This window comes from Aphelocoma coerulescens, chromosome 1 (assembly GCF_041296385.1).
Source record: "Aphelocoma coerulescens isolate FSJ_1873_10779 chromosome 1, UR_Acoe_1.0, whole genome shotgun sequence".
NCBI lineage: Eukaryota > Metazoa > Chordata > Aves > Passeriformes > Corvidae > Aphelocoma > Aphelocoma coerulescens.
This window is the reverse complement of record NC_091013.1, coordinates 54,250,499-54,322,587: the sequence shown is the minus strand read 5'-3', so window position 1 is coordinate 54,322,587 and position 72,089 is coordinate 54,250,499.

Genomic DNA, 72,089 nt, shown 5'->3' with positions numbered 1-72,089 from the left:
GCATGGATTAATTGAATTCCTGTGTTGAAGATGCAGCTAAATAAATGTTGCTTGGTGGCCCAGTGGAGAATTTTTTCTCTGTGTATATATGGTGTGTGTACATATGCAAAAACCACAGTGGCAGAACAAAACCAGTTATTACACCTTTCTTTATCTCACAAAAGCTCTTCATAGAATCAGTTGAAAAGACCTTTGGAAGTTCCTAGTAGTAGTATATGGAGAAACTTATTCTATAAAATTCACCCTGTTGATCTGCTTGTTCCCCCATCATAGCCAGATAACTAGGGTAACTGGAAACAAGTGGAACAGGTAATCTCTTTTTTTCCAATATATTGGTCATTGCACTGCTTAAATATAATGTAATGTCTTTTAGGAATACAAAAATATATAAGTGAAAATACACTTTATCATAGATATCCTATGGCATTTTGTCATTTGCTACTACTTAAACATGACATGTCTAAATTTCCTTTTTGAGAGTTCTTGGTCATCCATTCAAAATCTTCAAAACCACAGTAGTCAGAGGTATTATTCGGATTTATTATTTGTTTCAACAATATGGAAAGAGCTGTAAACTTCCTGTTTGCAGTAAATTGCACTGAGAGTTATATGCCTGTAACTATATCTACACAGGAATTATCAGGGTGCATGGTATTGTTTTGGATAATAAAATCACTTTGATGCTGTCTCAAGCAGCAGGTTGGGAAATGTTGGCTGAAATTTGCTTAAAGGTGTCAATTAAAAAAAAAAAAAAGGAAAAAATTTGGACAATCATAACTTTATAACTCCATTTTATGCAGAGGATAACCAAATATGGAAATATATTACATGACAAAATTCTGTCACACCATTTAAATTTTCTTAGTAGCAGGTAGTGTTTCTGTTGTGTGGATAAAAAAGGTATGATAAAATTTAAATGAATTGATCCAAACCAATGAAGAAAGCCCAAAATAAATCTGTAAAAGGAAAACTCTCAAATGAACTGATATATTCTCTTTGTGGGAGAATAATACTTGTAAAATTATGTATTTATAAATATATGAAAGCTAATAACAAAAATGAAAGTTGGAGATCAACTTTAGCAAAGGGGGAAACGTAAGTAATCATCTCCTTTGGAAAGGATGAGGGCTTTTCAATCTTTCAATCCTCAAGTACAGAAAAAAATAATTCCTGTAAGATTAGCAGAAGCAGAAACTATAATGACAAAAAAGATTATTCACTTCTATAATGTTGCCTAGAGGTGAGCTGGATCACTAACACTGGAATAGCACTCCAAAAAGTAGAAAAAAGACATTCAGTTTACTGTCGTGAAGGAAATCAGGGAATTGTTTAATAAGTCATCAGTTGTGTAGAGACTATTATATAATAGTAAGGCCACAGGGAAAGCCTACTAATTAGCTACCAGTTTTCCTGCAATACTTTAAGTGAAAGTTTCTTTCTTTTTGTCAGGAACAGAAAAGAGCTGGTTATGTTTTATTTAGATGAAGGCAAGATGCTCAATATCCTCTGTCAGGAAGCCTGTTTTATTCTTGATTGTGGCAATGAGCTGTATTACTGAGGAAATGCTCTGTCCTTATACATTTGTAGATAGATGACTTTAGATAACAGCAGGCTATCTGAGTGAAAGGTTAACAGAACTGTACTTTCTGTGTAAGAGGTAGGGAAATTCTCATTCACTTAGCAAATGGCTCAGAAAGATGTCTGTCTACTGAGACAAGGATTCATCTGGCCTCTTAGGAGTAAGAGAAATTTCAAGGAGTTACGTGGATTAATAATCAGGAAAACACTTACTCTTCTGGCTGATGAAATGTTAAGATGAGAAAGGAAGAAACCTGAAAGATATCAAGAATGTAATTTATATTCATTAAGCTTAAGACTTTTTGAGTTTAGATGAGGTATTTGAATGTTTCTGCTCAGCTCCATTGGCTGGTTTTCAGACAACACAAAATAAATTCAAGCATATACTTTCTGCCTTTTTTTTTTAAATTATTATTTTAAGGAAAGGTGAAAGATGTGATTTTTTCCAGTGTTGTACTGTTGATATCTTAAATGGGAAAATAAGGAGATTTTTGTTTTAAGCATATGTACATTTTGCTTGACACACTTACAGTAGAAGCAGTGGCTGCTTCTCACCTAATGAAATTACCCAAGAAGGACAAAACTAAGCAGACATCCCCTCTGCAGTGGCGAAGGCAGTATGAGAGATAAAAAAATTATTTCATTTAAACTGTGATACCCACAAAGTCTTCTCTCTTCTGTGAAACCCACAACTCTTTCCTTCGAAAATAAATGCCTTCCTCTGAGATTTAAAGGAGTACATTATGTTAATTTTTGTAGTGTAGACAGCTCAATGAGTCAGTATGGGTGAGATTCAGGTCAAAATTAAAACAAGTTACACATACATTTAGGTACCTGTCAGCATTTCAGATGTTTGAGAGTAGTAGAGACATCCCAGTGGAAAAAACAATGTGATAGCTGGAAAACAGGTGCAATTTGTGAGGACAAGCATCTCTGATGGTATTAGATGCTGATGCATGGGCAAATGAGCTACAGCCACAGGTACCTGAATTTCTCTTACGGTGAGTGATTGCTGAAGGCTTAGTACAGTTGCCTGAGGTATTCTAGAGCTTTGTGTCTGACCTTCAGGAGCTGCTTTAGAATACCATAGACCTCCTAATGGGTAGGTTTTTCTACAAAAGAAAAAGTAACTCATTGGGGGTTCTGGTAAAATGTATTCAACTATCTTCATAACCATGCAATTAAGTCAAGAGTTTTATATGGAGCCTATGGTCTTCTAGAGCAGTGATTGAAGGCCACTCACAGTAAAAGAAGTTCATAATCAATGTGGTTATGTGATATGAACATTATGTAGGCATCATGCCTGCTTTTTGTGTTATATATACAAATGTGTGCATATATGCATGATAGTTATAAACAATTGCATGAAAGAGCAAGAAACTGCCTCTTCAAGTAATTAATATCTCCCTAGGAGAATAAAATCAAATACACAGTAATTCTCCAAGATTCATAAAATTTAGTCTTTTCTATGGAAAACTGTTCCTCAGACACTGGCTTTAGAAATAAAAAATTACATCAATACTATAATCAGAAAATTAAAGCCTGAAGCATGATAAGGAAATTTAATTGATGCTTCTTATTTCTTTTTACTCTCTGTTAATAATGCCTTCTATTTTCTACTGAATGTGCTAAGTTATTAGTACTTTATTAATAAAGTTCATTGTATAATTCTAACAGGTCTTTAAAACATTTTAAGTTAGTAAATAATTACAGTTAGCTAAAATGCCATTGGTTAACTCTCCAGTAATTTTTTAATGTTTGAGGAAGCTCTATCTAGGATATTCTATAAACAGTTTACAACTAAGCCCCTGTTTTCTGGAATTGATGAAAAGTAAGAGATTAACAAGGAATATGAGAAATTATTCTATTTATTTCACTATCTAGATTATCTTAGATAATATTTTAACTTTTGTAGAAGGCTGAGTAGACTTCAACATTTTTCCTTTTTGTGATCAGATTGGGTGCATATTGGATGACAAAGTTTTCCCCATCCATTGTGCTTCCAAGTTTAAAAAGTATTAAGTGCACTGAGCTGCATTTGTTGTCTGGGGCCATACCTGCCTTCATCAGATTAAAAAATACTGAGTATAAAATATACTGAGTATATTTGTAAAAAAATGTCAAGACTCTATTATCTTAAATAGATATAGTCATGGTATTTACGTCCATTTTAGGCCATTGATTAAACTTTCATTTTTACAGCACTTTCCCTTCTCCCCACTCCCAATACATGCATCCCTGTCCCTTCCTAAGGACAATGAAAAAGCTGCTGGGTTACTTGTTTCAGCTCTATAGTTCTCTCTGCATTTCTCACAAACAGAAATATATAGAATTAAATTAAAACTACACACTGTCCAGCTCTAGTAGATTTTTACGTATAAGAAACCCTACTGAAGACAATTAGCCCAAAAGTTTAAAGATAGAAGGAAACATACAAAAATAATCATAAGGGAAATTCTGTTATAAGTGAATAAACAAAGAATTAACTGTACATAAATTGTAAGTAACTATTTTTACAGCAAATATTCTTTTAATATATTCAAAATAGTTTGTAAATATGGTCTTCTGAGGGAATGATAAGACTTAATGAATGGAATTACTCTCAAAGGGAGCTTGTATTCAGGTCTGACATTTTACTAGAGAGCTGAGATTAACTTCTGACAAAAAAGAAATTGACAGATGCATGGATTAAAGCATAGGGCAACATTGACAGAAAACTGCAGATAGACATACATTAGACCATCTAAAACTTCAAATGAGGCCCACATTTATTTATGATCTAGTTTATATATACTGATAACCTTAGGGGGGTTCGCATTGGTGTAGAAAGAGAAAGAAATTAAAATTGATTGCTGCCTGCAAAATGAGTTAGAGGAGGATGTTATTGTATCTGTGCTATACAATGCTGTATAGGAGGAGGAAAAGGTGTATGTCAGGGGGGTGTCTGCCTTCTCTGTATGCATTTAGACACCATGATGAATGAACAGTGCATTCTGTGTTTCTGTTTGGATGGAAAAATCATCTTAGGTCATTGTTATTTACTCCATGGACACCTGGAGAATAGGTCAAAGCAAAGTCATCCACTAGTTCTCCTACTAGGAGTACAGGGTGTCATTTTTACTTCCATAAATAGCTTTGATCCTTGGCTCAAACCTCTTGTGAAATGAATCAAAGCTTTTGTTTTAAATGTCAGTAAAAAATGTCAGCCCCTCAACCCAATCTTCTTTCTTTCCAGTCCAGCACAACGTATACATTCAAACAAGATATATTCAAAGATACCCAGCCTCAAAACAGGCTCTCATCTTTCCAGTTGTCCAGCTAAAACACTGACTCTTGACATCATCCTTAATTTTTCTGCTCAAGCTAACAGCACAGTCTAGCTGTGCATGGGGCATAGTAAAATCCCCTTGTAAGGAATTTCTATATAAATAAAGGTTTTTCATCTGGGGCTTTGATATTCCATTTTCACGGGATCAGTCTCTGAAACAAAAATAAAAACCACATTTAGGGCTTCTGTAAATTTTATTCATCTGTAACTATTATCTGTACAGTGTGTCCAATCAATTGGGATTTACCAGATACAGACCCTTCTGGAATAATATTCCTGCTCTAATGAGCAAAATCTTCTGAGAGGATTTATTTCTTTATCACTTGTGGGAGAAGAGGAATGGTGAGGGAAAGGAGCTGTTGCAGATCACATTCAGGGAATATGACACCATGCAGAGGTAGTACCTAGTTCTGGTTGGTGGTCCTACATGGTAAGGTGAATAGTTCTGGCTTGATACACTCCAGCTTACTTCTTCATAGCTCAGTAGGATGTGCAGTTTTCCGTCTGAGAGCTGCAGCAGAATGGCCTTAGAAGTCAGTGCAAGATGCTGAAAAAGAATGTTGAGTTTAGGCCCCCACGAACTTGTAGTCCTCTCCAACTGGGACCTGTGATAGTTCAGGCTCTGTTTTTCCATCATTTTATCTTTTCTTCTTGATGATTTGTCATAGATGGGTGTTTGCTTCCATATCCTTTTTAGCTTTTTCTTCATAATCCTTCAAAAATCTTTACAGCAGCTTTCCATGAAAATATAAGAAGAAGAAGTAAGAGCAGTGAAAATTAGGTTGGATGTCCCCCAGTGAATGAACTGTGAGAATTGACACTGCTCCAAACATTAACAGTGACTGCTTAAAAATATTATAAAAAACCCGAAACAAACAATACTATAGTGAGCAAGAGAAGTTTGCTTTTCTATTCCTTGGAGAAAAAATCTCTACAATGTTAGGAAAGTGGAACCAAATACTTATTAAACCAAAAAGCAAAAAAAAAAAAAAAAAAAAAAAAAAAAAAAGGTTGTAGAAAGCCTGGGAAGCAGAGACTACATAAATGAGTCTAACAGGGAGTTCTCTAGCATGATTCATCAGAAGGAACTTATGGAACTCCTTAAGTTTTTCATCCTGGAACTCAAATATAAAATAAAAATCCTTCTCTGAAAGCTTCTGCAAAAAAGAACAAGTACTTTTCAAATGCTTCCCATGAGCCACAGCAGGAGTTGTTACAAATAGTCATGATATTTTAACCCTTCAGGATTTATAAAAATACACCTTTCTCTCAGTTAGGTATATTTCCCAACACTTAACTATAAACAAACAGCTTGGTCATCCTATATACCAATAACCCCTCCCACAGTGGCATCATGATTGTCTTAAATGCCATTAAGAGTAAGGTCAACTCTCACAACCCAAGATCAAACATACTGCCCTGCTTAAGTGAAATACTCTTATTCTGTACAATAGTCCTTCACAGAAAAGAAATACATGGCTTAAAAAACTAGCTTTGCTGTATTATGAAATCACAAAACATAAAATGGTGAAAACGTAGCTGTCACAGTAAACTTCTTTTTCAAAACAACCAAATTGTGAAGATCAATAGATCTTAAGATAAATCTACAAAATTTATTCAAATTAGGAAAATGTGGACTAAAAGCAGTAATTCTTCCAGAATATGAGAACCTTGGACTCTGGAAAGATGCTGTTTTTATATCATATTGCATTTTTTCCAGTGACTTCCTGCACACTTTTTATGATTCACAAGTTATTATTTCATCAGGTTCATTGTTTCTTACCATTAATTTTCTTGCTAATTTTCTGCACCACAGGAATTTAAATTCTTTTTACAGGTAAAAAGTTTTTGACAAGCTGAAATCATTAGCTTCTCATTTTTCACTTTTATCTACACATTTGTTTCATATTTGTGGTTCAGAACTTATGGAATACCTCATCTAATTTGTATAAGCATTTCAAGTTTTATTTCTGCCTTGGATATATTCATTTGCATTACTCTCATTCTTACTGAGTGATCAGAGATTTCTGTCATATGTCTTACCAGTGTTTTACAGTATTTGATTCCACTGCCTTATTTATCTTAGCTCCTTTATTAACATTCTTTATGTAGGTTAGTTTTCTCTTTTCCTGCCCTTCTTTATTTATATGATTGAAGAACTTTCACTACTTGTTTTAATTTTCTCTCCAAGTTTCAACTCAACTAGGCTTTTGTCCATTCTTGTTTTATTTTCGCCCTTTTTGACCTCAGACAGAGCTCTCCTTGCTGATCAATCCCTCTTTTTATTCCTTTTAAATTCTTTACTCAGTCTTCATATCCTATATGAGGTGTTTCTTCCTCCAGAGAAGTCTGTAGCTCTTTCCTGTAAAGACGATTTTTCCCTCTTGCTTGCAATACAAACCTCGTATAGTGTCTGCACCTTTGACTTAATTCCATGCTGCCAGTAGGTTAAAATACTTGAGTTACGCGGTTCAGTAAACCCTAATAACTAATTTCTTAGTTTCCTGAAGTTTGCTCTTCTGAAACCCCAGACCTCAGGCATATATTTATTTTTGTTTGTGTTGCAATTTAAAGTGAACTGAATCAGCTTATTATTACTCAGTATAAGATAATATTTTACAACCAGCCCCTGTACTTCCCCTTCCTGCTGCTTACTTAAAGGAACTCTAAAGTAGTACCAGCACCTTTTTTACTTCATAAACTAGTTTTTACATAAATTTGTCAATGGATGCATTCAAAAATATTTAAGACCTACTGGTATCTATGGGGGCATATCTCTTCATATTGATGTCAGAAAATTAGTCTCTCACATCCATGTACTTTCCCTTCTTCTTCCTTCCTTCCTTTCTTTCTTTTTTTCACATTCTTACAGAAATCACTACTGCAATCCAATCCTGGATGTTGGGGACTAGAGGAAGGTCCCATTTGTATGGTTCCTAAGCATACCTCTCCAGAGCGACTTCTGTGTTGAGGGATTCTGCTTCATAACTGTGAAGGAAAAAAAAATATTAGTCAATAACTATATTAGGTTTTTTTGGTTGCTAACTTTTTTCTCCCTTTCTTTCTATCCTGAAATTGAAATCTTTATTAGTTTAATTTATTGTCCAACCTGCTTGAATTATTAGTTAGGCATTTCAGTTGTTTGGGTTGGTTTTAACACAGTCCTCAATCAGAACAACCGCAATCCATCTTCTGAAATGCCATGCCTATTACTTACATCCTAGTTCTGATTTTGTTTTTAAAGTGCTTGCATTTTTATTTTCCTCCATTCATACATATCTGTTTTTCTTGTTTCCATGTTTATCAGAATTTGTAGGACTTCACTGACTACTTCCTAGGTTAAAATTCCATGTTTGTTAAAGTTAGCATGAATCCTAAAATGTTGCTAAGCTCTGTAAGCAAAATCTGTTATTTGAGAAGAGTAACCTCTCCACGTTTGAATATAAAATTCCTGAAATGCTCTTGTTAGTACCAGTCCCTGTGGTACATTTCAGTCCTCAAAGATGTTACTGCATTTTCCCCCTTTCTTGCAGAAATAGTGTAATTTCCTGAAATTCCATTTCCATTTCCCCTCAAGTCTTCTTTTTATATCCTATGTATAATCAGTCTCAGTTCACATCAGTGAGAACTTGATGGTACCATTTATGCTTCTAATATGAAGAATAATATGTATCTTCTTCCTTACTGCAAAAAGCAGCAATCTGGGTCTTGCATTCTTTTTCAAAGGCAAATCCAGATTGTGTGATTCTTTACAAATTAGGCAGTCCAAAGGATATCACAAAGGAAAGAATGAATGTTACTGTTAACATTTTTGTGATTTAATATTTCAGAGAAGTAATTTCAGAAACACCATTTTGATTTTATGTTTAAATTGACTGATAAGGCCAGTTCTGTCATTTTTGGATATCAGGTTACAAATATATTTCATAAAAGCCTAATGCCTTCTAAAATTACTAAACCAAAAATAGTCTCAGATTTTGAAGTACTGCAGCCCATGTAGAGATGTCTATATTATCCTGAAGAAATTAACAAAATGATAAAATGTTATGTTGTATAAATTTTTTACAAAGTCATATCTGTGCTTCTAGCTCAGAATTGAGAGAGCTCTATAAATCTGATGGAACACAGAGTTCGGAATTAAACATTGTCATTAGTTGGCCATTTTACATAAAGTTGAGTAATGCACAAAACCTTCACAGTACTCCTGAAATCAATAATTTAGAGATAAGTTGGAATTTAAAATGTTCATGTTCCCTTGACATAAACACTTCTGTGGAATCAAATTTAGTTAAAATGTATAAGTCATCAAGATATGCAAATGTAATCTGTGTATGTAAATGCAAAAGCAATGATCAGGATGATACAGATCTGCAGCATGGCTGCTTTTGCTTGAAACCTGTTCTAAAGTCCTATTAACTGTAACTACAGCAAACTTCACGATACCAAGTTTATTAAAAATTCCATGATATTTTCCAAACATGCCCTCCACATCTGAATATTTAGTTATGTTCATGCTAGCTAATATTCTAGTCATTAATGGAAATGCTCACTGCAAATGGAAAGAAGAACTCCACCAACTTTCTGCCTTCAAAAGTGTTAATTGTTTGTTTGTTTAAAACAATTTTCTCAAAGGAGAACCATGTCTCAGGAAAATAATTCCACAGTTTTCATAGCTTTGTAATCAGATGTGGTAGATATTTGATTTGCTGCTATTATGCTCAGTTTTTGATCCTCTGAAAGAGTTACTGAAAATTCTGAGAATCTTATAAAACATTTTAGTCTACTAGACAACAAAATTCCATGCACAGAATATTTTATCAGGTAGATTCTAAAAATGCCCTGGATTATGTTAGAGCCAACATAAATCAAACATTTAGCAATCTATATAGATATTGGTTAAGTCTTTAAAATCAGTATATTTTTTAATATTGATTAAAAAAAAAAAAAACAACCAAAAAAGCCAAACCAAACAAGTTTTTTGCTTCATTTAATGGTTAAATTCACAACTGCCTATGTCCTACTGCCATACCCACTTAGAGTTCTTTTTCTCATGGAAGGTCTAGTAGTCTTTTTAAAATATAGATTGCCTTCAATACCTTGTCCAGAAAGATCACATAAGTTAGCATTTCCACATTTACTGTGTGTAGATCTGGAGAAATGAGACTTTGAAACTGCCTTCTGTCCCAAACTATTATTTAAATATTTATACAGAAGAAAAAGTCCGCTAAGAGAAAGTGAGACGTAACAGAGTTAGAAGTAGAGCCCCACATTAACGCATCTAATGAGCAATCTCGACGAATTTACAATGTGGTCTATGTTCAAACACAGGAAAATATAACACATTATTCTGCTTTGCAGCTGAGGTAGTGTAACACTGAGAAATTAAAGGCTGAATTAAAGATTTTAGATGCTGTACTGTCTACTGATTTTTAGAACAGTCTGCTTAACCCATATCCACTCTGATCGGGTAGATAAGATAAAATGAAGACTGAGCTGCTGAGACCTGCAATAGGGAAGAAAAATCTGGACATATTCAGAAGCAGAACTTAGATATTTGGGAAATATTTGGGATTAATTTACTAGAGTTTCTAAGGATATATATTTTGAATTCATTTTTTGAATTTATTTTTCTTATTTCCACAACAGAATGACTATATTCCTTTGTAGATTTGAACCTAACAAACTTTTCCAGGGTCAGACAGGACACTTGTGGTGAAGGTGTCAAAAAGCTAGGAATCCCTTTGGGTCCAAGATCAATGCATTACCTGCAGTATTGCCTTCTCCTACTAGAAATCGGACTCAGATACTGTGTCTTGCAAGCTGCCTTAATTGCCACAATTGCTTACATAAACATTAGAGTGTGGGGAACATTCTTATAATTGTGTACAACATCTGAAATTAATTTTGGTGTTCATTTGCAGGCCATCACATTGAGCAAGATTTGCTGATGCTAAATAACTTCCCTATACGTCTGTTCAAAAAAAAAAAAAATAGACGAGTCAAAATCCAGCCTTCACTATTTATGCTTGAATGATGCTAGAAACTTTACAAAGTCATTAATGTCTACCTGCTAAATATTAATACAGATCAATAAACAACTTTCTTCTTCTGAATATGTCTTGGAATATTACCTCTTTCACTGGATTGAGTGAAAAAATCAGTATATGTCTGGTTTTATATTATTATGACTGGGGTTAATCTTGTAAGTGAAAATTAAATAATGAACTCTAGAAAAACCTAATAACATTTTTCAATTTTAAATTTGCTGCAGCTTTATTAAAAATATAGGCTCTTTTACTGATTAAGTTCTGAAGAACTGAAGCATTTCAGTTGGATTCAGTATTTCCTTTTCATTCCATTTCTCCTTTTCTTTAAATCCCTCCTACTCCCAATATGTTCAGAAATTGTTTTACCAAGGCCTGCTTGATGTCAACTTTATTCATTTTACAGCAGCCTTGCGATATGAATGTTCATGTTTTTCTGGCTATTTTTTTGGAAAAAAATCCCCATACTTCTTCACAAACTCATGACTGGTAAACAGCGAAACAGGACTTTTTCACACATAGAACAGAACTGATAATGAAGCATTCTGAGTAGGGTGGTTTGTTTAAGATACAGTGTTCAGGAAGTACATTGTTTTTTCTTTATGTGATCTGCCAATGATGCAAGCTGTGTAAATGTATATGAATTGAATCATAAATCTGTCACTTTAACATGATAAAATAGGGGGTTTAGATCTTCAAACCAGCAAACTTGATATGCCTATAGCACCTCTTGCATTCATCATCCTGAGGGAACCATAGGAGAATATCTTGACAGTGTTGAGAGCCTTTACGGATTTAATAAATAAGAAATTCAAGGATTGGGTGTTTCTATTAGTTTAAAACTAGTCTTTTACAGTTTCATATGTTTGGCCTCACATACCAGTCCAGATCTTAAAGAGTGTGAAGCTTATTCAGAGCCTTCCTTTCCCTACTAGATTTCTTTCACCCAGAACTAAGCTTTTTGCTTGGAAATGAAAGAAAGTTCTTCATTTGTTAGTTAGTTATACAGAGATCATTATGGGCTGTGGGGAAATCTCTTAATTGTCTCCAAAAAATTCTAGATGAATCCTACTACAGAGATTTTTGAAGACACAGTCCTAACTATGTTTATTAATAGAAATTCTGTGTCTTAATGAATTTTGTGAATGCTCTGACATGCCATTATCTGGAAATTTGTCATTGAGAGTCTAATCCAAAGGGATTTTAGATAACTGCTAAACCATATCAAAACACAGGCCAGCAGTTTCGACATGCACAGTCTGCTATTTTTTTCCCACATACTTCTCAGTTTTGTGTCCTGACAGGTCATTCCTTTGTGGATTAGTTAGCAACCTTTCCAGGAGAACATTTTGATGCAAATTAAGTATTTGCTTTTACTTGAAACAAATATAACTATTTATTTACTCGTTCAGTGGGAGATTCTGCACTAAGCCCAAACAGATCGGCAGTTTCTAGACATTTCTTGTTTTATGACATCAGATGCAGCTGACATCTTTTTACTGATCACTTAGTGCAAATGGCATTCTGCCACAACTACTAAACCTAGATAAAGACTTCTAACTCTAGGATGCTTTGGGGATAAAATGAGGCTTTTAAAGCCATAAGTAATTAGCTGAAATGTTTATAAAAGAAAGAAAAGTAAGTGTGCTGAACTTTTTTTAACTGAAGTATTTACATTTTTTAACTGACAGAGCTCTTTAATACTTTTTTTTTTTGTGTGGGTGTACCAGCTGTTCTATATGTAAAGTAATACTAAGAGTTTTCTGTGACTTTTAACCATTACAGAATTCTTCCTCGAAAGGAACTGTGCCTTATGGTATAAAGTCTGTCTGTCAGTAAGTTTGTTTTTTTAATGCATAGTGTAATTTTTCACACTATCTAACTTCAAGTACCTCATTTGCATGCCTAAATTAGAAAACAATCTCCTCCTGAGAATTCAGGTCTCTTAAGCTTACCCCTGAGCACTTAAGTCAGACACTTGATAGGAATCATCCATTAACTGGAAATGGCTGTGAGAGGAACTAAGTGGTAGATGGGAGTATCTCAGCTTTATGTAAATCTTAATATACCATATATATGTATGTATGCCATAATTAGAAGACTTTATGTTAATTTTTGTAAGTAATCAAAGCATCATAAGGAAAACTGTAATTTTGTAATATAATATGCCAAAAAAAAAAAAAGAGTGGGCTTGAGAAGAATACTATGTAGGCTCTGCTGACTTAAAGAACACTGAGAACAAATCTAGTAACACCAGGAATTTGTGTAAGAGACCTGAAAGATTGAGTATGTATTGCCTGTACCTACTACAAAGGTTTGCAATCCTCTTTAAAGAATGCAATCTGTATTTTCATTGTCCATTTTCAACATGAAAAACAATGTTGCTGACAGGAAACAAATACTAATTGAACAAATTAGTTACAGTATTTTCCTATTCCTTTGTGGAGGAAAACTTTTTGATTAACTGTTTCCAGGTGTGTGCTTTAGCATTATTGCTTTGAGAATTTAACTGATAATAGCAACAAAAAATGTGTACGAGTGGCTGTATAATTTGTTACAGCAGTCAAGCACTCCTAGGTGTTCAGTAGCACATCTCAATTGCAGAGTTATGCCAAATGCTGTGTTCTTTTGACCTCCAGGATAATGTACCTAGGTGTGCTATAAATATTAATAGCCCCTTTAGTTTTCTATGTAATTATTTGAATCTTGAATGGATACACAGTAAAATGCTGATGAAAATATTGGAGAACAATAAAGACATAGTAAAAATTGTTTTATTATAAAATAAATTTAGTTTATTCCAAGTGGATAAATTATAATGTTGGTGCTATTAGCAATGGAGTCTCAGGCATTCACCATCCTGTATTATCTGCAAAAGTCCTGGGTTTATCCAGAATGCTTAGAAGGCTGATGTAAAGGGATGATTAAAAGTAATGTACTTTTATTAAAGCTAAAAGTTTCACTGACACAGCTAGCAATGAGATCTTTCTTTCCTCAGATTGCCCGAAGATGAGGGATATCTGATCAGCCAAAGGGTTTGGCTTCTTCTGTGCTAAAGGGAAAAAGGAAAGGATGGCATCTTGCAATTCCCTGACCTCTTACCTGAAGGCTGGTTTCCACACTGAGGAGCATTGTGATTGTATGGCCTATTCTTCCACTTGGCTCCTGACCTCCTCTCTAGTGAAGTTAAAATCAGGAATCTTGTTCCTCTGAAAAAAAAAAGGACTGTGGCAACCAAATATTGACCTGGAAACTGCTATCCTAGGAGGATGAAGGTTTTATTTAAGTATCATTTGCTGCATGCAGTCAGTGATAAAGTGTGAACTACCTATGCTGGGTTTTTATGCTGCTCTGAAACCACACTTTTCATGTAATTACTCCTAATTCATCTGCATGCAAGTAACACAAGGATCTTTTCCTTGCTGTTTGCTAATTACAAAATTCTAATACTTGTCTAATTATTTGTGTTTTCCCTTTGTTTTTTGTTTTGGTTTGGATTTTTTGTACTATAACTGTCAATACATGTATTCTGTGAGGAATAAAGCTGTTTGATAGCATTTCTATATCTTTTAAAATCTGTTTCCCTTTCAACACCACACATTCATCATCAATTTAAACACAAAAAGAGATTGAGATAAAATGTGGGGTTTTTTCCCATTTAATCTGACATATATAACACCTGCGGTCAGCTGAATATATATTGAATTATTTTGAAAATACTTTCTTTGAATATCATTTATGGCATTCATTTGAGAATGTCAGGCTAAAAGAGAAAAGGCTAAAATTTACCAGGGAACCTTATTAATAAAATCACAGAATGGTTTGCATTGGAAGGGCGTTTAAAGATCACGTAGTTCCAACCTCCCTGCCATGGGCAGGGACACCTTCCACTAGACCAGGTTGGTCTAAGCCCCATCCAAACTGGCCTTGAACACCTCCGGGGACAGGGCATTGATGCGGCTGGTGTGGGGTCAGTAGCTCTGACCCAGGAAGCTGTGACCAGTCCTCAGAGATGGTCCCATGAGGAATTATCTTCCCAAGGCCCGGTGTCTTCCCTCAGCCGTAGCTGGAGTGCCCTTGCAGAGAAGCTGTCAGCTCTTTAGTGATTGTCAGCTTGTTATTTCAGCTCTTTGCTCTGCGGGGCAATCTCCAGGCCAGACCAGGAGGAGGGAGACGAGAGACCGGTATAGCAGTTCCGCATGAGGTAGCTTTATTAGTCCGTACCCTGGAAAGTAGAGGCCAGGGATGAGCTCTCTCTGCCCTTGCAGGGGCAGAGGGCTACATCTTATAGGGATACAGGGGGTGGGTGTCAGAGGGTAAAGGCCAATGGGTTACAAAGGATCTGCATAGGGTCTCCCAGAGGATTCTGGATCTGTTGTCTTCTCACTGTAACTGAAAAGTGGCTGGCTTCCCAGGGGGAGTTCTGCTGGGAGGTTAAGCAATCTCCTTATCTCAGCAGGCCTCCCTCCAGGGCAGGGGCTGGGCATACCCTACAGGGCATCCAAAGTTTCTTTGAGCAACCCCTTCCAGTGCCTCATCGCCCTCTGAGTAAAGAATTTCTTCCTCATATGTACATCTACCCTCCTTCAGCTTACAGCCGTTCTCACTTGCACTATCACTCCATGGCCTTGTCAAAAATCCCTCTCCAGTTCTCCTGTTGGCCCCTGTTGTATGGGAGGGTTGGTATAAGGTCTCCCTTGAGTCTTCTCCACACTGAACCATTTCAGTTCTCTCACCCTGTCTTCATAGGAGAGGTGCTCCAGCCGTCTGATCATCTTCATGGTTCTTCTCTGGATTCACTCTGACAAGTCCATGTCCTTCTTATATTGGGGGCCCTAGAGATGGATGCAGTATTCCAGGTGGAGTTTCACAAGAGAAAAACAGAGGAGAAGAATTGCCTCCCTCACCCTGCTGGCTATGCTGCCTTTGGTGCAGCCTAGGACACAATTGTCTTTCTGTCTGTGAGCACACATTGCCAGCTCATGCTGAGTTTCTCATCAACCAACACCCACAAACCCTGTAGGGCTTCCCTCAGTGCATTTTCCCCCCAGCCTGTACTTGTGTTTGGGATTGCCCTGACCCAGGCTCAGGATCACTGAATCCTAGAATCCTAGACCACCGTGAGCTAAAAGGAACCCACAAGGATCATCGAAGTAAAACTCCTGACCCTGCACAGAACAGCCCCATGAATCATTCCTTGTGCCTGAGAGCATTGTCCAAACTCTTCCTGAACTCTGTCAGGCTTGGTGCTGTGACCACTTCCCTGGGGAGCCTGTTCCAGTGCCCAGCCACTAACATCCAATCTAAACTCCCCTAACCTAACCTAAACAGCTTCATGCTGTTCCTTCAGGTTCTGTCATTAGTCACCAGAGAGAAGAGAAGATCTTGCACTTGGCCTTATTGAACTTCATGAGGTTCACATAGGCTTCCCTTCTCAACCCTGTCAAGATCCCTTCTGGGTATCATTCCTTCCTTCCAGTGTGTTGACTGCACCACATAGCTTCTTGTATTACTTATTTTCCAGAAAAAACCCCACACCCAACCAAACTCCAAAACTGTATAGAACACAGGAAAATATGTTATTAAGCTTAGCAAAAATTAATTTCTTTCTCTGGAGTACTGTCTATATTATTGAGACTCGTACGTTAAAGCACTGACAACAAATTTAGATTGCTAATGGCTGAAACAGAGTTGACCCCTTTCTAGTATTTAGATGTACTGAAGCAATTTTCATGCTTATACTTGGATGATATTATAAGGCTAATATTGATTATACTCTGCTGATTTAAGATTAAATGTATTAATTTATGCCTGTTCATAAGGAAAAAGAGAGTTGATATAAACCTGAGGACTGAAATGCAAGGCTTTCGTACAGCTTTTCCCTAGTTTAGTCATTTTTATCCCTACACTGTAGTTCTAGATATACAGTATGAAAACTGGTGTATTCTGTTACAGTTGCTTAAATGAATCCCAGGAATCTGGGTAGTCTCTCTGAGTTGCTTTTTGTCTAACTTTTCCTTTTACAATAAAAGCAAAAAGAAAGCCAGAAATCCTTTCAGAGTTGAAGCACCATGACTCAGCTGTCGTTACTCCTTCCGCAGTGCATCATTTCAAAAAAATCTTAGAGAAGAGGAGGCCATGCCCCCTGTCAGAGACTGGTATGAACAGAAAAAGTTGAATAGGTAATGTTAAAGTCCGTGCAAACAGGACCTGATAACCTGAGAAGCCAGTTGCTTGCTGACAGCTACATTGCTCCTGATAAATAAAGGGGTCTTTGAAACTAACAATACCTCAAAGCCAAGTGGCATGAACTGGCTCATATTTACAGTGCCAAAGGGCTACCCCCTCCCTCTCTTGAGAGCAGATTAATAATTGAGGAGAGTGCTCAAAGTGGGAAAGTGTCCAGCAGGTCTGAGCTCACCTCCTGCCTTTCTACCACTGCAGTGTAGATAGCGAGTCTGAAGCCAGAGCCAAAACCGTAAGGAAAGACCAAAGTTTCATATCCTGGCTGGATATCTGTGCCAAGGATTTGAAAAAAAACCCCCAGAACTAATTGAAACAAGATGCAATCCAGATGACTCAGGATTTATACACTCTCCAGAAAGGGATACGTTTTATCAGCACTGGTCAGACAGAAGCTTTTGGAAGGTAATCAGTGTATAAGTCTTACTACAGTATAACTCACCAACTGGGAATATAGGATCTTCCTTGCTCAGTGTTTTGTAAGCTGCCATACACTCAAGCATCAAAATAGGTGAAAATATGTGTAAAATCCACAGAAACTCATTTACACTGGAAGATTTCTACACTTAGAAAGGATGAGGGAAATTTACAGGAATGGAAACTGGACACCGTAGTGGCAACAGAAGACCTAAATGTTTCTGAAGATCTGGTATTGGCTTTTTAAAATGGGTGAATAAGTACCTGCACTGATTATCTCCAAAACCTTCCCAATTTTCTCGATCTGATATGTAATATATTATAACATGTCTAATTTCATTTTTGGGAAGTCCATTAAAATTTTTGTTCTTGCAATTTCCTATTGGAAGTCTGAGCTGTAAGTTTATTATTGAGGAGAGTGATACTCTGAACAACCCTCTCCATCAGATTTAATATGTTGAATAATGAGGTTATTTACCTCTCTAATGCACTCTGTGGTAAGGTTGTTCCTTGTTTGGAGTGTCAGTTTAACTTAGTAGTTAATCTTCATCTCTCTGAACAAGAGGGTTTTGTTTCATTTTGTATTAGCTGATAGCCATGATGATATTGCAGATGACTGGTAATGCGGTTCAGTGGTTGGACGTCATGAAGGTGCTATCTTTAGAGTGAGATCTTGCGCCACATTTTCATTTGCAAGTCTCCGATTATATTTTTCAGACGTATGTTAAAAATCCTCTAGTACCTTGGGATTTGGTCAGCTTTCCTTATCTAAATTAATACCGTCACAGACTTAATTAACACCAATATAAATATTCACAGCTGCTTGTATGATATATCTGAATGTAAAATGCTGTGTTTGCATAAGCTGTTACATTACCACATACAATTTATTGCTTTCTTAGGGGAATGCACTTTACATAAAAACAACCAAATGTAAAATAAAATTAAACAACAGATACTTTTTTAAAATTGCATTATTATTAGCATAACAGTGCTATCATCTGTGTTAGTGAGAAGCTTTTGCCAAATAAAGAAAAAAAATTGATGCAATATTTTTGCTCATTGCACACACATAAATTGATATTGTTGCTGTTATTATTTAAAATATAGCTTGCACATTACACCGAGGAAAAAAATTAACTTTCTTCTAGTAAATAAATGCTTACTAGTTGTTGGGAAAGTACCCTTTTTATGGAAAAGTCTTCTATGTATATCCTGTATTTACTTGAAGTTTTCTTCCTTAAAAAAAAATTAGATCAAAATTTACCTCTTTAAGGGAAAAATAAGTAGAAATTAATAAAACAACAAGAGCCAAGCAAGGATAATAACTTTCTGGATTATCTCTAGGACTTAAAACAAAACAAAAAAAAATTTACAATGTTAGTTTAGACTTTGCTATTATCTCAAACTTAAAACTTGTAAAATTTCTGGTCACATCAATATTAACTTCAAGTCTTTCTCAATCAGAAAATGAGGGAAAGTAATACTTTGGGACAACTTGAACACAAGGGCTTTAGGCAGTAAGGAAGGAATATGTAACAAGTCTTATAATTTAAAAGTAATAGGGAAAAAAGGTGATTTTAATCTGTATTTGCTGGAAAGCTTACCAAAGGGAAAGCAGAGTTAGAAGCCTTTAACAAAACAAATTATAACAAAAAAGCAATATTGAGATGGAAAAGCTGACCTCTCAGAGGTGGAACCTACATGTTAAGTTAAATTTTATCCTTTGAGTAAGCTAATCATTAATTATAATTATTATAATGTTATAATCATTCTATTGAATTATTTTTATCTCAGACACTTCATAGAGAGAATGGATAGTATTTTCAAATGGACAGAAATTCAGGTTTTTTTCTCTTCATTATTAAATGTTGTAGTCATATATTTACAGCAAGATATTCAAACTTCCTTTCAAAGATAGATTTGTTATATTTAGTTACCATTGTCATGAACTTTGCTATAATGCTTACACCTCTGGAATCTGAGTGATTCAAGAATTAATTTATCTCCATTCACTCCATAGTAAGGGAGAGATTGTCTTAATTGAGGAACTTAGATGGAGACTGAAAAAGTGCACTGATATTTGATGTCAAACTCGATTGATGTAAGTCTAGATTTTAAAGGGAAATCAGCTTCCTAGAGGATTTTATGTTCATAGCACAGATCCGTTGACTTTAATTGCAACTGGAAATACTTACTATTGGTGCAGATGATTAAAAAATTAAAAACAAACAAACAAACAAAAAAAAAAACCAAACCAAAAAAACCAAAACCAAAATCCAAATTCAAAACATAGTTTGCTTTAAAGTCACAGCAAGCGGAAAAAAAAATACTACAAAGTAAAGTATGCAGGTTTTGCCCCACAAATCAAACACCTTAACCACAGACCCTTTTTTCTCCTCTTGAAAATTTTTGCTTATACAGCTTAACATACCCTCAGATAATTTGGTGGACGGTTTGGGGATTTTTTCACCACTTCATTATACTAGCTGTAATGCAAGCATATTCTCTCTCAACAGTAAATGGAATAAAATTCCTGCCAAAAGCATGATTGAACTCCCCATAGGGATGTGGACCTCAAATCATGCTTTTTGTACAACCTTCTATTATTTTCTTAATTTGTATTTGCCATTTTACTGCTTGATTTTTGACCATTAATAATCTCTGAACATGAATTTTTGATGTGTAACACCCTTTCTTATTAAGAGGCTAATTAAAATCATTTCTATAAATTGTGTACTTTGGTAACACAACCAAAAATGTCTCATACTCTGCCACTTGAGCTGATTGAATACCAAGAACGTGCTCTCTAAACCAACACTCACAAGGGAGGGCACCAGCAGCAGGTTTCACAGGTATTTGCTGACATTTGCATTCCCTTCAAACATTGGAGGGAATCATATTTTAGCAAGATAAGTTCTGTTTTCCTATTTTCTTCAGGTATGCCTATCTAAACTGCCTGTTGCTCAAAACTCTAGTTTTATCATCCGAATTCTCATTCCCACAGCATCAATGTGGAGAGCCCTACCATCCCCTCCTTACATACATTTACTTTGATGTCTCTTGCCTTAACTACTACTACCTTTTTTCAGCAGTTCCCATTTATTCTAATACTGCCCTAGAAGTTCCTATTTTGTTTTCTTTATTCAAGTGGTTCTTATTTTTGATGTTTTGTTCTTCATATAATCTGTCTCTCCTACCTTCCTTAATTTGCTTTTTTTAGTGACTTCTACTCCCATCCCTATTCCTTGGGCTTCTCATTCATCCAGTCATCTAAATTATCATATTATTAATTATGCCTGCCTTCCTTCCTTCCTTCCTTCCTTCCTTCCTTCCTTCCTTCCTTCCTTCCTTCCTTCCTTCCTTCCTTCCTTCCTTCCTGCCTGCCTGCCTGCCTGCCTTCCTGCCTTCCTTCCCTTCTGCATTTTCCTTTGCATTTATTTATCAGCCTGTTTCTATTCCTTTCTTCTCAGTTACTTCACTTTTCTTTCCCAGGAACTGGTCTCTTTCTATCCCTGCTTCAGACAATGTGGTTCCCATCTTTGACTCTTTTGTCTCGTGGCCCACAAGTGTTATTCTGATGATCTGCCCCTGAGTCAGTCAAAGCTTCCTTTTCTGTGCTGATTGGATCTTTCTCCAAGATAAGATGCTGGCCTGAGTGGCACAATAATGACAGAGTTCAAGTACTTATGTTCCTTTCCACAGAATACAATGATAGCTTTGTTTCTAATTTATAAAGGGTACAGCTTTTGAAGCAATTAATGAAAGGATGGGAATGCTATTAATTTCACTTGTTATTAGTTGTAATGTAGATTTTGGAATAAAAGGATAAGCCCCAAGAAAAGCTTGAAAGTTCTCTAGCAGTTTTAACCAATGTTTTAATTAATAATGAGCTAAGGCTATGTCACTGGTCACAAAAGAGAAATGTACATATCAAAACCAAACTGGAAATAAAGTTTCACAGTGATTCTCTGATAACACAGGGGATATATATTAGATATATGTAAGAGGCAAAACATATTTGGTCAAGAGAGGGACGCATCTGCACTACATCATATTAATTCACTCAATATGAGCAGCCATGCTATCACAGTTACTGCATTATGAAATGGGCATCAAAAAATTGTATTGAGTGCAACAATCACAGAAATGGAAAAATAGTATTTTTAGGTTTTGTTCTACAGATTCTCTTTTCTATCCCACAGCTTGCCCTGCATATATTTGATTATAAAAATAAGTTGATATGCCTAACATCAGCTTGAAGGAACTCCTAGGAAATAGATACACAGATGCTGTGCCTTCATTTGTTTCTTTTTCCTCATTGTTACATTTGCCTGATATATTTCTCATAGAGAAATCCATATTAAGAATCCAATAATCAGACTTTTTTCCCTGTAGGCAACATACACAGCATCATAATCATAGTTATGAGCATCATCTCACTTCATTTTAGCCACCTAAATATTAGAGGCCAGTTCAGCCAGGTGTCTAATGTATATGGTAATAACTTTGTTGCTGAGGAAGAAAAATAAATCCCTCCAGAAAAATTTTCATCCCAACTATGTCAGATGTCAACTGTCTTCTACCTTAGGAGACAGTTATGTCTCTCTCTACTGGCATAATTGGCGTGAAAATTCATCTCTGGGATACAATTTATAGTGGAAATGAAGTTTCTCCATTGTAAAGAGTTGAGACAATCATTTTAATTATACAAATGACCACACATACTTTCTAACCTCATAAATGACTGGTAACAAGAAGGTGGCAGTGTATCTTACGTCCTTCCTACTCTAGTCAGAGACACAAGCATAATTTATAACATTTAATTTAATATTGATATTTATCTACTGCAGTTTAAAAAAAAATGATATCATACTGTTATTAGAACTCAAATATTTCAGGTCATACTAATCTGTCTAAACTTTATAAAGCTGGGTATGAACTCCTGGCTCTCATTACATCAGGTGTTTTGAGTTTCACTGGTGACTTCAAGGAACTTAGATTTCACAGATAAGATCTTTATATCCTACACAAACTGTATTCTCTCTGACCAAGGTTTCACAGAAAGAATGTGTGAATTATTTGATATTCCTGTTCTTTCTAAATAAGGTAACAAATTATTTTTTTCCCTTTTATATTTGAAACTGTTATTGCCAGAAACCAATACCTGAGGTGCAGTTTTAAGAGTGGCTCAGTGACATATTTGGTATCAGTTGTGATGTTGACATGTCTAGAATCCCTTAGAGTTAACAGAAGCTGTTAATTATATCACTTTCGGTAGCTAAACTGTAGTAGCTGTTACTTATTGAGTAAACAAACTTCAATCAACTGTAAGACTTTCCAGGCCCATTAATGATCTTAAAAAAAAAAAAGAGAGTTGACTGTTTTGAAAGGTAGGTTGACTTTATAAATCTTTTAGCTATAAGGCACATAAATCTTTAAACTGCAATGCATCAATGTAATTAACTGGTGTTTTAAAGATGTATATGTTTAAATGCATGTAATGCACAGAAAAATGTCCATTTTCAAGGCAAGAGCGTATCTATTGAAATTGGACACAAACTGCTACCTGAGTGAAAGTTCTCATTTTTGCTGGTGTTGCAGGTTATATTGCAGTTAATGTTTTACCAATATTGAAAAGCCAATGTTTTTAATCTGTAATTGTAATCCATAATTTTAAAAGAGATGCATGAGTTTTGAAGTGGACTTGCATTAAATAATGAGGTAGTTTGAGAAAGGTAAGATTTATGTTTCATTTTAAAGACTGAGTCTTTTGGAAAATTTGGAAGATGAGTCTGGAAATAGCTTTAAATTTAACAGTAAACATGAAAAAAAAATAAAAACAAGGCAAATATAAGTAGTTATGTGTATAGTTTTTGGAAGTGAAGTAATGAAGTAATATTTTGAATATGACATATGCTTAGACATTCTACATTATTTCAAAAATATTTCTGCACTAACAATTTGTCACTGAATCCACCCAATGTGCTTATATTTCGTAGTAAAGCCTTTTATTGCCTGGGGCCTGTTAATAAGGCAAACACTCTACGTTTTTGAACAGGTGGTCTACCAAAGTAGGCAAGAGTACCCACCCTGAAGGAAGGTCAAGATACCCATTTTTCTCATATTAAAATAATGTAATCAACTCAGTATAAGCCATAGTGGTGTCTTAGTCTAGGGACCATTAGGAAATGGAAATAATCTCACCACTTAAAATATGTGGTTGGAGGTAAAATGTAATGCTAATATATTCTGTTTCTTATTTTTCCTTTCTGTTTCTTAATCTTCAAGGTATTTCATTCTGGTGATAAAAAATATTTCATTTTAGAAGTGGATAGTCCTCTCAAATGCAGGGCTTACGTCTCTTACTCATATCCTAATTACATCTTATGTTTGAATATCAGGTGTATTTTCCTGATTATCTGGAACTCATATTGCAAAGGTCATTAAGCACACACACATAATTAATAGTTGTATATTCTTGTGATATTTTTCAAGCAATAATGTTCATATGTGGAAATCAGTACATATGTATTAGTTTATTTGAAATTCATGTTGTTATGATAATCATGTAGTGAAAAAAACAAAATGGCATTTACAACTCTGAAGAAGGATGTTCAAGGATGTACTTCAATCTACTTATATGTCTAAAATGTGCCTTTAACTGATGATTTTAATTTATTATCTCAGTGTAGTCTCCTCTCTCTGTCAGTGAACTGTGAGCTGGAAAAAAGTAGATTGGAACTGGAGTAAATTTCAGATAGTTATAGCTGTGAATCTGTGTGAATAGAAAATGTTTCTTCATATGACTCTAGAGAAATTGCTACATACTCTCAAAGTGAAAACCAAAGTCATAATTGAGCCTGAGGGCAATATCTATAGTAGCAGACAAGATGCAGCAGGGGATAGGCACAGCCAATAATATGCAATTATCTCTTTTTTCTTCTTTTTTCCCACGTTTGGTATGCTCCCTAGAACGGCTACAGCTGGTGCAAAACAGATTTCCCCTGCCTATTCCTATTCATGATCTGAGGGATAGCAGAGCTGAGGGAATATTTCAGGGGACTTTAGGAATAAAGCACTCTTTTTGAAGGGAATAGAAAGTTTTAGTCATGTGAACACAGGCTGTGTCACATCACTTACCTTGAGGACGCGTGAACAAGGCCTTGTAATTCTATTAAATAGCATAAGAAGGACATGAACTTGTTGGAGGGTGTCCAGGGGAGGGCCATAAAGATGACCAGAAGGCTGGAACATATATCCTGTGAAGACAGGTTGAAAAAAGTTCTGAAGAAAACATAAAGTACTAGTGGGTGTAGTAGATGATAAACAAAAATAAAATAGATGTTACTACAACCACATTATTAAAATCTCAGAGTTTCCTTCCCCGTCAAAACCTTAGCACTACACTAGAACATTGAGAAAAACTATTATCAAATACTAATAATACAACTTCTCTTTCTTGCCATGGAGATCACTGAACAGATTTAAAGCATATCCAGATTACTAGAACTGCACATTTTGCGAGGACCAGCTGAAGGAATGCTTGTTCAGCCTGAACAAGAAGGTTGAGGGGACCTAGTAGCAGCTCTACAACACTTGGAAGTAGGTTGCTGGGAAGATGAAGCTAGAGTCTTTACTGAGATGCACAGCAGCACAAAGAGGGGAAAAGATAGGTAAATTCAGAGAGGAGTGGTTCTGAATAGGTATAAAGAAATAAAACACTATGAGGATAATTAGGCATACAAACAGATTGCCCAGAGAGGCTGTGAAGGCACTGTTCTTTGAAGTCTTCAAGACTTGATGGAAGAAGGGCTTTGCAAAACCTGGTCTTAATTCACCTTTGACCTTTTTCTGAGCAGGAGGTAAAACTGCTGAGATTGAGATGACCTGCTGAGATTCCTTTCAGACCAAGCATCTCTTTGATTATTTATATGGATAAAATCAAACCAAAACAAACCAAAAAAAGGTAAAAAAACCCCAAACCAAAACAAAGACCACACATAAAAAACCCCAAATACCCCATCCTCCCAAAAAAATCCCAAAGACTGAAATAATATCCTGTTTAAAGGATTTTTGACACTACCAAATTAATAATCTTTTCCATAATAAAGATGCACTAAAATAGTGCTACAATAGATGTCTTTTTTTCACTGTCTGGTCCTTTTCTAATAAGCAACCTTGAAATGTCATCATAAACTGACAGCATTCCATATGGATGTAATTTTGCTCTCCTGGCAGTCTTCTCTTAAAAGTCTCTCCCAGATGTGGATTCAGCTGAAGATTTGAAATTGACAATACTGAAGAGTATTTGAATTTAGATATAATGTAGGAATTTATTTTAATTGAACATGCAAAAAGTAACTGGAGGTTTTTGAAAGTAGAAGAAACAAGCAAACTAAAAAGTGAGTATCTCTGAACTCAAGTGGATGAAAACTTAAGAAAAGGAAACCAGATTTATAAAGGAGTAGGCATCTCCTAACAATATTTACTGACTAAAATGTCAAAGGGATAATCTGTTTAGGGGAAACCTGGCATCAGATACAGCACAGATAGGTTAAAATAAGTGCTATCCAATAAAAAACCTTAGGGTGTACTTGCAGTTATTCTAAAGAATGTTGATTTTTTTTTTGAGTTTCAGGAAGTAACATGAAATTCAAGGATCTTTGCAACCTTTCTCTTTGTACATGTGGTGTGAATTGTAACAGAACACAGTCCGGATGAGGCTAGTAGGGACCTCTGGAAACTGCCTAATCAATCTGTCTTCCTCAGTGCAAGGTCACCTACAGGAGGCTGCACATGGCCTTACCCAGTTGAATTTTGAGTATCTCTAGGGATATATACTGCACAGTCTTCCTGGGAAACTTATTCCAGTGTTAGACCAAATCACAGAAAAAAGCATTTCTCCTATGATGAAATGAATTTTCTTGTATTTCAGTTTGTGTCTCTTGACTCTTGTCCTGTCTCTGGGTACCACTGAGAAGTCTCTGTCTCAATAGACTTCTTTACATTTGCCTGTCAGAAATTTATGCACTGGATAAGATTCCTTTGAGCTCTCTTTTCTCAAAGCTAGAAAATCCCAACTCTCTATGTCTCTCCCTTTTACTGTCCTTAAGTCCTTGCAGTATATAAATTTCCTGAAAAACTAAATTTCTCTGCTTTGCTAACAGCAACAAAATGTATCAGGCTTAACAAATTGACATTCCTTTAAAATTAGTTATTTTCAAGTCTGAAATGTCACAGTTACTTAGATTGGAGAGAAATTGTTTCTGTTCCAGGACCCCTCCTTCAATTTCTCCCACCTGAAAATATTTTTCTGCATCTGCAAAACTTACAGTAACTTATCCAAAATTATTTCTTCTGCTGATGAAACTAATACCTCAAGAAAAAGTATTGAAGACTTCTGATTGATAAAAGCATAAAAGGTTTAAGTATGGGTTTTTTCTTACATATATTAGCTTTCATAGAGTAATTTACCATTAGAAATGTAATTAGGAAGTACTGTTAATTCCCTGAGCTTTTGGTCTGTATTGCACTCCGAGAAAGCAAAACTATATAAAACCATCAGGGATTTCACTGTAATGTTGCTTCTTGGAGATATTATGTTTTCACATATGATCGTTTGCTTTTTAGTATGTTTACCTCTGGATAATGACTCCATTTTTTTTTCCCAAAGGGAGCTAAACTAGGGGCTTTCCTTAAAAAGGAAAATGTGGCCTGACCAAAATGTTTCTTCCAACGAATTTTTTCTAAGATTTGGTTAAATGCAGTTGCTAGTTGAACAGTTGAACTTAGTTCATGTTGCCTTCATTACTTCTTAATACAACTAGTGACCTATCTGCTAAAAATAGATTAAAAATATAGTTAAGAAAGGATTTTAAGTCATAATTTAGCTGCATTTTTATTCTAGCTACTAAAAGGATGCCTATTGAACTTGTCTTTAAAAAATCATAGCACTAACCTCTCTTTCTAAAAAAAAATCTGGTCACTTTTACTTTTTTTTCCCTTAGAACTCTGTTTTAGGGCTTACTGTCCATTTTTATAGACTAATGGTTAGTCTTTGTCCCAAAGAGCCAACACAGAAGATTATGATAGGTGCAAGAGCAGTCAGGTCTTGTAATAGCAGGCATGTTCCCACATCAGAATAGAATCATGAGTTTCTAATAATATTATTACTTATTACTTAATACTAGGAAGAAAATATTCTCTTTATTCCAATTAAAGAAAATTACTACCACTAAGTGGATGTTGCACTTATTCATAAGATATTAAATAGGAGTCACCAGATGGTGCTGTAACACCTAATTTTATGAAGTCCTTTGTCTGAACAAACAACAGGCTCTCTCTTTGGCCACAGGAAAAACTATATTCTTTCTAGTTCAGTGATGCACTTCATTTTAGGGAGAGCTCTTGCAAGCAGCTAAAATATGTGCTTTCTAGCTTGTTTTAAATCATCAATCATATTTGTTGAGATAAGTAAATTTTTTGTGTTTGGGCTGAGAATCCTAAAACAGATGAATTTTCTGCATGCAATGTGTCTCTGTGAGAAAAAAAGTAGGTGGTGTAAAATTAACACCTTAGGAACATAAGGTAAACTGTTAATTTCATTCTCAAGATTGACTATCCCTTCACAGAAGACTAACAGTTTATCCATGATGCATTAAAAAAAAAAATATTCTTTCATCCTTCTTCAATTATTCAGCAAAGAAAACATCCTTATTGGAGCACCTTAACACCAGTCTTGGTCAGTTGCAAAAGGAACACTGAAACCCATGATGGATTATGTACTTTAAGTTATGTACTTAGATGGGTTCAAACTTAACACAAATCTCTCTATAATTATCCATTTTACATCCAAGGTATTCTCAGTTGAGACACTTGTTGCCCAGTACCCTTGCTGCATTTTGTTATGCCTCTGACTGCTTTCACCAAAAAGAAAACTTGCTTCTTTCAATCCATGGATAAACACGAAGAAAAGGAGATATGGGACAATATTTTTTTAAAATCTGAAACTAAAAAGATAATTGGAATGTCATTCTTCTGTTTTAATTATATTTCCTCGATCACTTTGTATTTCAGACAACCTCCCCTCCATACCTGCTTACTCAATGGTTCATCTTGTATTTTTGCTGTCAAGTGCACCTCCTTGGTACAGAAGAGGCAATGAAAAGCCTCCTTTTATCAGCTGGAAAGAAGCATGAAATATTTCGTTCTCATATGCCAGAAAGTGAACATGACGTATTCTCCCTAAAACTTGAAACAAGGTCTTCCAAGTTCTGATTCATGCCAAGAATAAACTGCCATAAATATCAAAGCCAGCATGAAAAACATAGGAGAACACATGCAGTAGCTCATATTCCAGTAAGGTTTAAAAGTAATAGTACAATAAAACAGGTTCTGATTATTTTTAAAAGTTTCTCGTGATTAGTTAGTTGATCAAATTCTGCTTCAGAATTTCCAGTTTGACAGTTTGTCTTCAGGTCAGAGGACTATACTCTTGAGCTGAAACACTTGAACAAGAACTTGAGAAAGGAAGAAAGGCACTACATAACTTATATTAACAAAAAGAAAGAAGAAGAAAAAATTCTGGAAATACTGGAATAAAATTATATATCATTGAGTGTTTGACTATAAACAAGTTCTAGTCTTTTTTTGTGTATATTGTACTCTAGATTTCAGCCTCAATCCCTAAAATGAAACAAATGCTTTCAAAATACATTTAATTCTAAAGTAAAATCTCCAAGACAACTCCTGGTTATTTATTTATTTATCTCAATACCTAATTAATCTAGCACTTTAAAAAAATATATTTTATAGTTTGTATTAATCTGGTTTAACCTTGATTTATAGTCAAAGGCTGGAACATAACGATGATTATGACTACTGCATATTATAAGAACTCTCATTGTATGTATTGCTGTAGAATACCTGAGCAAGAAAAGAAGTTGATCACAGTCTCTTCAACTCTCTTAAAGATAAAATAATATCTTGTATTATATTTTCCTCAGTGAAACTTGCAAACATTCACTAATGCCAAGTAATATTACTGACCTTAAGCTAAGCTATCTCGTGTATGTATCTTAAACAATCTTATTGGCTAATTCTTAAATTAATGCCATATGAACATAGAGGAGAAAAGTAGAAGCCCTACATTCAGTATTATAGATGGAGGTTACAATGCCAGCTAAAATTACCTACAGAGTTCCAGAAATTATAAGAAGCTCTCTGCAAAGTTAATTATGTTGAAAAAACTAATCATTGGTTTATCTCTGTCATTTTACCAAGCAGTAATTCTCAAATCCTATTCAATTGCTATTCTCCACTAAAGAGCTTTCAGAAAGATCAGAAATATTTCTCCATGGTTGTTGTTTTAGTGCTTGATTGTTGTATTTATGTCAGGAGCAAAGATGCTTTTTGTTAATCAGCAGTAAGGTTTAGTTCCATTAGAACTTTCACACCCACTTATCACAAGGCATAGATGAAATAGCCATCTGTGTAAATCTAAAAAAAAATTTGAGAGAGTGCAAATTACTAATTTATACATTTAAAGGACTCTATTTTTTAAGCCTTGGCAAATGTGTTTAGACCTGCATTTCATATATCAATGTATTTACATTTTTACTATTCAAGTAATCAAATCTTTTGCTTAGATACAATTTATTCTGAATAAAGTTGTGAATTCCAGAGTTCAGTCATCTGTTTTCTAGCATTATATGAACTTTCTACAATAAAATCTCATAAGGTTAGACAACAGTTGGAACTTTTCCTCTTTTTTCTTTTTTTAAAATTACATTTTCAGTCTATAATTATCAGCATGACATTAATGCATATTCTCTTTTGAGATATGATGTTGATACTGGTTTATAGTGTGATAATACAATAGTTTCACCTGTGTATTGGTTCAATAATAAAACCAGGAAAATGATGCAATTTAGAAAATCCTTGAAGAGATAAATCTTTATTGTAGCAAATTTAATTTTTGATATTTAAGAAATCTAGTGATATAAGAACCCATAAAAGATTTTGAAAGGATTTTTCTGCATATGAAAATGTTCTGTTGTACCAATCTCCTAAATACATTGCTGTATAAATATCTTATAACCTATTATAATTGGAACAATTATTTCTAAGCTACATTTGGGAACAATATCTGTCAGGGACCCTATAATTAGTTCAAATATACAGCCATGAGCTTTCAAAATACAGAAAATACAGAAGAAACAATCACCAAACCTTATCTATCACCTAATTGTCTGCATCACTATTTTTTGAGCTAGTACCTCATGTTTTCATTCACTAATGGAAGCCCTGAATTTTTGGATATCAAATGTTTTTTGACACCTAAAAACTTATTCTTCTCAGGTGGGATTCACCTCAGAACATGTCCTAGTGAGTCTAAGCTTAGAGTCACTCTTTACTTGAAACACACAGTCATATAAATGCCCTGTCTTATACAAGGCAGGCACATTCCTTATTACTAAAGCAAGATGGGTATTTCACACACTTTGCATGGATAAGGCTTCTCCCATCAATGTTGTATTTAGAGGCAAATTGTGTTAATACATTTTTTTTACTCCTGCAGTCCATCACCTTCTTTGGACAGAGATAGCTAAATTTGATTTTTACTGTCACTGTGAGCCAAGAATAGCAGTGGTGAGCTCAGCACTAAGGAGCTGGAAAGATGCAGCAATACCACATGTGTAAACACTCAGAATGAATCTGGTCACTTAAATGCAGAAGTATGACTTGTCATGCTGAATTACTACAAATAGAGTGTGATTGATTGATTATACCCTGTCATAAGAGGTTCCCTCAGAGTAAAGGAATTAATTTAGATAAATACAAGGTAGTAATACACTTAGGAAAATGTCATATCACTAGGATGTACAAAACCAGTAAGTTCTGACTAGGAAATTGATAGCACTGCAGACCTCACAGCTGCACAATATTGCACAAAATACTTTCTTTGTATAAATAGGTGGCTCATGCAGCAGAGAAAGAAATACAGTCCTAGTAACTTAATTAACCCTGAAGTAAATTTTGTAATTATCATATTAAAATTAAGAAAAAATACCCCCCTAAAATTTATAATCTGGGATACATTAATGCATTTGAATATCCACTGAAAAAAGGGGAAAAAACCAAAGTTTATTGTGTATTGACTGAGATACAAGAGATGCCTGTGAATGAGTTAAAGAATAATTTAACCTTTAAAAATCAGTGCGAAGATCAGCATGAAACAGTCTACAAAGTGCAAGAATGTGTTTGAGACTCCAACTGATTCTCTGAATGGTTCCCAATTAGAGGGTATACAGTTTGACGGAGAAGACATAACAATGGAGGCCCAACTACAGAGAATTTGAGTGTAGACATAAAAAAATTACCAAATTTGTTCCATCTTCAATAATTTTTCCTGTCTTTCTCAAAATACTTTACAGATTGCCGTGACTTTTTGTGTAATGTGATAGTTCAAAATAGGAGTCATTTCAGCTCTCCAGGAGATTTAACTTGCACCTGAAGTTTTTTGTCATTAAGACACTAAAAGAGGTCTTCAGGTGGTAAAACCTCAGCCCCTTCTCCAGGCTCAATTTCTGTGTGTGCTAATTATGCAGATTTAGATGCACAGAGATCCTTCTTGTTGTTTTATACATCCATCTCACATAGTAGCAAATCTCACCTCCTTGACTGTGCCTAACGTCCTTCCAGGCATTACATAATTAATTTCTTTCATGGCAGCTCCCTGTAATTTCTGTAAATTTAAATTGACTACAGATAGTACCTGCTTTTTTTCAGGTAGTTGAGGTCTGAAGGGTGATGAATAAGCATAGAGAGCCAAGACGTGCTGTAGTTTCCATTCCATGCCAAAGGATCTGTGTCTGTGTTAAGAGTGTCTGTATCAGGATCAGTTTTGCAATGTGGTGCACACTGTTTTGCTTTCATAACCATCACAATAGCCCATGTGGCATTGTGTCAAATAAGGAGTGATCTCACACCTTTAACAGAGGATGTAGACCACTAGTAGTGGTTGTAGACTTGCTGGCTATCATGGTTTTGTTCTGAAAATAAAAGCCTTTCATTTTCAGCAAAGCCTTTATGGAGGCATTCTTCTTTATGGGCTGCCATATGTTCTGGGGGTTTATAATTCATGTTTGGAATGTGTTTTTCATAAATTAATCTGTGCATATGTGGAGAGGAAGAAGATGTAACAGGCAAGATAAAAGTATAATTTAGGCTGGAGTCTGCCCAGCCTTTCATTCTTGAGTTAGCAGTCTAAAATGTTTTTGCTGGGAAATGCAAAGGTTTTGAACAAAAGTTGTATCACAAATAGAAGACTGCTATATATTTTGGAGTAATTATAATTTATCTAATTAGCTTAGAAAGCCTGAGTGAATCAGTCTTAATTAATGCTGCAGCAAATCTGAAATAAGGATTCAAGTCTAAACTAAGCACCTCAGACAATTGATGGTAGGAGATAGGTACTTTAAGGACGTCTCCAATGAAAAGTCTAAATATGGGCAGATGCTAATACCTTCATACTTCCCCTCAACAACTCACTAGCTGGTAAAGCTGCTTCTTAATTTAGCTGTAGTGAAGCTGCTAGCAGAAAATATTCATGGCACCTCCCTCTCTTTCATTGCTATATTGGGGTAGGAGTCACTTCAGAATTACTGGTTTACTAGGCTTCAGTGTTGGAGCAATTCCATCAGAGCCAAAGTGTAGCTAAATCCCAGTGGGTAAAGTTAGTACTGGGAATTGTGAGAACTGAAACAATTTTCAGTATCTTCTGTATGTTATGTATTTGACCCAGAACAAATGGTTTAGGGTGATCTTTCTTTCTTCTGACATCCCATTAACAAAGAACAAATCTTGTGTAAGCTTACTGGTCACCACTACATTAAGGACTGCTATGCCATTTCCAGGATATTTTCCTGTACTGTTTTTCTATTAATTTGGTTGTAGTTTACTGCATTGTATCCTATTATCCTATTTTTAATTTTTTAACCCTAGTTGTCATCAGGAAGCATGGAATAACTAGTGAAAAACAGAAGGATTTTAAATATATACACTAAATTTAAGGAAGAGGAGGCCATTATATCATAATAAATACTATCAATTAATTTTGTCTGCTTATTCCTATGCTGAAGGCAATAACCTTTGTTATACTGTAGTTTATGCTCAGTAAGAACATCACAGTAGGATAACACTGACTATGAGGATGCTGCATTCGCTGGAGCCTCAGAGCTGGGGGACTCCCCAGGGTCTGGTTGCCATGGTCCGTCCTACCCACCAGCCAGGAGCAGGGCAGCTGAGGGACACTAGGAAGCCTCAGTCATCAGGCTAAGGCACAGTCTGAGACAAGGTCAGCAAGCAGAGGTGGTGTCAGCTTGGTGGGACCCATGGCTGGGCAGGGCAGGGTTGTGGGGAGATGGAGACTGGCCCTACTGTGGCGTCACTGGGACAGGGCTGACAGATCCCAGGGGACTGACATAGGCCATCGGCAAGGTGGGGAGTGCTCAGGGGTCTGGTCAGGGAGAGTCAGGCCTCTTAGTGTCTTCATAGGCCTGGATGAGATATTCATGCTATAGACACCTAAATTATTTTCTACATGTAGAGGTCTACACATGTGACATACACCTGATAATTTTCTATAGAGTAACTGACTATATGGCTAAAACAACCAACAGCAGTATTTAGTCTACTCTAAAGAGAAGCAATGGAATAAAGGTTTAAGCTAAAGGATTATACAGGTGTTCATTCATTTGAAATGCTTAGGGACACTCTTTCTGATCCAGTACTGTGGTTTCAGGATGGCAAAGGTCTTCTCTAAGCCCTTGTATCCAATCTACCCTACTCATATAGATCTCTCAAGCCTTTGAGGCACCACATGTGGTAAGTCAAACCTATCCTTACATAAAAGAACCAAATTCCTACAAATTCCCCTGTCCATATTGGCTGCATCTCCCTTGACTACATGTAAACACGTAGCTTATATGTCAATACCTGGGCATTGATTCCGTTTCCGAAATATAATTGTTTAGTGCCATTTGAAAGGATCTATATTATCTTCCATATGGCTTTGGTGACTATTAAACAGGGAGACAGTCACCCTTTTTCAGTGGAACAAAAAGCCAGATAATTTGTACCAGCATGTTTCAAATGGTTACTTTTTTCAACTGGTATCAAGGCCTTAAAGTTAGAGATAAAATTGTAATTATATCCATTAGAATTTTTTCCTTATTTCAGTAAGTGCAACGTTACTCAGCCATTAAAATTCCCAGAACTTTTGCTGTAACTGCTATATAATCTGTTGCTTCCTAACCTGTATATGTGAAGATTATTTCTACTTAACTATAGGACTTCAGACACAGTCTTAAAAGATGTCATGTTATTTTAGCATGCTGCTTTTCCAATTGGTTGGGGTAATTTTCACTTATAATTCTGCCTTCCTATTGCATTGTCCAAATCATTATTAATAAGTAGCATTGACTGCTTAGTAGAGTCCTGAAAAACCTGATACATCCTAGCTATTTGGCAAGGCTCATTAGTAATAGCAACACATAAAAAGCCTTTGTAGAATCAAGATACGGAAAATCTGCAGCTTCTCCTTTATCTACAAGGTTTGCTACCTTGTCATAGTTAGGAAAAAAAATTAAAGAGAGAATTGTTTGACAGGAGTTTCTCTTAGAATGTTGCTGTTATTTTTCTGCTTTTTATCTCCTGTGTAGTTGCAAACATTTTATTTATTATTTTTATGGTACTTTTCTGCAAAATCAAGTTGACCAGCTGGTCAATATCTTTTCCGTTCTTGCTTGTTTCCCCATTCTTTGCCATTATAAAGCACCTTGTCTTTTTGTTTTGTTTTTTGTTCTTAGTCTTGAGGACTTAATCCATTTCTTGTGAGTTCTCAAAGACAAATGCTAACAGTGTGTCTCTAAAGCAGACATTCAGCAAATGCCCTTAAGTGTTATGATTCATAGGGTCACATTGCCTAGGGCTTAGAGACCTTCCTCCAAGAATGACATACAGAGTAATGACATAACCATCTAAGGGGTTTTCGTAGAAGAGAACAAATGGAATTCACGGCAGTTAACACCCTCAGTGCTGGGTGTATATATACTATACAAAGAAATTAGTTCATCTTTACAATTGCAAGATTCCCAAACATTATTTAGGAGCAAGCTGAATCTGGACTCAAGAGCTGAAGTACCTTCTAAAGGTATAAACATGAACCATAAGAATAAAGCCTCTTTCCTTTCCAAAGCAAATGAGCTAATACCTAAATCATTAAATAAAGAATCTATCAGTAGCTTTAAAAAACAGAATAAGCACTGTCTAAACGTGACTGAAAACTTGTACATTAACTCCTCTTCTGAATGATGCAACAATTATTTTCATCTTTCTTCTTATATAATCAAATTAGGTTTTTCTTAGAAACAGTGCTTCTGATTGTATATTTTTACATGCATTAGTTTTTTAATATTCGAGGTACTGTTTGTCCTACTGTTTTTTATTTGTCCGCTGTCATTTGATCTAGTAGCCATTTTTGGTATATGTCTTTCAAACCAGGTTAATGAAGGACTTATGATTATGAGAAATTAACTTCTACTTTATTTACTGTCCTCCCACACATGCTTGTATTTCCAGTTTGAAATGATCTGGCTTTAAGATTCAGCTATTATATAAAATACAAAAGAAATGTTCTACAACACAGTAATATCCAGAGCAATAAATATTTTCAAACTATTTTACTCTATACAGTAAATGTGCCAAGTGTGGAGAAAGGCCATAATCCATGGCTGAGAAAATATTTTTAATTTTATGGAGATCGGGTGATCATTATTGGTCCCAGTCCTGTTTAATATCTTTATTGATGATCTGGATGAAGGGATCACATCTACCCTTATTAAATTTGCAGCAAACACCAAATTGCTTGGGAATGTTGATCTGCTGGAGGACAGGGAGGATCTGCAGAGGGATCTGGACAGGCTGGATCAGTGGGCTGAGACTAATGGCGTGAGGTTCAGCAAGATCAAATGCCACGTTCTACACTTTGGCCAGAGTAATCCTGTTCAGTGCTACAGGCTGGGGGTAGAGTGGCTGGAGAGATGCCCAGCAGAAAAGGACCTGGGGGTGCTGGTTAACATTTGGTTGAACATGAACCAGCGGGTGCCCAGGTAGCCAAGAAGGCCAATGGCATCCTGACCTTTATCAGCAATAGTGTGGCCAGCAGGACCAGGGCAGGGATTGTCCCCCTGTACTTGGCACTGGTGAGGCTGCACCTTGACTGCTGTGTCGGGTTTTGGACCCCCCAATTCAGGAAGGACATTGAGGTGCTGGAGTGAGTCCAGAGAGGGTATTGAAGCTGGTGAAGGGTCTGGAGCACAGACTTTATGAGGAGTGTCTGAGGGAGCTGGGGTTGTTTAGCTTTAGAGAAAAGGAGGCTCAGGAGTGACCTTATCACTCTCTACAAGTGCCTGAAAGGAGGTTGTGGCCAGGTGGGGGTTGGTCTCTTCTCGCATGAAGCTAATGATAGGACAAGAGGACATATTCCTGAACTGCGTCAGGGGAGGTTTAGGTTGGACATTAGGAAGAGGTTTTTCACAAAAAAGGTGATTAGACATTGAAATGAACTGCCCAGAGAGGGGATAGAGTCACCTTCCCTGAAGGTGTTTAAGGAAAGACTGGAAGAGGCACTTCATGCCATGGTCTAGTTGACATAGTAGTGTCAGGTCCTAGGTTGGATTCAATGGTCTCAGAGGTCTTTTTCAGCCCAATTGATTCTGATTCTGGTTCTCAAAACTTTTATAATTAAACAAGTTGACTTTTTTTAAACTGTTTATACTTGTTGGACTGAATGTTTAACAGCTGTTAGAGTGTTTAAGAGGTAGCTAGCTGTGTGCTAGAACACCTATTTGTGTCTTTTCCTCTGCTTCATTTCTGATGTCTAACACTTGCATGACTGTAGCTCCTAGCTCTTTTTAGCTCTTCCCTTTAACTCCTGATCAGTTTTTAATTCTCTGTTCCTTTTACTGACTCTTGACCTTGGACTTAGACCTTTTCATATGTCTCCAGAGTCTGTTTTCTTCCCTGAGGTCTTTCCCTTGATTCTCAATATTGTGCTGGACTTTTTACAGATCCATAGCTACAAAATATCTACAACTTTATGACGGTTGTGAGGGCTGCTAAATCCTATTTTATTTAATAGTCACATCAAAAAACATCCATTTACACAATTTTAATTATTGGGATTTTGTGTCAATGTTCTGTTGTCACTGAACAGCAATAAACAGTCTTCCAGATTCACTTGTACTACCTTTGTGTGCCATTTTTCACAATATAGCATTGAACTTCTTTAGATCGTGACTTTCATAAGAGCTGTCTTTTAATACAACTATAAAGAAGACCTAATAGGAAATCTTGACAAATGTTTGTGTTAGAAAAAGATTTTATTACTTGAGATGATACAAACTTTTTTCTCTCTTGTAACAGTGTTTCAGAAACTGAAATATAATGTTATAGCTCCAGAATATTTTGAAATGTAATTCAAAATTTGATGTTACAATTAAATCTTGAAATTATTTCTTAAATAGTTAATTATTATTTGTAGTGATTTTAGTGCAGTAGCTTCACCCCTTGGTGGGTCCTAGGAACTGAACTAGTCTACACATATGTAATTTTGTGTTTACGTGATCAAAGGCAGCTTCCAGTTGGATCATATTGAAACATGGTGTCTTATTTTCTAGATCAAACTATGTCTATTCTGTAATGAGAATATTTATTTTGGCTTCAAATAAGAATTAAATCAAATAGGAGTTTTTTGAAGTTACCTTCAAATTGACATTCTTGTGTTTTGATCATCTATTCAACAATAAATTGAGAGTACAAATACATGCATTGGAAAACAGCAGGCATCCTTCATGAGCAACTTTTCAGCAGATTAGATTAAAGTAAAAGCATCCTTTTCCTAACATTTTCATTGCCAAAGTGGCTTAGAATTCTGATAGCAGAGCAATCTAAGGAGAAAAAAATGATTTAGAGGATGTTCTAGAGTATTTATCTGTGACTAAAATAATAAAATAAAATAGAGCCTGTTCCCTGAGTTTGGGAAAAAGCAGAACATCATGTTCCTGTCTGTTCAAAGAAAGTCCGTTTTTTACCTACCCTGTCCCATATTTGGGAACAGATATGGACTTTTGGAAATAGTCTATAGCTTGTCCTAACTTCTGAATTGTCCTCAGCTATTCATGTAGACAGTTACTTAGCCTGATCAAAACTGCAACAGGGATCACTATAACTATATTAGTACAGATAACTATGTTTGCATCTTTATCAACATTTACCTTCTCTGGCACAGTTTGATTTATAACTATTAATGTAAATATTGAGAATTGTTTGAGAAATGGCATATCTTTGGCTTTTCTTAAGCATTAACTGATTTTGCAAATTCTGACTTGCTAAATATTTAATCCTCCGCAATTCCACACTCAAGGGCGAAGATGTCTTCACAAATGCAAAGATGAAGTTCGGTCCCTATGTCATTGATGAGCTCCAGAAATTGCATTTCTATTTAACTGTTCAGGACAGTATGCAGGATTGTGTTTGGGTAAATGACTGCCCAAGGCAGAGAGGTAAACAGAGAAGATGGGAAGGATGATGCTTAATTGTAATTACAAGGAACTTGTACATCAGATTCACTGCAGGCAACTCTTGAGTTGAAGAAATTAATGGATATTATGTAATACTCTCAAAATCTCTACAAAGAGCCTTTTGTAGGGAAAGTGGTGAACCACATGCTGCAGAGATTGGTCATCCATGAGGACATCAGGATGTCATTCATTTGTCATCAGGACAAAGCCATTGCTGAACATTCTGAGATCACCACAAATACATTTCAAATTATATTCAAACTGTACCCAAACTCAACAGTTGGCCGTGTTCTCTATAATAAGATGAACTAAACCCCTATATTTTGGTTTGTTTCAAAACCTGAATCCAAATGTTATTATTCTGGCTTTCACTTGATATCCATATAAACAACTTTGATATCATTGCAGATCAGGAGATTCCCATAAGTGGTGGTCAGTTGCTCTTTCTTTCCTAAGATTAATGTTTTCTATTGCTCTTTGGAAACACTGTGGGGGCTCAGATGACCCTCAGGATCTCACAAAACACCCAAATTTGATCTAGACTGGCACATTACCTGAATGACATTGTGCATATCTGCAAGACTAACACAAATCAATGGCTGAAAAGAAATATTGTACCAATGTCTGCTTCTGAAAGGATAAATAGACACGTATTTTAAAATCTAAGGTATTATGATACACTATGAAGCGTAGGAAATGGGCATCTAGTTGTGTTTTTTGTTTTTGTTTTTTAAAACTCTTTTAAAGATCAATATTATTTTAATAAATGCAACCACTGTCATTGCTAATTCTTTACATGCTATGTTAAACAAAATAAATTTAAATTGTGGGGTGCAGGCATCAGGGAATCCCCATGTCTTCAATACTCAGGATTATTCACTTACCTTAATGAATTCTCCTCTAAATTTCATCTTCAAGAATTGTTTATACTAAAACAGAGTGGGCAGAAGAAGTTATCAAAGAAGATTTTATCTTTTCTATCACTTTAAATTCATTCACATTGAGTAAGATGACTGGTAAGAGAGAATCTGATTCAGAGTTAACCTGAGAGCTCTATGCAGTCAGTATTTCTGACATTTTCCCATTTAATATCCAAATACTGATTTGTCCAAGAATGTGACTGCCATCTTAACTATCTGTTGCTTCCCTCTGGCAGTATTGTTAATGTGTTTTGGGTCACCATCTGGTGAAAGACACTGGCTTCTGTGGCATTTACAAAGACATACCCTAAACTTTTAATTGCTTGAGAGTGTGCTCCTACCTTGCATTTGCTATATGCTACAGACTCTGCCCTTGATACTTTTGTAGTGAACTGTATCATATACTAATTTTTATGCTAAATAAAAACAAGAAAAATCAATGGGGTGAGGATACAGGCCCTATAATAAAGAAATGAAAATATAATTAAATAAATAAGAGTGAGAGAAAAAGTCTTGTGAGGTAAGCCTGAACTCTTTTAGATAATTTGGTGGAATATCTACATCTGGTCACAACAGCAATGGGAAGGTAGAAAGACGTTAAATGCACATTGCTGGAGCCAATACTATATTCCCATTGTTTCAGATTACTTCTGTTAAAAAAAAGAACATATTGAGGATATCTCTGGAAAGGTAACAAGTTTTCATATGATTCACCAAGCTGCTTTCTGGTTGCTGAATGAGGGATCCTTTTTTTGTCTGAAGAGTAGTGAATTTCAGTTATCTCTGCACTACCAGTATTAGATTTGTTACCAGTACAATCGTGGGATAACTTGCAGCATCATTGTCTGTTTTCAGGAAACTCTACTTCATTGAGTCAGTGAAAATGAGGAACAGAGGCTTCACAGGTAGGCACAAGAACAGCAGGACAGTTCTCTCTACTGTGGACTTAGGGCCAAGGATCTGAAAACTGAGAAAATAACTAACAATTCTGAACAAGTGCTGGTGCCTCTCCTTAGCTATAAATTTTTTAGTTCTAAAGTTAAAGAGTTGTGTTTGTTCTCTTGCAGGGCTCATGAATCTTGGTTTCTTGATTAACCAGTGACAGAGCTTCAACATGAAGGGAAAAGGGTATTCCCATTTTCTTTTCTCTCTCTTATTTCCTTCTTTCCTACCTTATGCTTATGTGGTGATCAGGGAGTACTCCTGGGGAGAAAAAAAAAAGTGATTTTAGTTTGAAATCCTTTAGATTAAGGATACTGAACTCTAATCTCCCAAGTGATTTCTTTAACCAAGAGTCTGTCATACAAAATATGAGCAATGCCTCCCCTCATCACCTTTCTCTGACAGCTCTGTTTTCAAGGCAAAGCAATTGAAACAGAGTTTTATAAGTGTCTCAGTAACTGTCAGGCACTGTCACAATACAAGTTTCAGAACTTCAGTCCTAAGTTTCCTTCAGTTTCCTAAGATGACTACGTTGGTCTTCCTAGGAAACTTATGAATTCCATCCAGAGATAGTTGAGGGCTGTGCATCCTCAAGAGGAGACAAGAACAATTCTAAGCATAAGCAAAAATGGAATCGCAGGCAATTAAGAAAATTATAGGTCAAACATAGGCTAGAAAATTTAGCCGTTTTCTGAGCATGGGTGTTTTCAATGGCAATTAATCTGTGAGAGATGTAAACTTGACCTACCTTTTTTAAAGGAGTCTGTATTCTTTTAAACATATGTGCTTTATCCTAGTTTATACTATCGTACTGGAATTACTTCCATCATCTGCCATTCCTTATATTTTTTTTTTCTGAAATATTGACTTTCTTTTTATGTATTGGAAACATATGCTGCTTTTCCCTTTATTGCAGATATCAATTTTATCCCTTTTTCTGAATCGCTGTAGATATAAATTTGGTATAATTAATGTAGCAGTCTTTGACTCTATCTTTCCAAACTCCATAGGCTGAATTTTTACTGGCTTGTACATGAAGACATTAATATCTGGGCAAGTGTTATCATTAGTACATTACCTCTTGATACATTATCTTGGTAAGTGGAAGGATTAGAGAATTATGGTATAGATGGCTTGCCTTGTTAATTAGGCCTAACTTGTCACTATTCTGATTTGTCAAAAAATGAAATAACAAAATGACTGATAGTATGGCTATAAACCATAAAATGTGAGAACATAGCTCTAACAGCTGTTTGGGGACAATTTTGCTCATCATAAAATATATGAGAGAGTAGGGTTTGTTTCTCTCCCCAGTTGTTAATGTAATTTGGGAAATTTGACTCAAGAAGATGTATAAAATAGAGATACTAAGATCACAAAGTAGTTAAACCTGATGTTCAGAACGGTGTTAAAGAATCAAGTGGGAAATGTTTCATAAAACTTAAGCCAATCAAAATAAGCAGGAGGATGGTCTACATAAGTCATTCAGATTCCCTCCCACTGTACTAAAGAATTACCTTTTAATGTTGATATTACTTTCTGACTGTAAGTGTCTTTCTGTTTCTTGGATTTTTTTTTCCTATTTTCTACTGAGGCATTTTAGAAGTCAGTGTTAGACTGAATGTCCAACTTCAGATAAGTCAATTTAGGTGAGGCAAATCTCAGTCTGGTTGTCTGAGTGGTAAGAAAAGCTGAACAGTATGTGACTAGAGGTCATTTCCACGATGTCCTGTTACAATTTTGTGGTTGAGAGTCAGAAAATATTATTACATTGACTGATCTACCTGACACAGCTGTTGTGAAAATGATTACTCTTTGTATATATAGAAATAAATCCAAAAGATAAAATTCTACTTCCTCTAGTCCAAATAAACTGTATATAACATTTCTCGTCAGTTTATGTTATATATACGGAGATCCTTCAAAGGTTTAGGTAGAGGAAATTTGTTCTGCTATCTGGTTTCAATAGTAACAAAATGAAGCAGAATGAAGACAGAAGTAAACCTTCAACTTCCCTCATATTTTCTTATCCAAATAAGACCCATGTTTATTGCCTACAAATAAAATCTTCCAGTAATTGAAGGATAATTATCTATTTTTCTGCATTTTATTTGCTTTATTTGTTGAGTGCAGAATTTTACAAGGTTTGAGGATTACAAAATGCGCTTACTATCTCATCTTTTTAACCATTGGAATGGGCAAAACTGTGAATGTGAATTCAAGCTTATCACAAACTTAAACTGTTTTACTGATTCCAGGTTGTACCTTGGTAGAGAAAAATACACATATCAAATTATCTGATTGATTTTCATACAACCATAGAATCATTTAGGTTGGAGAAGACCTCCAAGATCACCGAGTCCAACCTTTAACTGACCTTGTTAAACAACCATAGCAGTAAGTGCCACAGTCAGTCATTTCTTGAACACCTCCATGGATGGTGAATCCACCACCTCCCTGTGTAGTCCATTCCAGTGCTTGACAACCCTTTCTGTGAAGAAATTCTTCCTGATATCCAAACTGGACTTCCTGTGGTGCAGCTTTAGGCTATGTCCACTTGTCCTGTTGCTAGTTCCTTAGGAGAAGAGTATAACCACCACCTGTCTACAACCTCCTTTCTAGTAGTTGTAGAGTGATAAAGTCTCCTCTGAGTGTCCTGTTCTCCAGAGCTAAACAATCCCAGCTCCCTCAGCCACTCCCCATATGACTCACTCTCTAGACTTTCACCAGCTTTGTGAAAGCTTCTCTGAACTCACTCCAGCACCTCAAGGTCTTTCTTGTTGTGAGGGGCCCAAAACTGAACACAGCACTCAAGGTGTGGCCTCAATAGTGCCCACTACAGGGGGACAATCATTGCTCTGCTCCTGCTGGCCACACTATTTTTAATATATAGGTCAGAATGCCATTGGCCTTCTTGCCTACCTGGGCACACTGATGGCTCGTGTTTGTAAGCCTCTCATCACATCTATCTCATGTAGTTGTATTTGACACCTCAGGACATCTAAAATGACATTAAGCAGTGATGATCAAGCAATAGAATTGAGTCTCTAGTCTAAATAGTCTGAAGTGCTTTTAAACCTACTAGAGTGTCATGTTTCTGTGATCCAAAGCCTAATTTTTATGCAACACAGTGGCATAATCTTGGCTCATGCATCCAAGAAAATTGCCAAAACTCTGGGAAAGAGTGCTGACAAAACTGCATAGGCTAGAGCCATGGAAGGTCATGAAGGTGAGACTGCAGAAAAAGTAAGAGAGTTGTTCAAGGATTTTGCAGGAGTAAGAAGTGAGGAAAATCTTAAGGGGAAAATAAAAAACAAAAAAGCTTTTAGTCCTTGTAATCAATCATATAATATTAAGCAAGAAATGTTTTACATTTTTAGTTTTACAATAATTTTGTGTGTGATCTCTATCCATGTGTAGAATGTCTACAGTTATTTGATATTCATGTTCATTTTCTCCTCCTGCCTTGTCTCGTTATTTTCTTCTCCAAATACTTAAGTTCCACAGTGAAAGGGCAATATGCTTTTTGATCAAGGTTTTATACTACAGAAAATAATTTTAAAAATTGAACGAAGACAATTTTATCTATTTTATAATTCTGCAAAATAGACTGACATCCTGCCTGTAGAAAGCAGGACACTTGTGGTAGTTATTGTTAAATACATTACAACAAATTTCTGATGTAAAGCGGAAGCAAGCCTGAGTTCTGGAGTCATTCAAAATAGCCTTGCTCTAGTGCATTCTGGGCACCTTATTTCCAAGGGGCAGGCAAGAGTTTTCTCAGGGTATATACTTGGGAACAAAGAGACAGCGGAGTGATGGTAGAATAAAATATATGAAACCATTTTCAGAAGATGAGGAAGAAAAAGGTCTTGATCTCCATTCTACCTAATTACTAATAATAAATAAATAAACTACTCCACTTAATTTTACCACACTTGAACAGAGAAAAGGAATTAAAAGAAGACTTTTTATCTGGAGGGATATGGAGAAAAGGAGACATCAGGAATATAACCTAAAGAGTGTGTTAAATTACCGAAAAAATATTCTATCCTCTCTCAAGACCTATCCTAAATAATTTGAGAACAGAGATGACATTTAAAAGCAGAAGAGAAGGTGGGCAGGAAGATCACAGCAGAAAAGATGAATTTCTTGTGCTACTATATAACACCATCATTTTTCTTAATTATTCTTGACATTTCACCTATTATTCTGTGAGCTCCCTCAGAGCATAGAGGGGAAAAAATGCCAGTTGCTTTTCAGAATAAAATGTGAAGAGGTACTTACTGTCAGCTTTTATGTCTGAAGTCTGCCTTTTGATACACAGAATCATAGCACCACCTATCTGGTAAAACTAGCTGTTACGTTTGCAGATGTGCAACCCATGGCAGAGTATGAAAAATGTGGGCTGTGGAGGGTGTTTATGTGGAAGGAGGCCACTAGACTTAACTTGGTTCTATGTTGGAAGAGGAATACTGAAGATATGCTGAAGCAAAGTAATTTTTTGTTCTTTATGATATATAGATAATTTTGTTCCTTTGGTTTAGACAATATATTGAATTTAAATGTCCTATACAGATGCATACTATTTATTTTCAAGGACAAATTTTGAAAAAAGGTTCTTAGAGGGTTAATTCAGCACTTAAGCATTAATTTTCTCTGCTCCTCTAGGGTGTTGCTGTAAAACAAGGATTAAGAATTGCTCATCAATGTGAAAAGGATGTAGGGGTTATGCTAAGAAACGTAGAAATAGAAAACATGGAAAAATAGAAAGCAAAGCAGAAAACTCAATCAAACCACTGGTGGTATAAAATTTGATATTCTTCATTGGACATTTTCATTTCATTGGGTTCTTAAATTTATTTTCTATATTCACTGAATCATGATGTACTGGTAAGAAATTAATTGCTAGCTCACACGATTACATCAATCAAGATAATCACTAATATTAAAAAGAAAAATAAAACTACCTTAATTAGGATTATACAATTAAAAGTATATGCTTGGGACTCAATAAACAAAAGTCACAACAAATAATTTCACAAAGCAAAACACAGATCTGCTAGAAGGCTGGGATCCATGGCAGAATGGATTTATCCATATATTTTTGTATGTATGCATTTATTTATTTATTTAAGGGAATACTGATTTTTTCACAGAAGTACAGTCTTAAAATGAAAATCCATTCTACTCCTATGAAACTTCTTGGAGATTTGATACATTTTGAAGATAAACATCTCTTCCTTAAATCTTTCCCATTTGTAATAAGATTCATGAATGTAAGATAATGAAACTACATTATCTGAAATCTGTAGAATCTCAGTACCTTCCTCTCTATTACATTTTGTTCCGGGAAAGAAAATCTTCTATGTCAATCCACTGTGAATAGTCAATTCTTTAGTATTTTTTTCGTCTTTCTTCTCATAAAACCTGCTCTTCTTTCCAATAGTAGGATTTCTCTTGAGCTTAAGCATCCTACCAACTAGCACCGAAAGAGAAAAAAATAACAATTGTCACTGCCTGATGGATAGTAATATATTTAGGAAGTTGTACTTGCAAAGTACTAAGCACTAGAGCACTTGCAGTCTGTAACCCACTGTTGTGATTTATTTTTGATGCTGTTTAAATATATTAGATTCTGAGTAATGTACAGGTGTGGTGGGTTGATCTTGGCTGGATGCCAGGTGACCACCAAGCTACACTACCATTCCCCTTTCCTGTTGGACAGGGGAGACAAAATAACATGGAAAACAACTCATAGATTGAGATAAGGTGGTTTATTAAAGCAAAAGAGAAAATTTTTGAATTCATAAGAAAAGAGGGAAAGAAGTTTTATTCTCTACTTCCCATCAGCAAGAGATGTCCAGACACTTCCCAGGAGCTTCAGCACACATAGTGGTTGCTTTGGACAGCAAGTGCTGTAAAAAATGGATATAGCCCATTCCTCCTTCTTCCTTTAGCTTTATGTCTGAGCTGATGTCATGTGGTATGGGTTATCCCTTTGCTTAATTTGGGTCAACTGGCCTAGCTGGGTCCCCTCCCAGGATCTTGCCCACTCCCAGCTCTTGATGTGGGGTGAATGTTGAGAGGCAGCACTGATGCTGTGCCAGGACTGCTCAGCAGTAGCCAAAACACTGGTGTGTTATCAACACATTTCCAGCTACCAATGCAAAGCACAACACTGTGATGGCTGCTGTGGGAAAATGAACTCCATCTCAGCCAGACCCAGTACAGTCTCCACCCCTTATTCCATGCTGTTTGCATCGTGTTTAGATGCCACATAATTTATATATCTTCTAATTGTTCCATTGTATTTATTTATCATCACTGAAATCTCTTCTTACTAACACATACAACTTAAAATACGTCCTTAAACCACGTCCTTAAACCATCTTGATGCCCAACACAGAGATTTGTATATTTTCCTTTACTACTATCCCCTGTCCTTTCACAAATAGATATTATTTTCTCATTTCATGGACTTCCTCCACCCCTCCAGATCCTTGACTTGGGCTTAAAATTCATTTTTCACCAGTTCTTGTCATTCCTGCTACTTTACTTCTTGTAACATACACCACAGATTGTTTTTCCCCTAAGGTTAAATCTCCTTGAGGCACACACCGGTTGTCCCTGTCCTTCTGTATTACCCACAAAGTACACCCTGGTCCTTGGGCATCAATCCCACTAATGGGTTTTACTTTTCTCATGGGAGGAGAAATCCACACAGACTTTGCCAGCCACTTCCTTATGTGTAGTACCTTATCTCCTCTCACAGTGTGTAGGGGCTTAGTTTGGGCAGGACCAGGGCTGTTAGCAGATCCCCAAGGGTTCACCAGCCAAGTGGCTTCTGCTAAATTCACACCCCAATGCTTCCATGTCCTATTACCTAACATTTTTAACATAGTCTTCAGCAGTCTATTATACCTCTCAATCTTTCCAGAGGCTTGTGAGTGATGAGGAGTGTAATATATCCACTCAATCCCATGTTTCTTTGTCCAAGAGTTTATAAGATAATTTCAAAAATGAGTCCTACTGTCAGATTCATTTCTCCCTGGTGTACCCTGCTGCCACAAAATGTGTCTCTCAAGGCCTGAGATGGCGTTTCAAGCAGTGGCATGGTATACAGGGTATGTTGCCAGCCAGCCAGTTGTTGCCTCTGCCATGGTGAGAATGTAGCTGTCACCTTGGCATGTTTGTGGCAGTGGTCTGGTGTAGTCAATTTGCTAGGCCTCACCCTATACGAAACCCAGCCAACCTCTATTCCATGGAGATTTCACTCATGTGGCTCCTTGATGGCAGCACATATTTCACATTGGTGGATAAACTGTGTGATAGCCTCTGTGGTCTGTCCTTTAATCACAAGCCCATCTGTATGTTACGTCCCTTCCTAGGTGTCCTGATCTTTCATGGGCCCATTGGCCCATGTGTGCAAAAGCTCACTCTTTTGCTCCCAGTCTAATTCTACCTGAGCTATTCTAATCTAGGCATCCTTATCTCATCTGAGTCACCTCTCTGGCAATGCTCTAAAATCTCAACTTTCTGGTCAGTCCATAATCTCTTCCAGAATTCCTGGTAAATTAGATTTTCCCATTTGGACTCCTTGCATAATCAGTGCTATCCACTGATTCCATGTAGCACTGGTCACATGATGAGTTGAGGGGATGTTTCCTCTGAACACCCAATGTAGCATGGGCAACCACAATGCCAAGAGGAGACATGCTTCTGTCCCAGCATCTTCTGAGGCGGATCAAACCCCTCATAGTCTGTTTGAGCTGGAGAGTAGTGAGCTTCTGATCCTTGATTGCCCCAGCTCCAAAACCCTAATGGTTGACCCTGGGTTTCTCTTGGTGTTCTTTGCCAGAGGTTTTATGTGAGAACCTGCTCCCCAGCTTCAATGTAGAGCATATTTTGAAGGGCTGATCCTGTCCAAATGGATTGTTAACCATCTCCATAGGCACATGATGGTGTCCATCCTGCCGTTTTATTCCCAAGAACTGGATCTCCTTTGCAGGTCCCTTTACCTTACCTTGTTTTATGGCAAAACCAGCTTTCAGAGTAATTTGGGTTATTTTCTTCCTTTCTCAATAACTTCTGTTGTATTTCCCTAGACAATGATATCATCAATATATTGCAAGTGTTTTGCAACTTCACTCAGTGCAGTCTGGATCAGTCGTTGGCAGATGGTGGAGTTGTGTTTTCACCCCTGGGGCAGTTGACTCCAGGTGTACTAGACACCACTCCAAGTAAAAGCAAACTGTGCACTTTGCTAGCAGAGGGATTGAGAAAAATGCATTAGTGATACCAGTTGTGGCATACCATTTGGCTGCCTTTGACTCCAGATCATATTGAAGTTTCAACATGTCTGGTATGGAATAAGGATTTAATTCATACTTTGCATCCATGGTTGTACATTGCAAGTTATCTTGTAAAAATCACCTATTCTTAAAAAAGCTCTAATACCTGAGAAAGAAGGAACTTTATACTGCTGTAGATAGATAGATAGATGGATAGATAGATAGATAGATAGATAGATAGATAGATTCTGTGTAATGATAAAAATAAGGTAATTATGACGGCTTGTCCTTCAACAGAAAATAATCTGACATAAATATTTAACAGAAGCATGACACAGAAAATTCACACTCTCCATTTATGATGTTTTTTATATGTTATTAATTTTTAAATTATTGGATGTCTACATTTTTTCATAGCAAAGTCTTATAACTTGAGGGGCGCATTGCCTCAGGCAAAGCACTGCTGTTTGATTTACCTTCTGCACTCGTCTTGCTTTAACAATATGAACTTTTTTTCAGAGAAGTGCAAAGCTCTGTTTGACCCCACAGGGAAAAAGTTTTCTTTTTTAAGAAATGTGTACAAAGTACGTAATAAGTTATGTCACTCAGTTTTACTGTATATTATTTTTGCAGTGACTACACTTAACTTTCTAAATCCCCAGATCCCAACATTTTAATAAAAACAAGACATTTTTAACAAAATGTCAGCAGCGAAGTGATCAAAGTGCTGTGGGAGCAGTTAGGCAACAGTTTGAGCTTTGAATTTCCTATTCGCTTTCCAAAACATTCACTTAAAAAGCGTTTATTGAAGCTGAACTGCCTTTATCAGCCTGATCAGAGCTCCATAAAGAGCATGCATGATTCAACTGCCTTTCCAAGCTTTAAAAATATAACTTTGATATATACCTCACAAGTACAGCACAATAGTTTTCATGCTCACGTTTGTTAAGATTTAGTGCAGCGATTAAAGAACAGAAGGGCTCTTTGGTGGCAATTCTCAGACATACCAAATATCCCAAAGCACAACCTTCTACAAATCAGAGATTAAGGCAGTGACAAAAATTTCCTCTTGATTGCAGTTTTTTCCCCTTAAACTTGTATCAAGAGTGACTATCTTTTCGATCAAATCTCTGAGGTAGGTGATTTTTTTTATTCTTTTGCTCTGTGAGAAAAATATCAACAGAGATAAAAAGTGACATTTTATGTGCCTTGTCCAGAAGTCAGTCGATTTATTTAAAAACTTTGTGTGTGCCTGACCTATACATGAAGTTTGTGACATGTCTCTTGTCAAGTATTGATCATTTAAGACTTTACTGTTTGCTTACTTCAGTGTAGCTAATAATCTCTTTTTATTTAGCTTTGTGGCTTTGAATTCTTATCATGACCCAGCTGATTTCCCTGGGACATTCTTGCCTCAGCTGGGTAAATGCACTATGGAAATTAAGCCTACTAAAGCACCTTCCCTGGGCAAACAGACCTTGTTTTCCATCAGTTCACACTGCAAGTGGTTTGCATTCAGATAGATACATTTGGAAGCAGCAGATGCCATCAATCTTTATGACTTTCTGATACACACCATTTCACCTCTACCTCCTGTAAGAGATGGCTGAGCAATCATGCTATATTCTCCTTGAATGACGTAGAACTTTGTCATTCAGCTCACCTCAGCATTTTTACAAAATTGCTAGGACTACACAAAAGATAGGACTTTCATCAAATCTCTTCTTGGTGTCTTTCAGATGGAATTCCAATCTCCAGACCTTCTCTCTCAATACTTTAGTTATCCTGTCATTCTTTCCGTTGCTTCTCAATTCAGGATGCAATTACATCTTATTTTCTTAATGTACCCAGACTATTTTTATACGACTCAAAATGCTAACAGGGACATTATTCCTAGGTTCACTGGTAAATCTTGAATGGAAGTGTGAAGAGCCAGTAATAGGAAGAAAAAAACCTCATATCTTTAGGAAATTTGTATGTATCTCACCAGAGAAGCAGGATGATCTTCAGTAGAGTATTTTAATTCTGTCTTGTTCAGAACTGTAGATATTGCCACTGCAAAGAATTATGTGATGGAGTTTCTGACACCCAAGCTGACACCCAAGTAGTTCGCAATGCAATAGTTCATTTTCTGTAAATTTCAAATGTTAGGAACTGAACAATATTTCAGACTTATATTCAGCATTAATTAGGCACAGGTGTCTGCAACAGCTCTTTCAACTAAATCTTAAAATTTACAGGTGGCTTTAAGTATCTGTTTGAACAGGGGTGAGGAAAAATGTAACAGATTTTGACTTTAAATTTATCAATCATAATGGCAACAGCCAGCAGAATCAGCCAGAAATACAATCTCATTTTTCAGACTAATTAAAAAAAAACCAACAACCCAAACCCTCCCCCCAAATTCTGTAATTTACAACGAGAGCAGAGTGAAAATTACAAACTCAGTATAAAATCTGTGATTCTAAAAATTACTATTTAACTTTCCTCTAAATCTCTGCCTGCCTATATTACAGACACTCACCATCCCTTTACTTTAAAATTCCTAAACTCTTATTTCTTTGTGCATGCCTAAAACTGTGCCAGTTTTATTACAGCTCAGTAGTTCAGAGATTACTTTGTAACTCAGTTCAATTGAAACACAAAGCAAGAAATTCTTCTTCCAAAATATTGTTAGATATGAAAATATTTTTCACCGTTAACTTAGCATAGTGACAGAAATGGACTGCTAACAAATATTTTTCTGATGTTGTTTTTATTAAACGAAGCTGGAAGAAAGTGTTCTCATTTTTGTAAGAATGAGACAGTTAAAAGTGCTGCCCAGCTAGTAGAAAAGGCAAATTCATTTCTTTTCCTCACCTAAAATTATTCAAAATCACATTCCATATGGGAATAGGTTAACCATCTAGCTATATCTGTTTTATCTGACTAGGGAGTGAGTGGTTGGGACATCTTGTGGAGAAAGGAAAAGTCTTGAACTGTTATGCATGTTCCAAATAGTTATTCTGAAATTTAATTATACAGACCATAACAAAAAGTTTGACCATTTCTGAAACAGCCATTATATTTTGTTTCTTCCCTTTTTCACGTGACATGCTAGTCCCTTGCACACAAAATTATGCTTTTCCCTACTTCAGTGAATCTTGCATTCTTTTCTGCACAACTTCAGCAGAAGAGTAAGAAGACACTGAACACATAGTGAGGACTGTACTCTGCTGGTGAGGAAAGTCTTCTTGGGGAAAGCAATTGAATCTGATTCTGTCCATATATACCAATATTTGAACAGGTTGGCAACTGTGTGAAAAGAAGGTCAACCCCCTCAAACCTGGACATGATTTCAAGGAAAGCACAAGGGTAAAGCAACAAATTGAGAAGCTCTCTGCCCTCAAGAAGTGTTTTGGAAGCTCTCAAAGTGCTTAGCAGCTGAACACTGACTTCCTAAAGTCTGGCAAGAAATTAAAGTCTGCAGTTTTGGGGTTGTATATATATACTAGAAAGCTAGGCAGTACTAGCAACTTCTCTCAAGTTCCGCCTGGGTGGTTGATTGAGCATAGCTTCACTCACTTGCAAAATTCTTCCACCCTCAGATGCCACAGTACATATTTGGAATGGCTGCTAGACTGCGCTGCCCAAGAAACTATGCCTGAAGAGAAGTCTAAAGAACTGTCTGAAGTCAAAAACTATGCAAGAAAACATGTTAAAAGTTAAACATCATAGATACCAAGGCACAAGTGTTAGACCTCATGTTGTGACCCTGATAAATTTACTAGTGCGGTTCTGGCAACCCCAAATTCTAGTTGAATGTGAGAGTAATTTGAAAAGCCTTCTAGTAGTTGTGTGTTCCGTGATATCTCTCTATAGAGCATTTTCTGTGATTATCTTCAAGCCCTGCTGAACTCATATTTCAGCTCTTTAACAACAGGAACACTTACAGGCTTTTCTCTTCTACTTGGCTACCCTTTACCATGAAGCTTGAGGAACTCAGCATATCTAAGATTACTGACTTTTTGTCAAATACAGTTGAAATTAATTGTCTTCAGAAGCATTCGAGGATAACAAACAAACTGACATACACACAAACATAATGTAATCCTAGTTTGACCAGGAAAAAAGGCTAAAATTAAATTTCAAAATATACCAAATTGAGGTGCTTTTCTTAAGGAGTAACTCCATCTTTTTAGATCTTTATATCAAACTGCATGCTGACTGACTCTGTCTGACATCTGGTGATTGCTTTCTTGATGCCTGATGCTTAACTTCTAGCTCCTGCTGCCTTTCACTTGAGTTGAAGTTTGATCTCCTGGCACCTGAAAATCCTGACTCCTAGAATGTTGATAAAGAACATTCTTTTTAGAGGTAGGAAAGAGTGAGAGTGAAGAGGTTTGGAATTCTTTTAACTAGAAATAACACCAGGAAATGGAAATTTAATGGTTTCCCCAGCAAATGAATTAAAATTTCTCCTGGTGATTTGAAAAATAGATTCTAAAGTATTACTTATCCATTATTTCAACATCACAGACTAAAAGTCCAAGGTAATCTCACTATGTTTCTAATAGAAGAAAAAACCAAGTAATGTAAAAATTAAAAGGGGGGAGGACTGTAAATGAAAAGCAGAACTTAAGGCTTTATTCACATAATCAACACATTAGCGATAATAATGGTGCAATAGAAAAAAGATCCCAATCATATAAGGTAGATTCTAGATATTTTTGGAGTGATTTGACATAACAAAAAAAAATTCAGAATGACAAATAATACCTGGAGGAAAGAAAGACCTCATTTACCTGATGATTTTCCCTCATAAAGCTTATTTTTTTAACTGTAAAATTACATAAACACAGAATTATGCTCCTAACCCTGCCAAGGCATTCTTCTGCCTTATGGAGTGTTGTGCTACATAAACCTAAAGCCAGTTGAGACTGAGAAATTATTCTTTGTTTGGCTCTGTTCCCTGAGACAGCTGTTAGAGTTGGCATTCTCAAACATGCCTGACAGACACACTCTGAAAATGTATAGCAATCTCCAAATTTATGCAGATGTCCAGATGCTAGAATGCTGATTGAGATGTGGATGATGAAGGTTTAGTTTCATGATCCTTCCTGAAAGTAGGAAGTTTAATTCCTAATTTCCCACTTCCATTCAAAAGACATTAACCTTGAGGATATACACTTCTGCCACAAAAGATCACTGACTAGCTCTGTTACTGAAATCATATTTCAATTCAGAAGATTCATTTGGTCAGAAAATGCACACAAAACAATGTACTTCATTAATCTGGTAGATTATCATGATGGGAGTATTACTAGAGATGTGTCTTTTGTGTAATATAATAGTATTTAAAGTGGGTGATAGAGTTCAGATCACCTTCACATGCCTTATTCATAATAATGCTCTTCCTTTCTGCTTTAATGGTTTGTTTGCAAACAAGAGCACATCTTCATCAAGTAGCTGGATAACATGGTGCAATTTGAAATATGGATTTGTGTCCCTCCCAGCAAAAGGTCTTTGACTGCATAAATTAAAAAAAAAAAAAAGAAAATAAAAGAGTGGAAAATGGTACCAAGACATATTTGAAGCTAAAACCATGAAACAGGTTTCAAGATTCACCCTGTGTTTAACATTTCCAATTGGCCACTGCAGAGAGTGTGTTGGATGCATCATATGCTGAGATGTCTTTTTCTATGTTTATATTAATAAATTAAACTGTGCCAGGGAATATATATATTCTCTGGAACTTCAGCATCTATTTAATTTGATTTTATATTCTTATAGTGAGCCTTGTCAATTTGTCTTGAGTCAATTAGGACTCTCCCAAATAATTTCTGAGCATGGCTCAGGAGTAATGGCATACTACAGACATTCTTAATTATCATTTTGGGTGTGTTTTCCTGTTTTGGAAGATGAAGGAATTCAGTGATAGGGACAGAAACACAAAAGGACATTTAATGCCTGTCAGCCTCAATGTCAGCTATTGGTTCTGAAAAAATTCAATATATTAGTATAGATGTAGCTTAAAGCTAGTGATACACTCTTAAGGGTACTCAGATTTTTATTTCCACTGCACTACCTGCCAGGGCCTAAATGAATAATTGCTTGTGATCTTCTTTGGAACTGGTCCTAGAAACTTGCCCAAATTAACCCAAGATGTCCAATTGTAGATAAAAGAAGAGAAGACAAGGAAAGCTGTCATCTTTCAAAAGAAGAGATTATATGTCTTTCTGGATTTTAGCAAAAGATGTGCAAGAGTAGAAAGAAAGGCTTTGCTTAGTGGATGGGAAGTGGAAAATTATTTCATACTAAAATAAAAAATCAACAGCATAAAATTGTCTGAGAGGAATAAAAGATTTAGAAGCATTCAGAAGGTGAAGAACAGGTGAATATTCAGAGCATATTTAAGAATTAGTAATCAGACATGGAGTAATGTTATTGAGAATCTGACTATACACAAATGTGATTAATATGGTGATGAAATTTTAGAGGATACCAAGTTAATGTTAGTTTTCCAGAACAGAGTGATGTATTTCACTTTGATACTTTGAAAAAATGGACAAAGGATGGTGAAGAAGCTGTATGGGAAGAGGCTGGAGCTGTCAAGACAACAGATAAATAAATAGACCAGAGTATTGTTTGGGAGAACAAGAACAGGAGAGATATTTTACACTGAAGAGTGAGTGACAAGGCTTTGACAGAGTTAGCTGAATACTGGAAGTCTTGAATTGGAGCTCAAATAAACAAGAGCTAATATTAGTGTGCTTTCCTTGAGACAAGTCTTCCATGCATGGTGGTAGTGTCAGTCAGTTCAGTCAGTCCCTCTGTGTCTGTATGTGTATGTCAATCGTCTAGTCGACAAATGCAGATTTTTTAATTCTGAAAGTATTGGATTTTAAATCTCTTATCTATGTCCACAAAGACTTGTATTTAGAGACATCCTGTAGAGTGCTTATAGCACAGTAGAAATTTTTCTTGAGTTTTTTTTTTTTATATGAAAAAGAAAGAAGTCTAAATGAAATTTTGGCAACCCAATCTACGAAAAAAAAGTTACTCAGTTTAGTTACTAATTTATTTCATGTGAATTTCATTTTCATAATTTCATGTTTATTGCAACACTTGAAAAACTTGAATTCTAATGTTTGCTGTTTCCTCATCCTTTTGTTTGTTTGGGTTTTTGTTGTTTTTTTGCTTGTTTTTTTGTTAGTTATAGAATGTTTTCTGTCATGGATTTAAATGGGAAAAAACAAAACCAAAACCTGCACAACACCAGTGTATGATGGAACCATTTGCATGGAGTTACATGTTTCTCTTTAGAATGGTGGTCTTCCCTTCCATGCTTCTCTTGTCTGAACCATTTCTTGCAGGTGGAAGATTTTTTCATTGTTTCTGTGATTCTGCAGGTTTACCAAGAAACTCCATTCATGATTCCGGGTCCCATTCTGTCACCAGCTAAATAAATAGGAAACAGTCAGTTCCCACTTTAAAATGTGTGACTGATGCATAAAGATCCAAAGAGATGACTGAGAGGAAAGGGACCAAGAAAAGATGAGATAAATCTGGCTAAAGGTTAAAGATGTAGTCAGAGCCTCTCACTACACAATTTTTATCCCCTTTCATTTAGGCCACAGACTAAGGTTCAATGAAAGGTGTAAAGAATAAGAGTGAGGTGGCTTTGTTGCTGTTCACATGGAAGCCCATAAACAGCCAGAGATCTATGGAATCAGTCATCTGAGTACTTGTTTGAAAAATTAGGGCATGGGTGGAAAGGTAGTCATTTTAGTTTGAGTGGAGGAGGAAAGCAACATTTCAATACTTTCAGAGTCAATAAATTAGAAGGAAAAAATTATCCAAAAATGCTGGAGAGAAAGATGGTCTAATAGAAAGCTGCAAAGAAAACAATGCCATAGGGTAACTTCAGTAGTATGGTCATAACAGATTGGAATTCCCTATAACGCTTCAGTCAGACGTTATTTGGAATCAAATAGGCAGGCAAATCCCAATTTTTCCTTTTACAGGCTTAAAACCTTATGCATACTGAAAAAAATACTTTCTGGTGTATAGCCAGCTCTTATTTTTCCTCATTCACAAACATAAATTGTTTGACTTAACAAAGAATGTTTTATCTGAGGGATAAAAGGAAAATGTAAGAAAGAGCATAAGCAGGATAGCATACAGCTCCTAACTTCTACATATATCTACATACATATATCTCTTAAAATAAGGCAGTTCCTGAGTCACCTGTTTCTTTCTCTGCTCTCAAGCAACATGTACCTCACAGCTGGGATTGCTCAGTCTTGCTGGGTACTAAAGCCTTACTGCTGACCTTATGGTGATGTGACCTGCATTGCTCATTGTGACAATCCCCCACTGCTCCTTGTGTTACCTGCTCATCATTTTTCTCCCCTCCTTGTTCTGTTAGCAACTTTACTAGCTATTCCCAGTGTTTATAAATTCTTAGCAAGAAATCAAAAAGCACTACAAAACAAAGGTCTTGTAAAATACAAGTTCTTCTTAAGTACACTATTTTTTCTCAAGTTAAAGATACCTCTTAAACTCACTATCTTGTAGAAAATATTTTCCTTTTTTTTTTTTTTTTTTAATAAAGGCAGTAGCTTTTGGACCCTGTTACAGAAATCTATTTGCTTAGGTTAGATGTCCACTCTGTTTGCATACATTTAAATGGCAATTATCCTGTACACTGTTACCATCAGAAATGTCTCTTTACATTGGGGTATGAGCAGAAGCAGTTTCCAAACACAAAGAAACAATATATGCAAACAAATAAGCTGAAAGTTGGCTGCTGGAGCATTTAATTTGTTTTTTCTTTCTACCAGATGTCAATAGAGTGCTCTTCCTTTTTGGGCTTCCCTACCACTTGAAAATTTGGAATAAAGAATAGCAGGGCTTTGATTTTGGCTTTATCCCTGAACCATGAAGCTTACATCCCTATACATCCCTGAAATGATATACAAAGAGAATGAGGAACAAGAGGTCTGTTGTTAAGGTAAAAAATGTTTTTTGTTTACCAGATCAAGATTAGACTCTGTGGGTGCTGAATTGAAATATAATTTCTTTTAAGTAGAGCCCTGAGACATCAGTTGTAACCAGCAGTTAATGGCCGTTTGGAACAGCTTGAGGGAAAGCCAAGGGCAGTTAAAGGCTCCAGAAAATTAGTTATTAACTGTGCTAATTAATGGTATTGCAGAGATTATTGCTATTATAAACTGTAATCAATCAGGTTTATCATCGTGTCTAAGAAAAAGTTTGCAAGTAACAAATTCTTCTGGATGCAGCTCCAATTTTAATTAATATGATAATCTGAGCATTCCAAGATGCTTAATTCTATTTTCACTTCCCAGGCAAATATGATCATGCATATTACCCACAATAATAAGTACCTCATGATAAAATGTGGTCAGATGAAATGACAAATACAATGGTGAAGGCATCAGGAGGCTTGTCATAATTTACAGGAAGACCACACAAATATAGAGGACTAACTGTGGCTGGATTCACTGTTGTAGTTTTTCTAGTGATGCAAAGTTGTAAATTTGAGTAATTCATGGCTGTTTTGTTGGTTCAGTTCTGAAAATTTCAGTGCATATGTAGCTCCTACTTACACAGTTCTTTGCTTAGCACTGCATCTCTGCTCTCAAGTGCAGTAATTCTCTCCCAGCCCCTGGTGATGCACTGTCTAGTTTTTACCATGAGGGAGGTTTGTGAACTGTTGCTCTAGCAACTGGGCCTGCTACATGGCTTTTTGGAAGAAAAAAACTTAGTCTGCCATGTGTTTGGGTTGTTTTTTTTTTTTTTAGTTGGTTTGGTTTTGCTCCAAATGAGGACCTTAGCCAAAGCCTATCCCGTTATAAGTGGCTTGCAGTATAAATGGCTCTGTGCAAGAAATATGGACAGTAATACCAATAAAGTATGGACTAAACTGGATGGACAGAGGTACCAATAAAGTTAGTCCAGGTTTACATTATGAAATGTATCCATATTTTCAAGTAGCTTCGATGTCTTTTGCTTTGGGTCCTATACTTCTGTTGGCTTCTGTTGCATGTACAGTACTAATGTGAGTCTCACAGTGTTGCAATGTGGAAGGAAGAGGGATGCAAATGAAAATTGGGACAGTATACCAACCCATTCATGGAAATAGCACCATAGAAGTGAGACGACTGCCTTATTTGGGCACCTTACAAGCACAAGTCAGATGTAGTTGTTTCATGGTATTCTGAAGCCAAACAACAGTGATTCAGGGACTGCTCCTTGGCCTCAAAGCCTAGGGGTACAACCTGTCTTACTGTCACACTTTTGAGAGCCATCTGTCTTTACAAACTTTTCTCAGACTTGTTATTGATCACGTGTTCCTGGACCTCTGCTGGACCTTGAGGCTGAGTCTGTGGTCTAGAGAGGTAATTGTGATTTTTTTTTTTAATTGCAGGTAATAGCTTCTAAAATAATGGTGAATGTTGTTGCTGTTACCTGTACAAGAATGTTGCAGAAGAGAACATGAGAGTGCAAAACCCTTAGGATTTTACTGCAATACAGCAGACAGAGGGACAGAGGAAGTCGTCTCTGTCCAGTCACATTCATAGTGTCATTTGAGAGCAGTTTATAGAGCAATGAGTGCCTTGAGTTCTACCCAAGGATACCTCTTGAGATACCCAGGCAGAGTGTGCACAGATGAGAGATCGAACAATTATGTAAATTAAGTAATATACAGGTACAATCATTGACATTGCTCCCTGTCTCTCTCTTCATTTAGCAATACAGATAAGGTACATTCAGTCTGGCCTTGAACATGTTCCCAGTTCTGCTGATTACATAGTTTACTTCTACCTTAAATTAAAATTACAGATATGGATTAAAGCTGAAATGTTAATGAAGAAAGGAAAACAATGGCATAATTTTTATATTATTATATATATGTAATTATTATATATCAAGATGCTCTTGATGCTTTTTCTAATCGGATTTTAGATCAAATCCATATTAAACAAAACGATCAGCATTGGCACTTAAAATCTCCTACCAGCTGAAATATTATATGAATTACAACATATATGGGATAATTCAAATCAGTATTAATCTTGGTAAATAAAAATGTCATGCCAACCCTAAGTGAGCAATGATCACTAAGCCCCAAATGTGTGTGTGTGTTTGTAAGCGGGGTTACATAATTTGTTGGCAGACAGTATTTTTACTTCCTTAGCAGGAAAAATATGGATTATGGCAATGGCTCATAAACTGCGAAGAGTTAGCACTACTGGATGAAATGAACACTAAAGAGATGTTAAATGGTTTAGAACAGAACAAAGAAAATGGAAGTAACAAGATTTGTGTTAGTCACCAAGCTCGCCATTTGTGTATCTTATTTTAAAATAGCTATTTATTGCTGTTTTTCTCAATGTGTTTAATTAAACTGATAACTGGTAGATATCTCTTCAATTTCTTCTTTCACAGAAACTTGCTGAAACAGATCTATTATCACTTGCAGTCTCTAAATCACCTTAGTGTCTCCTTTTGTTCCTAGCTTGTTCATAGGTCTACTACATTTCTCAAACATTTCTTAATTCTGATATTGTTAGACATGTTTTCTTGTTTGGTTTTATTGTTGTTCTCATTATTTTTCCTTCCAGACATTTCAAATGCTTGAAGAATAATCAGGAGATTGAAACAAGCAAGACCTGCTAAAGAAATTTGGACTATGAATGATAAACTAAAATTATTATTTACAATGTAGGCTAGAGTTTGGTCTTGATTATTTCTTCTTCTGCAGAATAAAGATTTTAATATGAAGGAAATTGCCCATAGCCCAATCTCATCATCAATTCACTTTTCCCAATAAATTGAAAAGTAAAAGAAATAGCACCAGCTGTTGAAATAAGCCAATGAGCTAGTCCATTGAACACTTTTTTTATAATTAAAAATAATTTATCATAGTTTATAATGCACTTACATTAACTTGTAGGACATATATTTTGTAAATATCTTAGTAAGAATTTGTCTCTTAGTGGGTGAATTGAGCTTAATATTCATATGACAGATAAATTGTCCTTGCACTTAAACTGGAATGAATCCATACTAAGACATTCTACCAATGTTATGCTAGTAACTCTTTAGCTAGAATGAAGGCATTTTTTCCCTACTAATCTAATATCTCTTACTAATAAAAGGTAGAATATGAGATAAATGAGATAAACATGAGATAATGAGATTAAAAAAAATAGATTTTTATGTATATGTAAAGTAAAAAATATTGCAAGGAAACTGCCTACCAGATAAATTGCATGTATCTAGACTTCAATTATAGTAAATAATAAATATTACGTAATTACAATAGTATGTTCAGAATCCATTTGATTCTGGGTTCAAAAGGTTTAAATCTTTAGTCATGAGATGGTTTGCTTTTTTTTTGTTGCTTTTTTTCTAAATAAAGCTTTTCTCTTAAAGGACTTACAGAATCAGAGAATATGCTGAGTTGGAAGGAACTCCCAAGGATCATCAAGTCCAATTCCTGGCCCTGTGCACAACCCTCCCCAGGAGTCACACCATGTGCCTGAGAACATTGTCCAAACACTTCTTGAACTCTGGCAGGCTTGGTGCTGTGACTACTTCCCTGGGGAAGTGTTCAGTCTCCTCTGGGTGAAGAACCTTTTCCTGATATCCAACCTAAACCTCCCCTGACACAGCTTCAGGCCATTCTTGCAGGTCCTGTCACTGGTCACCACAGAGAAGAGATCAGTGCCTGCCCCTCCTCTTCACCTAAGGATGAAGTTGTAACTGCACTGAGGTCTCCCCTCAGTCTCCTCTTTTCCAGGCTGAACAGACAAGTGACCACAGCCACTCCTCATACAGCTTCCCCTCAAGGCCCTTTGCCATCCTAACTAATTTTCATCTATTTTTTTTAAGTTTTAAAAAGTTACCTACACAATTAAGTTAAAATATAATGTGGATTGTGCTCTGAAAATATCCAGAGATTTTTTTTTTCTCTGTATTTCAGTAGTATGTGAAGATTTTTATCCTGAATATTTGCTTTAGAATGAATGGGTTATTTTTACTCTGAATGACTCATCTTTGTCCTCCCCAGGATTTGATATTTGTTAATTATAAGGAATACAGTTTCTGTTTTCCAGCAAATTCCTTTGTTACCCAGTAGTTGGATGTCTTCCAAATTTATGGTTTATGTGATACTAATTCAAGCATTCAATATGTTGAAATAATCTCAGCCTTAGAGTTTTTTCGAGTAATTACCTGCAATGTTCTTATTTGAATCACAGAAACAGGCCTAAACTTTTTAAGATTGGAGGTTTTCTTTACTACATGAAGCATTTGTATATCTTTTTCAAAATATAATTTATACCCGCATTTTCTTTATACTTCTTGTTCTGTATTTTTTTCCCTGTCATAACTAAATAACTAACCAAAACAGAGCCTTTCAATTTAGCATGCTATCATGATCGGGTTAAATGGCAAGAACTTCGAGCCTCATATAAATATGATACTTCTTGCCAACAGAAAAATGTGCAGGACAGAAGAGAAGCTATTGAAGGTGAAAAGTAAGGAAGGGGAAGGAAGGAATGGGATTGAAATCAATAGAGTGAGAGGATGTTGGACTAGTGCCAATTCAGCTGAAGTCATGGGAAAAACACTCATTGATTTCCTGGGCAATTGGATCAGACCCATTGTCTGATGCTACTGCATTTTTTATATTTAGTAAGTGGGAGTTGTGGCCAAATTTTCAAACTTCTAAATTTGATACCTTCTCATTTTCTGAAACTCCTTGGTTTGTCCCAGTGCACAATTCAGACCTTCTGACTAGCTGCCCTCCTAGCATATAGAAAATTTTGGATTTATATATAGTCTCACTGAAGGCTGTTGGGGAGGAAAGCAACTATGCATTTTCCAGTAGTCCTCTCCTGCATGGATCATTGATCACTATTGCCTTGCAGGTGTTTGCTTGGTGTTCCAGCTTGTACTGAGGAAAGAGCTACAGTTCTTACCCTGATTTTCCCAAGTCAGAATATCTGGGACTGAGGGTACCAGGGGTCACTTAGAATATAGAAATGCTTTCTTGGTGTACTTCAAGTCTGTAGTATATAGGGTGAAGATGGGGTATCTCGTTCAGTTAAGATGCAGCATAATAATATTTCTAACTCAAAGTTTCGAATTCTACACTTTTTTTTTTTTTTTCAATTGGCTAGTATTTGCCATTATTTACAATTTTTACTTTCAGGTCTCAAACCTTGCCCTGGATGAAATGCCTCTGTTTAAACTTCACTCTCCCATTTCTCCCCACATCTGCAGTACTGCATCTCTCCTTTGAACCAACAGAAGGCTGAATTTGATGCCTTTCAGATTAGATAGAGAGCAGCCATTATATTCTTCTGTCCATACATAAGGATGTTTTTTTTGTTTTTTTTTTAACTCAAATTTATAATGATTTTTTTCCTTTAAATATTTTTTTAAAAGTTTATCAACATGTATTGGTTAAGTGGAATGTTAATAAGCCTATTATGACTTAGTTACTGCTTGGTTCCATTGATTTCAGCAGGACTTCTTATCTGAAGAAGGGCTATTGAATTTTGAGCCTCTTTCAGGAAGGTTATCTTCAAAACAGAAGGCAAGACCTACTATAACTTTATTTATGTGGAAAATGTAATGTCTCTAAGAAGCTTTTAATGGGACCTCAGATGCTGTGAACAACAATGTAGAGTATTAACTATGCAATGAAAAGATCTTTCCATGCTGCAGGCTGAATGAATCCTAGATGAAGTCTGTTGTGGATACACTAATTATTAAAATTATTTACCAAGCTTCCTCTGTACTGGAAGTTACTCTATGGATTGTGACAGGAGACACAAATCCACAACTATCATAGTTGCATAAAACTCTAGTCTTTGGTACATTTAAAAATAGAAAGACAATAATTCTGCACATGTATAGGTTCAGGCGATGAATTGAATATGAAAGGAGAGATGTGAACTCATTGAGCTATGAAGATGTGTGTCTGTCTATAAATTTATTATGTGTATCCTTAAGCATACAGTAGTTTGATCGAATGAATAATATACTTGTAAATCAGATAACTGGATTATCTATGTTCCTAATGGAAATTTTAAATCTCATCTAAAGAAATATAGTGTTTCACCCAATCTAGGTCTTATTTCATTCAAGCAGTTTTACTCAGAGAATACAGACTCAGGGGTTCATACATAGAAGTGATTTCATATGTGGTTCCTATTTGTATCTATTTTTCACAGAAAGAAAACTGCTTGTTTTGTATGACTAGTAATTTGGTTTTACTCACACAGCCATTTCTATAAACAGGAGCTGAAATTCTGTCCCAGTTGGGAAGTTTATGAGTATCTCTTGTCAGCAGCTGAATATTTTGAACTCTGACTGATGTTGTGGCGTCTCAGCAGTATACGAGAGCAACTCATTGCCTCATAAAAAAGGGCTTTAACCAGAAAAAAATATATCAACATGTTATCTTGATAGTTAAAACTGTCTCTAGGGCAGTGAAAGATAGAGACTTAAATTGTCTCAGGACACAGGGTAACTTTACTGTGAACACAGTCTGACATTTTGCCTCCTCTATAAGAGAAGCCTGATCTTGGCTGCTACCACCATATTCTGTGTAGAATTTGGTTGTGCTTGGGTGCATGAGGACAATGGCTGCTCATCAAGCAGATAAATATTTTAGTTTCCAAGGACCCCTAGTTACACTGATTACCACAGCCTGAGATAAGCCACAGAACTGTAGGCTTGCAGGCGATTTTTCAGGTGAAAACATGCAACGTGCTACATGATTTAAAGCAGCTCAGGATAGATCTTTAGCATTTATCTGCAGGGAATTTTTTAATGATAATACTAGATTGTTTTTCAAGCTTTATGAAATGTGATTTTTATTAAAAAATCTGGGCATGTGCAGAAATATATTTATGGATATTCAAGACTCTGAAGTGAAATAGCACGTTCTTGTAAAGAAGTCGCTCCAGTGGGATGGAGGTGAGAAGGGATTTTCAGCATTTCAGTGGATATAGAGACTTCCAGTTTACACTTGTATCTCAGTTTATCAGCTTAGATTCCTTACAGGATTTTAAGATGTTGTGTTCTTCATAGTCGATTCACTAATAATAACCTAGCTAACTAAACATATCTCTTTTACCAGAGCTATATTTGATTGCTTATTCATGAATATCTGTAAGTGTAATATGGTTTTCCATGGATGTACTCATTTAGTCAAGCTGGGACTACAACCCATTCATTCTAGCAGTTACAGGAAATGCAAAAATGTTATAAAGTTTAGTTTCTTTGATTAAAAATTCTTTAGGTGTCAAATTTTCAGAATTGTAATTTTCAATTAAAAAGATAATTTTTCTCTTAATTATCTGGAAACAATAGTGTGACATAAGGTCTGTTTTTAGCATCTTCCTATTTTGCAATTGTCTGTATTTTACAGTATGTTTATACAAATATTCTATAAATTATTTGGCTTAGAATTGTTGTTCATTTGGTACAACTCATATAGTTTATCAATAGTTTCCATTTTACTCATACTCAGAAGAGCCTTCAACTAACTGCAAGAAATGCTTCCTTAGAGGTGCGATTCATGTTACAATGTGCAGGTGTGCCACACTTTCTAGAATATCTTGTTGTGTAGGATCTCCCTCAAAGGCCTGGTATTAATCTTTATGATATATGCAGCCAAGCCCAGCTGCATGTGTTCTTTGCATTTTAGTGAATATGAAGAAATGTTTTCCCCCAGGAGGCCAATATTTGAAGTCAATACTCATCCTGTTGGAAATTGTCTTATTCACCTCAGCAAAGACCAATATTTTCTCAGTGGGTTGATAAGATTAAGTTCATCTGGTCTAACTCTAGCCTATGCTGTATCAAATGTACATATTCTTATTTCTAATATTGCTTCTCAGAAATTAATTGCAATATTCTTTGATAACATGACAGTTAGTTATGATGCAATGAAATAATAATAAAATGTAACCTTATTGTACAACACTTTGTATATATTATGGTGCAGTGCAAAGTTAGTATAAAACACGTAAGTTACTATAACTTCATTTTAGTGGATCTGTAGTACTTCAAGTTAAAATTTGTGTCCACACTATTAATTAGACATTATGTCTCACCTTGCACATCCACACATGCAAAGAAACAATCATACATGAAATAACTCAAATTTTTACCAATCCTAAAGACTGAGAGTACCTTCAGTGTACTGAAGCTTAGATAGCTTAGAAAAGTGAAATAGCTTAGAAAAATGAAAAATGCAATAAACAGAGATGCAGAAGTTTGTTAGAACTGATCATGAGTTGTATATGTATATTGTCACTCCATAACTTAGCTAATGATGAATGCTGTCATATACTCAAAAAGTGAAGACTTTTAAAATCTCATTTAAATAAAGGAAGCTTAGGATTTTACTGATTCTTGAAGAATTAAAAAAAAAAAACTGAATGGAAATGCTGCTGTTATCCAAAGAATCCTTATACAGAAATCAGAAACTCTGTAACCTCTCTGTAATCTAGAAATTCCTTTTCTGTATGACCTTGTGTGCTGTGGAAAATCCTATTTTCAGTATGCCTATCGTGATCAGAAGGTACCAGAAATCATTCTTGTCATTCAGATAGATGAAAGTAAGAAGAAACAACATTTGCATGTAACCACAGCTTTTCCAAACCTCTTGTTTCTAATCTACTTTAAATAAACCTTGGGGTTTTTACATTTGCTTTTGCTCTTGTCTTATTAGACAGAAAAATAACAGAGCAGAATAATCCCACTGTAAAATGTAAAATTGTCCTTTAGCAAAAAAATAATAAAAATGCAATGCTATTTGATGGCATCAAATGTTTTAACTATAACTTCTTATCCCATTATGTCTCTCTTTTAATTAAATAGGTTCCCTGTGTGACTAAAATTAATAAATGAGTATTTCACTAGCTTTTTGCACCTACAGCCTTTGTAATCAAAGCTTGTTTAAAAAGACAAACTCTCACTTCCTGAAAAGAACTACAGCTTAATAGTGGAATATGTTTGCTGTTGTATCACACACTGTGCAGCAGTTTCAGTAGGGAAAGAATAGGATTGGGAATGCAGGTAACAAATTAGATTGATGTGTTGTCCTCGACATACTGGCATTTTCATTTCTGAGGCCTACCAAGTCCAAAACAAAACCATTTTTTATACTTGTTCAAAATCTCTAGAGAAATGACTTCAGGTGGTCTCAGCCCAGTTTTTCATGTACAAGAGGACACATCAAAAAGCTGTCTTGGTTGATAGTAATTCATCACTTTCGTCTGTGGAAAGCCATGGGATTACAAGCATGGAAAAAACAAAGTATTGCTAACCACTTTTTTTCCCACCAACTATATGTCTCTGGCCCATTTTGTATGAATATATGAGCAGACATGTCGAGGGAGGCAATGTAGATCATGTCTCCATGATTGTCAGGTATTGTTTTTTAATTCACCTTTCCAACACCTTGTCTCTGACTGAATCTTTGTTTAATATAATTAAACGAAGTCTCAAAGTATGGAAAGCAAAACAATGGGAGCTATAACTTAAAGAACAGATAGTGAAAAATGTAAGTCACTAAAGAACACTGATGAGATGCTAAAAATGTAATCAAGCAGCATGTCACTGTGTATGGTTTAATTCCTTTTATCTCCTAAAATGACCTTGGCAAAATTAGAACACTTGAAAACGTTGCATCTTCAATAAGTTTCTCCCTCAAGTTTAATGAATAAGACAAATGATTATATTCAAGTTAAAAGAATTCTCTGAGGAATACCTATTTTAAGAACAATGTTCAGTTTTCAACGGTCACACCACAAAGTCCAAAATTGCTTTTGAATGGCTGCTTTTATAATTTCTACTCTTTCAGTCCTCCAGAACTCATTCCATATAACTCCAGTGAAGGGTCATCATACTGACAAGAATATGCAAGTTGTGGGACTGTGAATTTCTTGTCTTCCTTTGGGATATACAAGTGACTAGCATAGACAGAAATGAGACAATATAACAATTCATTATATATCTTCTGGAGAAAATAAGCTCAACTGGTAATAATACAAAAAAATGTTTAGAACACAAGTAAGTATTCTATAGCAAGCCCTTGAAAATATTTGTTCTAACAGAGTCTATTAAGTTTAGAAAGAGTGCAATCCTCTTCTGAAGTATTTGACTATGTGTAAAATGAAATAATTAATATCCTATTTACTAAACAGTTTCCAATAACCATGATACAGGCAGACATCCCAAATAATATATTTAAATCACACAATTTGAGGTTGTGCAACAGCTTATCACCAAATATGCAAGTTGCATGTTAGATAGGAAAGAAATGTACAGGTTTAGTGTGCAACAGGCACTGACAGAAAATGTAGATGCTGTTGAAACAGCTATAATTTGGAGGGTCTATACCGTGTGACTGTCATAATTGTTGTTATTAATGTGTCATTTGGATGTACATCAAAAAAACAATATGAATGCCCCTGTTTCTCTGGTGATTGGATATTCTGTGGCAATAAGAAAAAGTTAAAGGATCCATTTATTGCTATAATATGGTAAATTAATATTCTTCTTAGGTTTCCATACACAACATTAATAGAAATAGATGTTAGTGTATTATGTGCAAATTATTCTAGTAGAGACATTTTCAATAGATCCAGTGGTATTACACTGTTATCACTTAAACAGTTTAGATGTGATCATGAACCTGAGAGACCAAGCAATTATGTTTGCAGTTAGCTTTGATTGACAGAACTCTCAAGTCAGTCACAGTTTTTAAACAATTTGACTCTATTTGATTTTCACGAGCTACGTGAAGAGCTTGTACTTTGGAGTAAAACATTAGTATTAGAGGCACACAAAAACTACAAAATCCCGATACTACTGATGTTGCTTTGGAAAACCCATAATAATCAGGTGTAAAACAATCTGTAAATTCACAGGAATATTGGGTGGCTAAATTTTACCTTGTTTTTCTAATTATTTTTAAAATAATAAAGTTAATTATTATTAGTAGTAACCAATATGATCTGTACTGACAGTCACCTCCCACCTTGTCTCTCCCCTCTGACAGTATTCATATTAGTGTTTTCTGTGCTCTGATTTTCTTTGCAGCCCATAGATAACATATAGAACTATAAATGAAGCTGTAGAGAACTGCACTACTCTGAGTAGGAAATAAAGGCCAGGAGAAAGAGGGCAAAGAATGATCTAAATTAAGTTGCCTTTGTTGCTGAAATCTGTGTGGTTGTATAACTCACCCAAAAATCTCTAAGGAAAGAGGTAGAAATTCTGTCACTACATTCATAAAAGAAGGCACCTGAATGCTACCTGGGTTCTTTTGTTCTAGTTTCTAAATACCATTTGTTATTTCTCAAAAACAAAACAAAACAAAACAAACCCCACAAAACCCCAATAAGTTATTCACATGACTATAAAAGCAAAAACTTGTCACAAAAAATAGTTTCTGCATGAAGTCAATACAATGAGGTGACCAGACCTCCTATAACAAATGTACTGTTCTCAGATAAAAAGTATGTTACCATAAATTGATGTCCTAAATTTACTATATGTGATAGTAAATAATGAGTAATATTATTTAAATTAATCGATGTAACTTGTTTTGTTTGATGTCTGTATTTCAGTACGGCTGGACTATAAGCAGGGATTCTCAAGAAGGAAAGAAAAAAACAAGCAAGCCTCATAGCTTCTTTATATCTATCAAAATACATTTGATCTTATGAGGGTAACATGGTCTTCCACAACAAGAAATCATATGCTTTTGTCGTATGAATAGGCATACTAATGGGTATTGCAAATTGAAAATCTCCATAAAAGAATAAGATATGGAGACTAAGAGACTAGGAACAGTGGGAGGGGAGATACGATATTTTTAAGTAAAGAAGCACATTCTAGAATCTGACTTCTACTTAAAATATCTGGTCCCCTTCAACTTGTGTACATCAAAAGTTCTTCACAAATAGGACATCTATACTACAGCTGTACTTCTATATACACTTTTCAAATATCTTTAGCTTAGTTTTTTAGTACAAAAAATAAAATGGAATGCTTTGTTTCTGATCAAGACCTTGTTCAACAGGTTCAAAGTATTGTAGTTTCTTACAGGACTTTTCAGGATTCATTTAGACTCATGCAACATTCTCCAAAGATAGAAAGGAAGAGTCTTTTTGGTTCAACAGGAGTAGTTAAAATTATGGTTCATGACTATCAAAGAGAATTGATATGAATTGTCCAGTTGCAAATTGGTCCATAGAGGAGAAAAGGCTTATGAGTCATTTGAGTAATAAGTCTCTTGAGGCCTGTAGCCACACAGAGGATGCAATGTTCAAGTGACCTGAATCAATATATTTCATTGTGTCTTTTCATTTTGTTCTTATAAAAGATAAAAAACATATTGATAGAAAACCAGACTTCATGTCATATAAAATACAATCTTGATAAAAAAAAAAAAAGAGAGAATGATTGAATGATAATTCTACACCATGCCACACAATATCACAAAAATATCTGACCTCAAGAGCAGTTTATCTCAACAAGCAAGAAATAAGGCAAAAATACCAGGAGCCCTAAGTGAATGAACCAAATGTTCTTAACAAAAGCCAAACATAAAAATGAAGTAAACCTTCAAGTTCTGCCCTTCAGCCAATTTTTTGGAAGAAAACCCAGTGCACCTGAAACTCCCTTCCTACATCTGGGCAACTGGTCCAGAAGAATGCTGTGAGGGACAGTACCAAAATTCTTACTAAAATCCAGATAAAAATACATCTACTGCCCTCTGGGAGCCTGGTCCAGTCCTTTTCAGGATCTTCATTAATGATCTGGGTGATGGGACAGAATGTACCTTCAGGAAGTTTGCTGATGACACAAAACTTGGAGAAGTGGCTGATATGCTAGAAGGTTATGTTGGCATCCAGAGGGATCTCAATGGGTTGGAGAAATGGGCTGACAGGAATCTCATGAAGCTCAACAAGAAATGCAAAGTCCTGCACAGGGGTGGGGGAGGGGGGTGGGGAACAACCTCAGGTGCCATATTTTGTTGGGCAAAGGTCTAGAAACAAGATTTGCAGAAAAGATCTTTTGGGAGGTGGATAACAAGTTGAACAGGAGCCAGCACTGTGCCCTTGCCACAAAGAAGGCTCATGATATCCGATAATAGTTTGCATTAAGCAAAGTATTGCCAGCAGGCTGAGGGAAGTGGTTCTTCCACTCTACTCAGCGCTGATGTACCTGAAGTACTGTACCAGGACAAGAGTGCCATGAACATACTGGAGAGAGTTCAACAATGGGCCACAAAGATGATAAAGGTGCTGAAGGAACTATTTTATGAGGAAACACTGAAAGAGTTGGAGCTATTTAGCCTAGAAGAGAGAAGGCTTAAGGGGATTTGGTATATAAAGACCTGAAGGGAGAGTGCAGATGTGACAGATCCAGACTCTTCTCAGCCGTGCCCAGTGACTAAAGTTCTTTCTGCATTTCAACTTGGTTATAAAATGCCTTTAAGTGCTTAGTTTGCCAACATAAATCCCTCTTAGAATTATTTCAGAGAAGTCTTGAATCTTGCATTCTATATTGTTAAAAGACTTGAGGAAAAAAACGACCTCTTCAGAGCTAAACCAGCAATTTAATATGAG